General features: G+C 39.6%; 3 protein-coding genes across 3 annotated transcripts; 1 reads left to right on the plus strand and 2 right to left on the minus strand.

Moving 5' to 3' along the window:
• Window positions 1-2,532: 2,532 nt before the first annotated feature.
• Window positions 2,533-7,372, plus strand: LOC308093620 (stonustoxin subunit alpha-like; the record flags this gene model as incomplete). The annotated part of the gene is made up of 3 exons (XM_080439952.1): window positions 2,533-2,632; window positions 4,357-6,192; window positions 7,074-7,372. The coding sequence occupies 3 exons, from the start codon at window positions 2,533-2,535 to the stop codon at window positions 7,370-7,372; spliced, it is 2,235 nt and encodes a 744-aa protein (XP_080296078.1).
• A 15,044-nt stretch (window positions 7,373-22,416) lies between these two features.
• Window positions 22,417-49,735, minus strand: LOC308092802 (cytolytic toxin-alpha-like; the record flags this gene model as incomplete). Its single annotated transcript, XM_080438899.1, has 3 exons — window positions 22,417-22,482; window positions 22,943-24,147; window positions 49,636-49,735. 3 exons carry the CDS (start codon window positions 49,733-49,735, stop codon window positions 22,417-22,419), a joined length of 1,371 nt encoding a protein of 456 aa, XP_080295025.1.
• Window positions 49,736-60,864: 11,129 nt separating this feature from the next.
• On the minus strand, window positions 60,865-69,748 carry LOC308093621 (neoverrucotoxin subunit beta-like; the record flags this gene model as incomplete). The annotated part of the gene is made up of 3 exons (XM_080439953.1): window positions 69,677-69,748; window positions 60,911-61,851; window positions 60,865-60,870 (listed from the first exon to the last, which is right to left on the minus strand). Exons 1-3 carry the CDS (start codon window positions 69,711-69,713, stop codon window positions 60,865-60,867), a joined length of 984 nt encoding a protein of 327 aa, XP_080296079.1. The 5' UTR covers window positions 69,714-69,748.
• Between the last annotated feature and the right edge of the window lie 2,341 nt (window positions 69,749-72,089).

A 72,089-nucleotide genomic window follows, 5' to 3' on the forward strand; every position in this document is an offset into this window, starting at 1 on the left:
GCGCTCTTGTGTGCACGCACAAGAGCGCACAAACACACACACACACACACACACACACACACACACACACACACACACACATACACACACACACACACACACACACACACACACACACACACACACACACACACACACAGTCGTGGAAAGTACCTAAGTACATTTACTTAAGTACTGTACTTAAGTAGAAATTTGCAAACTTTAGTTACTAGTTACTTTGGAGATTTGTATTATTATTATTACAAAACATACATTAACCACTTCAGCCCTATATACATTTCGGCAGTATTGATACTTTTACATAAGTAACAAATTTGAGAACTTTTTCCACCACTGAAACACACACACACACACACACACACACACACACACACACACACACACACACACACACACACACACACACACACACACACACACACACACACACACACACACACACACACACACACACACACACACAAACATTGTGGGTGGAGCTTCATTAGTTTGTTTGTACTGTATCTCTCTATCAATGTGTCTCCGCCCAGTCTCTGTATATAACAGGTAATAGAAACACATTTTAGTATCACGCCTGCCTGACACTGTGTGACTGACTGCAACTACAACACATTCAACAATTACATTTGAAGGAAATTTCATCCATTGCAAATACATTTACATTTCTACAGACGAGGACGTTGGATTCATCACGACTTGTGACAGGTAAGGACATACAGGATCATATTGAATTGAATTGAATTGAATTGAATTGAATTGAATTGAATTGAATTGAATTGAATTGAATTGAATTGAATTGAATTGAATTGAATTGAATTGGCAGGATAATCCAACAAAGAAAAATGATGGTGTTTAGTATTCTGAAAGGTGTAAAATGTTAACGCATAAAAAAGACAAATTACAGGTTTAAATATGTAAAAACCTCGTTTGAGACTACTACTTGAGGAAAACTCACCACATAGGCTGCATGGCAACTTCCTGGACCTCACTCTAATCTAATACAAGCCTGGAACTGGTGTTTTAATGCCTCCAAGTACACATCTAGGGTCAGGTTGCCTTTTTGTTCTCAATCCACGTTGTGAACAGCCAAACCAGACTCCAAATCAGTAGCCAGGGAATTTGGTAAATTCCTGCACCTTTTCTGAATTGATCGTACATTTGGGCATTTTCTGCATTATTGATCACAGATCGTCGAGAGGGTAACCTTATCAATAAATATGATCATTATCGTACATCTGCCAACACTGATGTTGTTACATTGTACAATACAACTGTATGACGTTGAAAAAGTAATCATATTTATTTTACTCAAGCAAAAGCAGCAATACTTGCATGTGCTGTTAGTCTAAAAGTGCTGTATGCAAAGTTTTACTTGAGTTAAATTTAACATATACTTCCGGTAAAGTAAACCTTTCAAAATGTGCCTTTTTATGAATAGCCGATCTACGAGCTCACGACAAGTCATGATGCGATGCGTTGTGAGCTTGTAGATCGGCTATTTTCAAATACCCAAAGTATAAAATAGGGCTTAAGTGGTTAATGTATATTTCGCAATAATAGTCATCTAAATCTGCAAAGTAATTAGTAACAAAAGTTGTCTAATAAGTGTCGTGGAGTAAAAGTGTGATATTTGCCTCTAAGTTGTAATGGAGTAGAAGCACAAAGTAGCCTATTCCCTTTTTTGGTTCTTGGGACGTCTCATTGGCTCTTTGAGGCACCTTTAACCACTTAAACCCTTGCATCCCAATCGGTCACCTCTATAATGCTTTATGAGCTCATTTATATTGCAATATAATGCCCTTAACACGGCAGCTGTCTGCCGTGTTACTATGACAACACATTGTTATCTCTGGTGCACTTTTCATCTACTAGACGTTTGGAGTAAAAATTTGCTTCATGTTCGGATCAATAACTCTTAAATGATAAGTGTTCATACCCGACCCGAAGCAAAACTCTTCTCATCAATGCATTCAAAGACAAAGCAAAGACGTGAATAGACAGTTGAATTATTCCAACTTGAGCAAACAAATAGTGCAAGTAAAGCTAATAAACTTGCGAGTGAAGCAAGGTTTTGGAGGGTGCCGGGCTCCTCTCACCCCAAAAGAGCGCGTTGGCCCCATTGGTCAGGCGCCAGTGTATTGAAGGTAAGGGTAGTTCTCTCGTAGATACACACCCTCCCCCAAAATAATCTTTATCCTTCCAAATAACCTTCAATCTCAAATTCAGAATCATTCACAGACTCATCTAGTTTAGTTTCAGAGAAGGAGATAATTCCCACCTTACCGTTGCCAAACATAGATCTTAATTCATCTTAATGTCCCTTTTATGCCCATATATGGAGATATCTGTATCATCTGTTCTTATCTCTTGTGTGCCCACATATGGAGATACCTGATGGCATCAGTATATGCCCATAACTGGGCTCCTTAAATAAATGGGAATATCGGTCATTGATGTGTTGTTATTATGTATTTCTACTATAACTAATTTAGAATGAATGAATGATTTATTTTCTCCAGTGCAGTGTAAGCCATGGATCCAGAGAGGAGACAAACTATAGAGCTGGCAGCTCTTGGTCGACCCTTCAGCCTTGGCATGCTCTATGACTGTCGCAGAGACTCACTTATCCCAGGTACAGTATACAGCTTTAAATGTAGGATGTGACTATAGACTATACTGCCGTTTATGTTTTTAAACAGATCTAATGATACTACTAATACTCCAGTATTATTACTTAGATGTTTTATGTGAGGTACTCCCAGTGAGAATTCAACTTACAAGCCTAATGCTGTATTCAGATTATAAAGCGTGACGCAAAATGAAGCTAAGTGTGACACTAAAAGCTATAATATATGTGTTATATACACAAATTAAAAAGTAAAGATGTGTTGCAATATTTCCGGGTATAATGTGTAGAAGTTTGTGCGAGTGTTGTATAGAATCTGTAGAAGTAGTTTTGAAGAAAATGCAAAATGGCGGAAATTATTTTTAGGCAGAAATGGGCATGACCTATGTGGGCCTACAGTTCAAAAGATATGTGCCAAAACGCAAAGTGGACTGGTTTAGTACCACCATGAAACAATTGGGATGGCACGTATTCCTTGGCCTACTGGCAGGCAGCATACAACATAAATAAGTACAGAGATTTAGGAGATTGGCTCTGGACCAGTGGGCAAACCCCCGGCACTGGAATTGAAGCTCATTTCCAGGTTCTCTTACAGCATGCTGTTCCCATTAATGGCCCAGCAGATGGCGCTAGTTCACCTTTTGCAGAGCAGTGCTGGTTGCAGTAAAAATGATTCGCAATAGAAATGAATGGGCGGACTTTACTCTTGATTTCATTACCTTAGTGAATATTTTCATAAACACTTTATGTTTTCAATCGCTAGTTTAGAGTCTTTTTTTAAATCATCATGATATGAGTTTAGTATTGTCCAATTCATTTAAAAATGAATGATAGAGTAGGGTATGTTTCTTTTACTGGTAGAACCAGTAAAAGCCGTAGGTGAAGACCCGCCCTCGCTGCGGTTACATCCAATAGCAGTCGTTTCCGGTTTCATTACGGTACCGGAAGTTCAAAGATGGCGGATTTCAATTATTTTTGTATTTTTGTTTTGGCCACGATCAGAGTTAATTACAATTATAATAGCTGTAATAGAAATGTATAATTAATTATAAGTGTATTAATTTAAGTGAAAAAATATACTTAAATCTATGCAAGAACACCACACAACCATTTATGAATTTTTAAATTTTAAATTACTAATTAAATTAAATTAATTGATTCAATAACTTTAATAACTTAATAACTTGATTCACTTATTTGACCAGAGACCCCAGGGCTCTATACCAGATCTGCTCCTTTTCCCCTCTACACCACATTGCGTTGCAACATGACACGTATAATTGTACATTTGCTATTCTAGGTGAACGTTCTCCCCAGAATAGGGATGCTAGTGGTTAAAGCACCCAAATACCACATATTTTGACTCATTGTTACAAAGCAATATGAGTTATGAGTGGTTATAACTGTAATTATACTAGTAATATTAGTAAGAAGATTATAATGCATTTATAAAATAATGTCATTATAAAATGTTTCTGTCAGGAATTAGTGAAGCTATTTCAAATGTTTTTCCACAACATAACTTTGCAATCAATAAACAAAAATAACAATATGGAACAGATAGCGAGGATAATGTATGGGTAAAAATGAAAATAAAATAAGGAAGAAATACACCACTTCACATGTATTCTGGATGAATTCGAAGGCCGTTTACAAAATATATATTTTATTCATCAACCACAGTGAAACAAGTGATGAAGGTAACTTGCTGTTTATTTCATCCATTACAGGCATTACATTGTGGGATCATGAAGATCTACTAAAGGACACAAGAACAAGACCCCAACCCAACACTGAATTTGAAATAGTCACATCTGAAACAATAGAGTACAAAACGTCATCACTGGATGTTAAAGCTTCCTTGAAAGCAAGTTTCTTGGCTGGACTGGTAGATGTTAGTGGCTCTGCCAAATATCTCAAAGATAGCAAGACTTCACAAAATCAGGCCAGAGTAGCATTAAAATACAAAGCTATCACAGAGTTCCAAGAACTGTCAATGAATACACTTGGAAGAGGCAATGTGAAACATCCACACGTCTTTGATTCTGACATAGCAACACATGTTGTAACTGGTATCCTTAAAGGGGCACAAGCCTTCTTTGTATTTGACCGTGATGTGTCTCATGAAGAGAATTGTCAACACATTGAAGGCAACATGAGGGTAATAATCAATAATATTCCCAGCCTGGCAATAAAAGGTCAAGGTTCTCTAAAAATGAATGACACAGACATTGCAAAAAGTGATAAATTCTCCTGCAAGTTCCATGGTGACTTTTCACTGAAGAACAATCCAGTGTCTTTTATGGATGCAATAGAAGCCTACCAAAGCCTGCCAGAGTTACTGGGATCAAAGGGAGAGAATGCTGTACCAGTGAAGGTCTGGCTGACGCCTTTGCAGGTTTTAGACTCTACTGCTGCTCAGCTTGTTTGTCAGATTAGCATTGGACTGGTGAATAGAGCTCAAAGTGTCCTGGAGGACTTCAGTGAACTGGAACTGAGGTGCAATGATGCACTAAACAGGACTGTCGCACAACAGTTCCCACAGATTAGCAAGAAGCTGAAAGATTTTAAAAATCTGTGTGAAGAGTACAAGCTGGACTTTCAGAAAACCTTGTCAGAGAAACTTGTTTCAATCAGAGGAGGTGGGGAAGAGGAGAGTGCGCTTGCAGAGGTCCTGAAGAGAAGACAATCATCTCCTTTCAACAACAAAGACCTGAGTGAGTGGATGCGCTGCAAAGAGAGAGAAATAAGCATCATCAAGTCCCTTACTGACATGATGAAAAACACAAAGATTGTCTCAAGTCATAATGAACTTGATCAAATAATCCTCAGTCCAGAAACAGAGCATGTTGTATGCTTTGCTTTCACGTCATTGCAAATGCCTGAACCATATCTGTCAACTTTATCAACCTACTTAAGAGAAACATCCAAACAAGTGAACACTGAAGATACTGCACTTCATACCCATGACGTAGAAAAGGAACAATGGTACTTTTCAAAAGATGTCTATCAATCACTGAGACAGAAAGCAAAGCTCCTCATTGATTTTTCAGAGGCCAACAAGGAAAACAAGAATATCCACTTCCTAACAACAGCTATACCAAATGAGAGGCAAAAGGGTGCAAGCATCTACCTTCATAAGGATGGGGTTGAGGTCAATGACAATTTTGATCCACCTTCAAAGCCTGAAAAAACAGAAGCAACTGACATAACCCATAGCAGTGTGACACTCAAGATGCACCCACCAGGATTTGGAGCAGAAGACATCAGCCACTACTCTATTGAGTACTGTGTTACTGGACAAGATGGCTGGCAACAACAGACTGCATCCAAAGCTGATGATGTCACAGTGTCCAATTTGACTCCAAACACAGAGTACACGTTCAGATACCGAGCAGTGTGTCCAGTTGGCAGAGGGCCAGCCAGTGAAGTCAGTGGCTCCATGAAAACTTTACCCACAAGTCCACCTGGAAAACCTCAAGTTATAGACCGCAGAAGTATTCGATTTGGAGTTCTCTGGGAGAAACCAACTGAGCTTGGAGACGGGGTGACTGTGGAGAGATACAGTGTGGAGTACGTAAAAGTATCCACTGGAATGAAAAATGTTCTTTTTTTCATTTCCCAAAGGCACTTCCTCAAATGCTGAATATGCCATCATTACTGGGCTTGAACCATTGACAGAGTATACAATTAGAGTCACATCTGACTGTGGTGTGGCTGGCATAAGCAAGGAAAGCATTGCAGTCACTGTCCAGACAACATAAGATGCTAACTCTCTCTGTACGTCTAGCTGAATTGCACAGACTTGAAAGCAAACTCATCAATTCAGGGTCGCCCTCAGTTTACATGCAAGCTACCTCTAAAAATGAATGAAATTGACATTGATGGATGCAAGAGCTACAGTTTTGGCAAGGAAAGCATGAGGCGAAATCGTACGATAATGGTGATTGGAGCAACTGGGGCAGGAAAGACCACCTCATCAATGGGATGATCAACTACATCCTCGGCATAAACTGGAATGATGATTACCGATTTAAATTAGTCCACGAGGGACAGTCAAAGTCACAAGCTGAAAGCCAAACATCTGAGGTCATTGCATATACAGTAAAATTAACCACCAAGAGGGTTTTAAAGTCCCTTATTCCCTCACCCTCGTTGACACACCAGGCTTTGGTGACACTGGTGGAATAGACAGAGATTCAAGGGAATGTCCGAAGCCTTTTCGCTTCCGAGATCGGTGTCAGTGAGATTGACACAGTGTGCTTTGTTACCCAGGCCTCTCTTGCAAGGCTGACCCACAAACACACACACAAACACACACACACACACACACACACACACACACACACACACACACACACACACACACACACACACACACACACACACACACACACACACACACAGGAGCATGTGCTTGACTCTGTGCTGTCCATTTTTGGCAAAGACATTGCAGACAACATTCGGATGCTGGTGACGTTCGCAGATGGCCAGCAGCCCCCAGTTCTGGAGGCGATAAATGCCTCCAATGTCCCATGCCCTAAAACAGACGTGGGGTTGCCCATTCACTTCAAATTCAACAACTCTGCTCTGTTTGCAGACAATAGATCCCTCAGGGAAAGGGACTGTGACGAAGATGAACACACTGACGATGAAAACTTTGATCAAATGTTTTGGAACATGGGCATGAAGAGCTTGAAACATTTCTTTGCAGCTTTAGACAAAATGGAGACCAAAAGTTTGTAGCTAACAAAGGAAACAGCTATCCAAGGTATACAGCCACAAGTTAAAGCTGGGATAGCGAAACTTGAAGGAATCAGGATGACAAAGCAAAAAAATGAGAAAAATTAGAGCATGAAGCCGCCATCAGCTCAAATGAGAATTTTGAGATTGAGCGAGGTTGATATCATCAAGCCAAAGCAAGAAATTATCACTAAAGCAGGACAGTTCATCACCAACTGCCAACAGTGTTCAATGACTTGTCACTACCCCTGTAGAATACCAAATGACAGTGAAAAGCACGGCTGTGCCGCCATGGACAGCAGTGGAAGGTGTACTGTATGACCGGGAAAATGTGTGTGGACTGTCCATTTCAACCAGAAGTACAGATGGGAGTACGTTAAGGTGAAAGAGAAGCGCACAGTGCAGGAGCTGAAGGCAAAGTATGAGAATGCCACGCAAGCAAAGTTATCCGTCCAAGTCTTCCAAGATCGAAAGGCAAGAGGAGGACATTGCAAACCTTCAAGACGTGATAGTGTCCCTTGTGGAGCAGTCAGCTGCATGTTTGGCTAGACTGAATGAGATTGCTTTGAGGCCCAATCCACTTTCCGCCCCTGAATACATAGACCTGCTCATCGAGGGCGAAAAGTCAGAAGCCAGGGAGGGCTATATGGTCTTTGGAGGCTATGAAAGAACGCGCAGATCATATCCAAGGTGGCCAAAGAGAAAAAGCTCACAAAATCGGAGACATAGATGTACGGAGAAAGACAAAATAATCTGGGCGTTTTCCAGAAATGTACAGATTTCTTTAAATAGTAAAAAAAAAAAAGAAGAAAAAAAAAAGGATTCAGGCAGTGAAGGAATTAGATTTGAAGCATTGGGGTTAGACCTTAACAACTTAATCCCTAGTGTCCTTATTCTGGACATTTAGGCAAACATTCTGCAAACATAGCAGATCTACAGGCTCAGTACTTGGTGCAACGTGATGCATTGATTATTATTTGATGATTATTTGAAATGTGTCTCCCCAAACAGAAGCTCAACACCATTGTTATTGAGTGCATGTTATTATTTTAAACGTAAAACAAGTGAACAAACCAACAAACAAACGAATAATTAAATACAATAATTGTGTAATGAAATAATTATGTATACATTGGAACATATTGTCCACACAATACACAGTATTCAAAGTATTTCATCTAATCAAATACTTTGTCATGACTTTCTCAAGATTTTGCCTTGCTGTGATAGAGGAAAGAAGGAGAATCATTGCAGTAAAGGACACAATTATTAAACACATTGTAGACAAATTGTAAATGTGATCCATTGTGATCCATTGTGATCCATCCATGTTTTTTTGTGGTGCGTCGAACGCGGGTACGCCACCGGGCATTTGCCTGGTGGCAGAGCTGCATGTGGGCGCACTGAAGACTAGCATTGAGTCGTTAGTCAGAGGACGTACATCTTGAGTTAGTTGCGGGGCAGCTCTCTTGAAACAGTAGTTACTTCTCTGTGTTGTGTATGTGTGCATGTGCTCACTACTGAGGGCTGGAGAGATATTTATGGCTGATTGTAATAGAAAGGAATTGGTTCTTGATTTTTGGTTTAGTTGCATTTGTTATATTGATAGTTAATTATGCATTGTTTTTCCCCCATCAAAGATGTCAGTAATAATGTGTTGACTATATGCTTTGAAAATGGGGCCAGTATTTAAAGAGGCCTCTTTGGTTAGGCCACTTTTACATTGTCAGACAAGCGTAAGTCATTGGTGAACTGTTTACATTAATCAAACATTGTATTGTTTACTTTTTGCCCGTCTTAATGTGTGCGTGCGTGCGTGTGTTTGAACCAGTGTCACTAGGGTCTTAAATATTCCAATCATACATAATTTAAACTTTCCAGTGTGGTCTTAATGTAAACATTATTTTAATGTTGCTGTGGCACAGTGTGGGAAAAGCTCTTAAAATGTATCTATCATTGTAGCTGTAAAGTTAAAAGTAGTAGTGCACACAACAGACTCAACTGTTGATAGAGGAATAGGAAGCATGTAGTTCTGTCTGGCTTATAGACTGGGGCAGACGTTGATAATTAATTAAAAAAAAGCACATCAAAACACGAGACAAGGAAATGTAACATCTAATCAGAGACCAAGGCATAAAATATAACTAGACTAGAGCAGGGGTTCTGCAACTTTGTTATACCACGACATGAGGGCTTTTTTTTGTTGTCTTGTGTTGCTGCTTGTTCTCGGTGGGTGTTGGAGGCGGAGCTGTGTGTGTATGAGGAGTCATTGGGTCAAGTGGCCGTCCTCTTCACGTTGGGTCAATAGAGCATATAGCTGCAACAGTCAGTTGAAGTCTGCTTATCAGGCTTTTGAAGTACATTTATACATCCCATGCTTTTAAAAACTATTTGGATTAGAAGTTATTTACATATAGACACATACTGTTTGTAGTTCGGTGGAAGCAAAGCCATATAGATTAACCCATTAAGACCGGTAACGCATCTGTGTGTTATTTTAGATTTCTTTGGGCTATTCAAAAATAGCAAATCTACAAGCTCATTGCACGGCACTGACTGCCGCGCTATGAGCTTATAGATGTGCTATTTTTTTTTATCGTGGACATTTTTGCAAATCTTTGAATATATATTTTTTAAAGCAAACATTTCAACTCAAATCTTTGTTTCTGGGGAATTCTACGAATGTCTTCTAAATCCTAACAGTTTTTTTTTTAAAACCTATGTTGCTATAATATCAGTGGTTCTCAAACCTTTTTCATGTCAAGGACCAAAAATAACAGATCTACAAGCTCTGAGCTTGTATATCTGCTATTTTTGAATAGCCCAACGAAAGCTAAAAATGACACACAGACAGATGAGTTCCCAGTCTTAAAGAGTTAAACACTACTGAACTAGATATCTATTGACAGGATTATTTTCACCAGTAGAATGATATGAAAGCAGATCTTCAATGTTAAGGATCGTGCATTAGCAAGCAATGGTCAAGATCTCAAGATAACATACACCAGTAATATTTATACCCCTTCTGTCAGTAGGCAATAGGTCTCGGCCACCGCCTCGTCTTTCTATTTCTTATTATTTGGTAATATTAACCATCATGCTACTAGGCCAGATGGTTATCTGCGCATGATTTCTAGGTGTAACAAAATACATAATTTTCCTCGCTGCTTGCTGTGAAGTTCGCTGTGACCTAGCCGAATAACTCATCTGTTTCTTGCGTACGATCAATCTCCTGTGGGAGCCATCTTCTCTCCCTCCGTCGCCACCTTTCAAGACATGAACCCATGTTGGTTCATCATGCTTTAGAACATTTACTCTAAGTACGTAAACAGAGTAAGAGTAAACCAAGTATCTGTACTCTCTAGATAAGATAAGATAAGATAAGATAAGAGCTTTATTGTCATTGCATACACAACGAAACATAGTTTGGTACCTCTGCAGACAACAACAGTATTAAAAGAAGAAAAAGAACATTTAGGCCTCTAAGCCTAGAGTCTAGGCTTAGAGGCCACAGTGAGGGATTCCGAAACTCCGTGCATAGGAGAACCATATCCCCCCCATTAACTTCAATACGAGGCGGAGGCAGTCACGTCACTTTCTCTCTACGCTCTCCCCATCACGGTGAAATAACACTGATTATTAACACGGAAGTCCGTAAATACATAACATAACAATTTCAAAAAGACAAAAAAAAATAAATAGGGCTGCGTTCGCTTCCAGCGTTCGCGCGTCTTACTTGTAACAGAATATGGTGAGTCACGATGAAACAGCATAAGAAGGAGTTAGACGAGGCCTCTCTTTTCTTACTGCATAGGCCTTTTCCGCCACTACACTACTGTATGGACTGTAGTCCTGTATGTTACATTAGATGGACATACAGTAACTCAGAAGGCATATTGTTTCAACAGTATGTCAGTATGTTTGTCAGTATATATATACAGCCCCTTGAGAACAAATGTCTCTGTTAATTAGATAAATAACTCCATGTTGTTTACATGGTTATTTTCAAGATTTTAAACCCTGACTTATTTTTGGGCGGTGAAACCGCCCCTATATGTGAGGTTTGGACATTGCACCCCCCCAACCCTGCGCTGTGATTGGCCACCAGTGTACCCCCCTAACCCTCTACCGTGATTGGCCAATCACAGTCTATTCAGGACTGTGATTGGCTAGTGAAACATGACACATGTGCATAGCCCTATAAATAGGACTATGCACTTAAAAAAAACACATTTATGTTTTTTTTTAGTTAGGGGTGTACAATGGTTGGTCCACAATATTACTTTTCTTTAAGTGAACTTCCATCACTGTGATGACCACTGTGACCACACCGCCCACTTCACACTGGGTGTGATTTTTGGGCGGTGAAACCGCCCCTATAAGTGAGGTTTGGATATTTGTACAACAAATCCTGCGCTGTGATTGGCCAAAAATGTACAAAAATGTACAAAAATGTACCCCGCCTAACCCTGCACCGTGATTGGCCAATCACAGTCTATTAAGGACTGTGATTGGCCAGTGTCACATGACACATGTGCATAGCCCTATATAAGAAACCATAACTTTAAAAAAAACATAAATTGGGTTTTTTTAAGTTATGGTTTCTTCCATCATAAAGAGTGTTTCAATAAATGTACTTCTTTTTTGTACATGATTGGTTGACTCCATTCAGTATTGTGATTAGCTAGCAAGACACCGCCCACTTCACACAGGGTGTGATTTTTTGGGCGGTGAAACCGCCCCTATAAGTGAGATTTGGAAAAATGTACAAATATCTTGGGCAGTGAAACCGCCCCTAAAAGTGAGGTTTGGAAATTTGTACAATTATCCTGCGCTGTGATTGGCCAATCACAATCTATTCAGGACTGTGATTGGCCAGTGTCACATGACACATGTGCATAGCCCATATATAAGCAACCATAACTTAAAAAAAAACATAATTTTGTTTTTTTTAAGTTATGGTTTTGTCCATCATAAAGAGTGTTTCAATAAATGTATTTATCTTTTGTACAAGATTGATCGACTCCATTCAGGTTGACTCCATTCAGTATTGTGGTTAGCTAGGAAGACACCGCCCACTTCACACAGGGTGTGATTTTATTAAATAATAAGTAGTTTTTGAAATATTTAACTTTAAGCGCCCAATTTAAAGTCTATGGCATTTTCAATCATGTTACTACTTTTGAGCTATCCTTCAAACCACATGTGGTATTTTCAGGCCAGTGAATCCATTAACACTCCACTCAACTTTTTTTCTCATCAATATGCATGGTTGTCAGTATAGAAATTAAAATTGCATGAATGCATAAATTGCACATCACATAAACATTTCAAAAGTATAATTAAAATTAAGTTAAATATTTAAAAAAGTATGAAAAATGTTTGGGTCTACTGGCAGCATGCACACAAAATATGGTGCTGATCGGTCCAGTGATTAGCGACAGACAGACGGACGGACGGACGGACGGACGGACGGACAGACAGACAGACAGACAGACAGACAGACAGACAGACAGACAGACAGATCCCTCTTACAGAGCCACGCTGTATGAATCATACTTTCGTCTTTTCTCAATCAAATCTTGACACCTGCAGTGCCGATGTGTTTCCTGTGTTTTGTTTAAATGTAGTCTTAAGCATTGTGTCATAAATAGTGTGTTCATATTTTGTACTACATGAATAAAACAAACAAAACAAAACATCACCATTATTGGACTTTTTCTGTAGAAGCACCATTGAAAATTGTTTAATTAGCCTATTGACATCCTGAATAGTGTATTTTTCCCCCCATAATGTAAAATAAACTAGAAAAAGTGCTCCTCGGAGCACAAGTCTCTGCCAGGTCAGGTAAATTATTGTGGCCTCCTGGTGGCGCTATAATAGGCCAATGTGAAAAGGGTGACATTTCTTCTTAGGCCTTGCATGGCAATCGGACACTGCATTCATGATTTGAGGCATTTTGTTCAAAAAATGTGGTTTGCTAAATTAGACCTGCTGGTGACTATGACAGGCTGATCTGAAAAATGTGGGGCAGAGGTTCTGCTGTGGAATCCAGGGAGTGTGTGTGCGCAGTTTCACAGCAACCGGGTCAACGGTGGCGGAGATTAGCTGGTCGCAGACAGAAGGACGGACACACACACGGACGGACGGACACACGGACGGACGGACAGGGGGCAAAACATACTCTCTCGCCATGCCTTTCGGCCTGGTGGAGACAATAAATAAAATTAAGACCGACCCAACACCCCTGGTAAGATCTACGTTGGTCGTGCCCAAGTCGACCAGTAGATATCAGTATTGTGCAGCACTAACAGAAGGCAGAAAGCTTTTGGCCTGCAGCTGTCAACCTTTATTTTTGCTGTATAAAGGTTTTCATCAACATGTCATCCAATGCATCCATTCAGGTGTGCTCGTTCTTTATGCAGGAGACTGTTAACAGCAGAAGGGTTTTAAATAAGATTTCAGTGAAACTGTGGTGTTTTGTAAGTACTGAGGAATACGACTGGATACTAAACACTTCTACTGTGATAATTGTGTGGAAGTTTATAAACTGATTTTTGATTTGATATCACGTGCAGATAACCATCTAGCATAGTCACAGGATGGTTAATATTGCCTAATATTAAGAAATATGAGAAGAGGAGGAGGTGAGACATATTGCCTACTGACAGAAGGGGTATAAATAGTACTAAAAGATGATCTTGAACATTGCTTGCTTATGCTATGCTATTTGTAACCTGCCGGCACAAAATGAAGCCTGAGATTTAAAATCCATGAACGACTGGTTTCATATAATTTCTACTGATGAAAAGAGTTCTGTCAACAGATATCTACCTCACTAATTAAAAATAAATTTGCTATAACATACTTGTAGCTTGTATGTATTCATTTAACCTGTAGTCGTGTAAGGTTAAATGGGGGGTGTTGGTGGTAGACCACCCGCTTCCATAACTCCCACATGCTGTTAAATGTAGCCTTTTTTTGTGTGGTGTTGAACCATTGACAGATCAGCAGCAAACTTTATATGCACAATGCCAGAAGGCCACAGAAGTACATCCACTATTTTTGGTTTTCACCTTTTAAATATTTCATTTTTTATTTTATAATTGAAGTCAAGTGGGACTCTGATCGTCTGACACATTGCACAAAGTTGGAGTCATGTATCCTTTCTTCTTCTTTTTTTTCCTTCTTCTTCTTCTTGTTATTCATGCAGTTAGCTTGGCTGGTATGAGTATTTGACCCTAAATGATGTGTGTTTGCTTCAGTTTCATATTTCACTTTTTACAGTGGAAGTCAAAGGTGGCCGGACCGGGCTGAAACCTTATCCAGAAATGTTGTCATTATATCTAAACATCATAGATGACTGATGTCATATCCTGGTCACATGAGGCCACACTGTTATTAGACCCATTCATGTGTCTTTAATAAGTGTTTGTGGTATAAGCTTGGTAATGACACCATGGTGTCCCAGTATGGGAAAGTAACAGATGAGACAGACTCATTCATTATTTTACAATATCAGAAAATGTGCATAATACATAATACATGTGCATACAATACATAATAATGTACATAGGCCTACTGTACACTATGTGTGATCATGTGAAAGTTTGTATTTGGCCTACTGCATTACTGCTAATCCACTCTAGAAGGCAGCATTATCCCACACACCTCCTGCTAGTGATACAGTTACAAACTGATCTTTGTGCAACCAAAAGACATCCAGACAGACTGATTGGAGACCAGCTCAGACATGAAACATAATGTCTCACATTAGTATTGTTTGGTGGTGAACTCTCCTGTCCATCTACCGTCCAAACCTTCTGTCAAACACCCATATAAAGAATGGTAGAGAATCAGGAGACATTCTGATGCAACACAAAACACAATACAACACATTTTCAGTTAGGAGGAGTAAAACCCATGTCTACATAAATAAAACCTATAGTCAGGCCTGGAATGTCATAATTTTAGGGGTAAGACCACTAGACTTTTGGTGTTGTACATTTTTTGAGGGTGCAAAAACCAAATGGCATCAAATAAAACAATGATTTTAAGTCAATTCAAATGATTAAATTGCCTTAAAGCAGCACTATGTAACTTTCCTCTTCTACCCTGGATTTGAACCCGGTTTCCTGCGCACATGCTTAAATCTTGACCATTGAGCTGATAGAGCCGGCCTACTTGTTCAGGAGATAAAATGTTATCTTGACCATCAGGTCAAAATTTGTGTCAGATCCTGTGTCTAGGTGAGACATGACCTTTGACACGATCTAAATGTCTCAATAAGAGCAGGGAAACAAAATACAACCACCCTAAAAGTCATATTGTATTAACATACTACTAAATAATACATTTTATTCATTAAAAAAAGTCATATAGTGAGGCTTTAAGGGTAGGGCCTACACATAAGGGTTATAGGTGATTTTATATTACATATATCAATGAAAAAAAAAGGTTCACAATTTTCTTTTGTGGTACTTATGAATCTCAATAATTGTACAAAAACCTCAGTCTCATACAGTACATGTTCAGCCCTGGACTAATCACTGGACTGGGCCCCCTCAGTTTGGCCTTTTGCCTTTCAAAGAATGACCTGCCCGGATGCCACAGTGGCCTTGATGCCCCGCCCACATTGTCCCAGCTGATTTCACCAAGACATTCCCACATTAAGACCTGTGAGTTGTTTTTCTCTGTGTGGGCCATTTCTGCTCAGAAAGTGGTGGTGTTCCTTAAGTGAAATAGAAACAATAGATTGAACATTGGTCCTTGGTCCTCTCTATTTCTGGAAAGTAAACTGCATACTGTTTCTGATGCTGTCAGCCAATCAGGGTTGGGTTTACTCAGCAGGGTGTAGAAATATCAGGTCTCCACCTCTGGCGACACCTGATGGAGTCCTGCAGGGTTCAACTCATAGAACAACAACGCTGTTGTTGATTACTGGTATTCCTAATACGATTGAACCTTTACATAGTGGGAAACAACAACAGTGCATTAACCACTTAAACCCTACAGCAGGGAACTTCAACATTTTTCAGACCAAGGACCCCTTAGCTGAAAGAGAGATGAAGCAGGGACCCCCACTACATATTGTATAATATTGTGTTACAGATTAATATTGTGTTACAGCTTCTTTGACAGCACTATCAATGTGTAGCGTTGTGTTGGATTCATGTTCATGTGAATTTTCAGACATTTAACCAATTAAAGGCTCAATACTTAGTACTTGATCTGCTCTTTACCCCCTAAACCAAAACTCTTGCTGAAAATAGCAGATATATAAGCCTACAACGCCTCACAGTTCCAGGCGTGTTCCCTTCAGAATAAGAATTCTTATGGTTCAATTGGTTAGTGTAAAAACAGTTCTAATCACACAAAGATGTGGCATTCCCCCTGTTGCAATTTTGAGGACCCCCAGGGGGCCTGGACCCCCTGTTGACCCCCTGCCCTACAGTAATACTTCATATGTATGGAGTCCTCCAAGGCATACTAGATCCTCTACCATTTCCCTCTACACCAAATCTCTGAAAATCGCTAGGGTTGAAGTGGCTAACTATGGTCGGAGCAGTTTCAGGTTTTAATTTCAGGAAAACTGACTGTACCAACCTTTGTCATTATGAGTGGTTCATGCACTGTGCATATCTGTCAGATTTTCAACATTCTAAAATTACTGTATTTGTACAATAGATAATAGAAGAGAGTTCTCTATGAGAGAGCAGGAGGCAAATGTACTGGATTTGACCATTTTCTATCAGCATGGTCACATGATTGTGTTTAACCAATAAACCGTTGTTTCACTACCAGGGATCACAAGGGACAAACTAGACGTGTCGCAATAGACCATATTCACACGGCGGCCATGTTTCTATGAAGTCAATGAAAGTAGCCACCCCGGGTGGCGGCACTTTCAATGTTAAATTCCAATATGGCCGCCGTGTGAATATGGTCTATTCTGGGAAATTGCAAAGTGTGGTTGCGCCGACACCGGTCGCCGGTCGCGGCCGCCGGCGACCGGCGAATCGGGTGTTGATCGCATCCCGCGTTCGTGATATGTGCCGTTTTGATTTTAAGAAATAGGCCCCTCCCACTAAAGAAATATGCCCCTCCCACAAATGTAACGGCACAATTATATAGTCACGTCACTCCTGAGATCACTTGTGTTTAATTTTGAATGGATTGATCCCCCCCAAAATCATGTTTTTTTTTCAAATTCAAAATGGCGGAAAATCTATCCTGACGCAAATGGGCGTGGCCTATTTGGGGAGTTGCGTCATGACCCAAGAAATCTAGGGGAAAATATTCTTTTACTCTACGACCCACGGTTCAAGAGTTATAGGCCAAAACGTAAAGTGGGCTGTTATAGTGCCACCATGAGGCCGACTGGTGTAATTATTTTTTAAATAATTTTGCAATAAACTATGAACTTCCCCTCCAAGTGTCGTCGTAGCTGTAGCCCTTACGGTTTCCGAGAATAAAATACTTGAATGGGAGTTTTTTCATTTTCCCATTAAAGTGGATGGGGAAATTTAATGCACTAATAAATCTATATCAATTAAAGTATGTAACCAATCTATTAGCAAAATGGATAGCCATCGATTCCCGGTGAGACCGGTCATTTTGACATATAGCACGAAATTGGGAAAAATAAACTGTGGGAGGAGTAGTGCGGCAAAATAAAGTTTATCTAGAAATAAAGTAGGTAGAGTACTATAGTCTGGTTGCCCTGTTAGGGCAACCACACTAATTAACACCTATATTAAGAACATTATGTTTTATTAAGATCATCTTCATGATGTTGTTTATATGTTTACTTGTCTGTTATGATGATGATGATGATGATTATACATATTATCTTTATAAATATCTCACCTATCAAGTTAATATACTTTATCTGGGTTGAATCGGCCAGGACAACACAATGCATTGTGTATATTACTGTTTGTCAACAAGGGCGTCTATAGACCCAAACAAAACCTGTGAGATGTTCTCACAAACAAACTACATTATTTACTGGTTCTGACCCCATGGTCAGGTCCCAGTGTTAAACCAGTAAAGGAGCACGTCACCCATTTGCAACCTTATCTTTGTATAATTGGTCCTAACTAATGCTCATTATAAAATGACACAATTTCCATCTACTCACTCTGGTTCTCAAAGGTGGGCTAATACTGGACTATTTACAGTTCAGAAACCTGCCTATCAATGACATCAACAATGGGGACTTCAAGCTGATAGAAACTACAGCCTTTCTCTTCCTGGAAAATTAGCATGCTGAAATAGAAGTTTGGAATCTTGTCTGAAATGTCCAAACCTACTTAGTGATGATGTCACTGGTAGGCAGGTTTTAAGTGTCCACAGCTCTCATCTGAGACAGAGGGATTAGACAGAAATGATATCATCTTATAATGAGCATTAGTGAGGACCAGTTGTACGAAAATGGGTGAAGTGGTCCTTTAGTTTTGAAAACACTGACTTCCATCCACCCATCCATCCATCATCACGTAGGAAGACAGCTGAGGCATTGATACAGGTACAGTGAGTATGATTTTTATTCCACATTCATCAGATCACATTGACCGTTCATGGATATAATGTATCCTTGATCTCAGATTATGTAAACACATAATAACATACTTAGAACAGATGAATGATAATTGTCTCCACCAGGTCGAAAGGCATGGCGAGAGTATGCACCGATCAGCGTGAAACTTTGCACGCACACTCCCTAGCGGCCAAGGCCCTGCATTTTTTACCTTTGCCTTTCATAGCGCCACCAGGAGGCCAACTTATGTAAAACACATTGTTTGATATTAAGCCTTCAGATTTTATCCAAATTTCAGTCATGTGATCAAGATGGATCTGTTTTTTTTTTGTAGTTTTTTTTCATATTCCATCCTGATTGGCTAACGTTAACGTCTAAAGTTTGCAGGAGTGGCCCGTTTTGAACAAAATGCCACAAATCATGAGCAGCGTCCGATTGTGGTGACACTTTGCAAGCACATTCGCACTACGTTGAAGAACAAATGCCATCCTTTTAACATTACCCTATTATAGCGCCACCAGGAGGCCGATTTTTGCAACACTTTTCTTTTTTATATTACTCCTACAAATTATGTCCAAACATCATACAAATCGGTACCCATTATCTCTATAGTCAAGTGATCAAGAATGTTCTGTCCGATTTTTCATATTCCATCCTGATTGGTGAATTCTGAACATTGCTGGCCCACAATAACCTACCTGACCTGGCGGAGACCTGTGCTCCGAGGAGCACTTTTTGTAGTTGTTTTAGATTTTGTTTTTTGTTTTTGATATTCACACAATATGGTCATATTTACAGATATTGAATACAAATGATCAGTTAATCTAATCTTAATCTAGTGACTATATCATCTCATAATAATAATAATAATAATAAAAATAATATCTCAATTTGTATTATCATTTCTAAGTACCCAAAGACAGTTAAGGGGGAGGAGAAAACAACAACAGAAAATGTACTTTATTAGGAAAAACACTAAGAAAGGGCTAAGACTAAGGAATAAAATCAATAAAAACAGGGGTTCAGTGAAACAGGGGGGTGTGCAGTTAACTGGGGAAAGCCATATTGAAGAGGTGGGTTTTGGGAGCAGTTTTGAAGTGCATGCTGAGGTCAAGGAGGATGAGGATGGAGAGGAAACCGGAGTCAGCAGGCAGGAGAATATTGTTGGTGATGAGCGGAAGCCGGATTGAAATGATTTATAATGGGGATTCGTGTCCATTTAAGCTTTGAGCTGGGGTGCAACAGTTCGTTTAAGGATTTTGGAGTGGAAGGGGAGGTTGGAAATGGGCTGGTAATTGGTGGGGGAGTCGGGATCAAGTCCAGGTTTTTTTCAACATTGGGGTGATGGCAGCAAGCTTTAGAGCAGGGGGAACATAGCCAGTGGACAGGGAGGAGTTAATATTGGTGATAAGTGGAGAGAGTACGGGGAGACAGGCATTTACTAAGGTGGGGGATTGGGTCATTGAATGCAGGGGGAAGTTTTCATGCCAGAGGTTATGGAGGATACTGTAGGTTGGATGTGAATATTTCAGTGAAGTAAGTGAGTGTGTGGCTGGGGAATAGAAGCGAGGCATGTTCAGAATCAGGGGTGTAGGTGGAGGAGGTGGCCAGTTCAGTGTGTTTGGAGTACATTTTTTATTGGAAAAAAGGCCAGAACAACAACAACAACAACACACTGTCCTACTGCCTCAATCAGCTTGCTCCCACAACAACTAAATCAATTTCCTACACCCTCTCTGCCCCCTGGTACACTGGTCAACTCCACCAACTCAAATCAAAAGGCCTCCAATTGGAACAGCTCGCCAAGAAAACGGTTCTCACTGTCCACTCTTAGGCTTACAAACTGCTTCAAGAACAATATAAAGCCTCTCTGCACACAAGAGAGGCTTTACATCAGGGCACAACTCGTTATTCTACTCTCTTTCTCAATGAGCATGTCAATGTACTCTGCAGGGGAAAGTGGATTGGGCTTCAGTGAGATATCGTTCAGTCTTTCTAAACCCTTGACCGACTTCTCCCTGAGTGTCACCACCTCCATCTGCAGGTGATCATGCTCAGCTGTTAATTTAGCGATCAGGTCCTGAACAGACTTTGCATTCTTTGTAGCATTCTTTGTAGCTGTTCGATGTGTTTGTTTTATCTCTTCCATCTTAGCTAAGCTAAGTTTGACCTGATTTTTCAAGTTTTCAACTGAGATTTCCAGAAAGTGTTGTTCTCTGAGGACCTCCTTTGTTGAAGTCAAACTTTTCGTATTCATTGTGTTCAAACTTTTGAAAAAGTTCTTCATGCTTTTGAAATCCACGTCCCAAAACATTTTATTAAGGGAGCCTATTTCAACCTCACTGTCCTCGTCGTCATCATCATCAGCAGCAGCAGCAGCATCATCACCACCACATGCACCTGTATTGTTTGCATCAGGTGATTTGTTTTGTACAAACAAAGGCAGAATTGTTGAATTTGAAATGAAGTGGCTTTCCCTTTTTTGTTGGACATGGGAACTTTGAGGCTTTGATTGCCTCCAGGACTGGTGGGGCCTGAAGATCTGCAAATGTCACCAAAACTCTGATGTTCTCTTCTATGTCTTTTCCAAAGATTGAGAGCACTGAATCAAACACTTTTTTCTGTGAGGCCTGGGCAACAAAACAAACTGCATCAATTTCAGAGACCCCATGTGGGTCTGTGAAAAGTTTGTTCAGCTGCTCTGAGATCATCTTGTCTTGTCTTGTCTCTATGTATTCCCAGAGTGTCACCAAAACCTGGTGTGTCAACGATGGTTAGTGAATAGTCAATCTGAAATTCCTCTTGATGGTTAATCTTGTATACAGTGACTTCCGATGTCTGACTCATATCTTGAGCAATTGTTTGATCCTCATCAATTAACTTGAACCGAGATGAATCCTCCCATTGGACACCCACCTGCAGGGCCGGCGCGTCCATTAAGGCAACCTAGGCGGCCGCCTAGACCGGCAGTTTGGAGAGGCAAAAAAAGTCGAAAAAAACTTTATAATAATGATAATAAATCGGTAAAATCAGAATTAAATAACATAACCCTAACCTAACCCTAAACCTAATCCTAAAACCGAAATAAAGTAGCCAAAAACGTATCATAACCCGCCCAAAACCCGCACGCGCAAGGGACCCCCGCATCAGAGGAATCTCGCCTAGAGCTCTGCCCACCTGCAGAAATCAGCCCGACGTTGACTGGTTGTCTGAACAAGCTCTGTAATGCTGTCCTTGCTTCTGCCAGCTACACCACACTCACATCTGATTCTAACTAAATATTCTGTCATTGGTTCAAGCCCAGAAATGATGGCATTTTCAGCTTTTGATGTCACTTTGTTCCACTGTAGTTGTTCATCAGTGGATACATTTACGTACTCCACACTGTAGCTCTCCATAGTCACACCATCTCCAAGCGTAGTGGGTTTCTCCCAGTTAACTGATAGTTGATCTGAGTATGCTTCAACAAAACAAGGTTTTCCAGGTGGACTTGTGGGTAAAGTTTTCATTGAGACTTCACTGGCTGGCCCTCTGCCAACTGGACACACTGCTCGGTATCTGAACGTGTACTCTGTGTTTGGAGTCAAATTGGACACTGTGACATCATCAGCTTTGGATGCATTCTGTTGTTGCCAGTCATCTTGTCCAGTAACACAGTACTCAATACAGTAGTCTTCTGCTCCGAATCCTGGTGGGTCCATCTTGAGTGTCACACTGTTATGGGTTATGTCAGTTGCTTCTGTTTTTTCAGGCTTTGAAGGTGGCTCAAAATTGTCATTGACCTCAACCCCATCCTTATAAAGGTAGATGCTTGCACCCTTTTGACTCTCATTTGGTATAGCTGTTGTTAGGAAGTGGATATTCCTGTTTTCCTTGTTGGCCTCTGAAAAATCAATGAGAAGATTTGCTTTCTGTCTCATTGATTGATAGACATCTCTTGATAAGTACCATTGTTCCTTTTCTACATCATGGGTATGAAGTAAGGATAAGGATAAGGATAGTTCGTTAAGTGCAGTATCTTGTGTGTTCACTTGTTTGGATGTTTCTCTTAAGTAGGTTGATAAAGTTGACAGATATGGTTCAGCCATTTGCAGTGACGTGAAAGCAAAGCATACAACATGCTCTGTTTCTGGACTGAAGATTATTTGATCAAGTTCATTATCACTTGAGACAATCTTTGTGTTTTTCATCATGTCAGTAAAGCCCTTTATGATGTTTATTTCTCTCTCTTTGCAGCGCATCCACTCACTCAGGTCTTTGTTGTTGAAAGGAGATGATTGTCTTCTCTTCAGGACCTCTGCAAGCGCACTCTCCTCTTCCCCACCTCCTCTGATTGAAACAAGTTTCTCTGACAAGGTTTTCTGAAAGTCCAGCTTGTACTCTTCACACAGATTTTTAAAATCTTTCAGCTTCTTGCTAATCTGTGGGAACTGTTGTGCGACAGTCCTGTGTAGTGCATCATTGCACCTCAGTTCCAGTTCACTTAAGTCCTCCAGGACACTTTGAGCTCTATTCACCAGTCCAATGCTAATCTGACGAACAAGCTGAGCAGCAGTAGAGTCTAAAACCTGCAAAGGCGTCAGCCAGACCTTCACTGGTACAGCATTCTCTCCCTTTGATCCCAGTAACTCTGGCAGGCTTTGGTAGGCTTCTATTGCATCCATAAAAGACACTGGATTGTTCTTCAGTGAAAAGTCACCATGGAACTTGCAGGAGAATTTATCACTTTTTGCAATGTCTGTGTCTTTCATTTTTAGAGAACCTTGACCTTTTATTGCCAGGCTGGGAATATTATTGATTATTACCCTCATGTTGCCTTCAATGTGTTGACAATTCTCTTCATGAGACACATCACGGTCAAATACAAAGAAGGCTTGTGCCCCTTTAAGGATACCAGTTACAACATGTGTTGCTATGTCAGAATCAAAGACGTGTGGATGTTTCACATTGCCTCTTCCAAGTGTATTCATTGACAGTTCTTGGAACTCTGTGGTAGCTTTGTATTTTAATGTTACTCTGGCCTGATTTTGTGAAGTCTTGCTATCTTTGAGATATTTGGCAGAGCCACCAACCTCTACCAGTCCAACCAAGAAACTTGCTTTCAAGGAAGCTTTAACATCCAGTGATGAAGTTTTGTACTCTATTGTTTCAGATGTGACTATTTCAAATTCAGTGTTGGGCTGGGGTCTTGTTCTTGTGTCCTTTAGTAGATCTTCATAATCCCACAATGTAATGCCTGTAATAGATGAAATAAACAGCAAGTTACCTTCATCACTTGTTTCACTGTGGTTGATGAATAAAATATATATTTTGTAAACAGCCTTGGAATTCATCTAGAATACAGGTGAAGTGTGTATTTCATTTTATTATTATTATTTATTTTCATCTTTGCCCATACATTATCCTCACTATCTGCTCCATATTGTTATTTTTTGTTTAATGATTGCAAAGTTATGTTGTGGAAAAACATTTGAAATAGCTTCACTAATTCCTGACAGAAACATTTTATAATGACATTGTGTTATAAATGCATTATAATCTTCTTACTAATAATACTAGTATAATTACAGTTATAAGCACTCATAACTCATATTGCTTTGGAACAATGAGTCATACTATGTGGTATTTGGGTGCTTTAACCACTAGCGTCACTATTCTGGGGAGAACGTTCACCTAGAATAGCAGATGTACAAGCATACGTGTCATGTTGCAACGCAATGTGGTGTAGAGGGGAAAAGGAGCAGATCTAGTATAGAGCCCTGGGGACTCTGGTCAAATAAGTGAATCAAGTTGTTAATTAATTTAATTTAATTAGTAATTTAAGATCATAAGATGTCATAAATGGTTGTGTGATGTTCTTGCATAGATTTAAGTATACTTTTTCACTTAAATTAATACACTTATAATTAATTATATATTTCTATTACAGCTATTATAATTGTAATTAACTCTGATCGTGGCCAAAACAAAAATACAAAAATAATTGAAATCCGCCATCTTTGAACATCCGGTACCGTAATGAAACCGGAAACGACTGCTATTGGATGTAACCGCAGCGAGTGCGGGTCTTCACTTGGTAGAACCACTAAAAGCCGTAGAAACATACCCTACTCTATCATTCATTTTTAAATGAATGGGACCATAATTTACTAAAAGCATATTATGATGATTTAAAAAAGACTTTAAACTAGCCATTGAAAACATAAAGTGTTTATGAAAATATTTACTAAGGTAATGCAATTAAGTGTAAAGTCCGCCCGTTCATTTCTATTGAGAATCATTTTTACTGCAACCAGCACTGCTCTGCAGAAGGTGAACTAGCGCCATCTGCTGGGCCATTAATAGGAACAGCATGCTGTAAGAGAAGTGCCGGGGGTTTGCCCACTGGTCCAGAGCCAATCTCCTAAATCTCTGTACTTATTTATGTTGTATGCTGCCTGCCAGTAGGCCAAGGAAGACATGCCATCCCAATTGTTTCATGGTGGTACTAAACCAGTCCACTTTGCGTTTTGGCACATATCTTTTGAACTGTAGGCCCACATAGGTCATGCCCATTTCTGCCTAAAAATAATTTCTGCCATTTTGCATTTTCTTCAAAACTACTTCTACAGATTCTATACAACACTCGCACAAACTTCTACACATTATACCCGGAAATATTGCAACACATCTTTACTTTTTAATTTGTGTATATAACACATATTATAGCTTTTAGTGTCACACTTAGCTTCATTTTGCGTCACGCTTTATAATCTGAATACAGCATTAGGCTTGTAAGTTGAATTCTCACTGGGAGTACCTCACATAAAACATCTAAGTAATAATACTGGAGTATTAGTAGTATCATTAGATCTGTTTAAAAACATAAACGGCAGTATAGTCTATAGTCACATCCTACATTTAAAGCTACTGTACCTGTGATAAGTGAGTCTCTGCGACAGTCATAGAGCATGCCAAGGCTGAAGGGTCGACCAAGAGCTGCCAGCTCTATAGGATCCATGGCTTACACTGCACTGGAGAAAATAAATCATTCATTCATTCATTCTAAATTAGTCATATTAGAAATACATAATAACAACACATCAATGACCGATATGCCCATTTATTTAAGGCGCCCAGTTATGGGCATATACTGATGCCATCAGGTATCTCCATATGTGGGCACACAAGAGATAAGAACAGATGATACAGAGATCTCCATATATGGGCATAAAAGGGACATTAAGATGAATTAAGGTTTGGCAACGGTAAGGTGGGAATTATCTCCTTCTCTGAAACTAAACTAGATGAGTCTGTGAATTTGAGATTGAAGGTTATTTGGAAGGATAAAGATTATATGGGGGGAGGGTGTGTATCTGATGTTAGGATACACACCCTATCTGATGTTAGGACAGCAGAGTCACTGCCCATATTTCGCCGCAGACTGAAAACCCACCTCTTCAGGAAACACTACCCTTCCTCTCTGCCTGACCTACTTGTTGTTAACTAGTTGTACGAACGCTTGTTTTCTATTGCTGTATTGTTTATTGGATTATTGGATTGTGTATTGGATCTTGTTTAGTCGATACACTTATTTGTTTTAGCTCATGCTCATTTGATTTAGCTATTTTGTCTCATCTGTTTAAGGAAATAGGTAGCTGATATATTGCACTTTTACCTTAGCGCTAGGTATACTCTTGGTTGCTTGTTTTTGCAGAAAATGCACTAAAGACTTCTGGTGATTAGTAGTTTTCGTTCCCTACCTATGTTGAATACACTTATTGTAAGTCGCTTTGGATAAAAGCGTCTGCTAAATGACTGTAATGTAATGTAATGTAATGTATCTACGAGAGAACTACCCTTACCTTCAATACACTGGCGCCTGACCAATGGAGTCAACGCACTCTTTTGGGTTGAGAGGAGCCCGGCACCCGCCAAAACCTTGCTTCACTCGCAAGTTTATTAGCTTTACTTGCACTATTTGTTTGCTCAAGTTGGAATAATTCAACTGTCTATTCACGTCTTTGCTTTGTCTTTGAATGCATTGATGAGAAGAGTTTTGCTTCGGGTCGGGTATGAACGCTTATCATTTAAGAGTTATTGATCCGAACATGAAGCTAATTTTTACTCCAAATGTCTAGTAGATGAAAAGTGCACCAGAGATAACAATGTGTTGTCATAGTAACACGGCAGACAGCTGCATACCATCAATTTCAGTGTGAGGGGAGATCCTTTCTGACAAAGTGCCTCATCTGCTGGACATATATGTCTACAACCTGTGCACTATTGTAAAACACATATGTCAAATGTTTAAAAAAGGGTCTTTGTATATGTATATATATATATATATATATATATATATATATATATATATATATATATATATATATATATATATAATATGTGTGTCTTTAACAACACATAACGCAACACACTTTTACACGTCTTCTGGTCGAATATTTAATTACAGTAAACCTCAAAGTGACACCTTGACAGTAAAATCCTCTGAGTCTGAGCATAATAATGCATTATGACCAGCAGTTATAATACATTATAAACGTGGTTATAAGTCGTTATACATGATTATAAACATGTATAACAAGCATTATAATGCCTTATAAGGCAATGCCTTATAATTGCAATATAAATATAAAGCATTATAGAGGTGACCGATTGGGATGCAAGGGTTTAAGTGGTTAAAGGTGCCTCAGAGAGCCAATGACACGTCCCAAGAACCAAAAAAGGGAACCATTCTGGTTCTATTTTACTTTAGTATTTCCTGTTTTTTAAAAGGCTACTTTGTGCTTCTACTCCATTACAACTCAGAGGCAAATATCACACTTTTACTCCACGACACTTATTAGACAACTTTTGTTACTAATTACTTTGCAGATTTAGATGACTATTATTGCGAAATATACATTAACCACTTGAGCCCTATTTTATACTTTGGGTATTTGAAAATAGCCGATCTACAAGCTCACAACGCATCGCATCATGACTTGTCGTGAGCTCGTAGATCGGCTATTCATAAAAAGGCACATTTTGAAAAGTTTACTTTTGTACCGGATGTATATGTTAAAGCCAATACGTTTGTATTTTTACTCAAGTAAAACTTTGCATACAGCACTTTTAGACTAACAGCACATGCAAGTATTGCTGCTTTTGAGTAAAATAAAAATTAATACTTTTTCCACCTCATACAGTTGTATTGTACAATGTAACACCATCAGTGTTGGCAGATGTACGATAATGATCATATTTATTGATAAGGTTACCCTCTCGACGAACTGTGATCAATAATGCAGAAAATGCCCAAATGTACGATCAATTCATGCATGAATTTACCAAATTCCCTGGCTACTGATTTGTTTCTGGTTTGGCTGTTCACAACGTGGATTGAGAACAAAAAGGCAACCTGACCCTAGATATGTACTTGGAGGCATTAAAACACCAGTTCCAGGCTTGTATTAGATTAGAGTGAGGTCCAGGAAGTTGCCATGCAGCCTATGTGGTGAGTTTTCCTCAAGTAGTAGTCTCAAACAAGGTTGTTTCTTACAATAAATAACGATATTTTCTGTGAAATTACATATTTAAACCTGTAATTTGTCTTTTTTATGCCTCCAGTAAGTTCAGTTAACATTTTACACCTTTCAGAATACTAAACACCATCATTCTTTTGTTGGATTATCCTGCCAATTCAATTCAATTCAATTCAATTCAATTCAATTCAATTCAATTCAATTCAATTCAATTCAATTCAATTCAATTCAATTCCATTCCATTCAATTCAATTCAATTCAATTCAATTCAATTCCATTCAATTCAATTCAATTCAATTCAATTCAATTCAATTCAATGTGATCCTGTATGTCCTTACCTGTCACAAGTCGTGATGAATCCAACGTCCTCGTCTGTAGAAATGTAAATGTAATTGCAATGGATGGAATTTCCTTCAAATGTAATTGTTGAATGTGTTGTAGTTGCAGTCAGTCACACAGTGTCAAGCAGGCGTGATACTAAAATGTGTTTCTATTACCTGTTATATACAGAGACTGGGCGGAGACACATTGATAGAGAGATACAGTACAAACAAACTAATGAAGCTCCACCCACAATGTGTGTGTGTGTGTGTGTGTGTGTGACTGTGTGTGTGTGTGTGTGTGTGTGTGTGTGTGTGTGTGTGTGCGTGCGTGCGTGCGTGCGTGCGTGCGTGCGTGCGTGCGTGCGTGCGTGCGTGCGTGCGTGCGTGCGTGCGTGCGTGCGTGCGTGCGTGCGTGCGTGCGTGCGTGCGTGCGTGCGTGCGTGTGTGTTCAGTATCAGTGTGCTTGATAGCAATTGCAAGTCTAAACATGCCAGCAAAGCCAATCAAATCCAGTGATTGGATCCTTGGATAATGAGTTGTGTCAGTTTATCCTGATCAATCATCAGATGCGTCTTTATGTGTCATTAGAATGCTGTACAGGCCATTTATGTATGCATATATATATATATATATATATATATATATATATATATATATATATATATATATATATATAATTATATATATATATATATATATATATAATCACATATATTTTGTATTGGCTCAAACTTGAATGATGAACTGAAAAACAGCATTTAATACGGAGCAGGATGCATCCAAATGTATTATTTATTATTATTACTATACTTTTATTATGTATCCAATACATTATAAAACCAATGTTATTTATTTAATTATCTTAAATTAGAGTATAAATTATATCCTCTCTGTTGTACATACATAAAGCACCCTGTATTTATTATTTCCAGTGGTGTAAAGTAACTAAGTACACAAACAAGTATTTTTATTTTTTTTACATTACTGGAGTATTTACAATTTTCAGTACTTTAACTCCTACTCCACTACATCTCAGAGGCAAATATTGTACTTTTACTCCACTACAACTATTTGAAAACGTTATAATTGTTTTAATTATTTATTATAAAAAATTAAGCATATATTAATCACTTCAGCCCTATTTAAGCTTTGGCTATTTGAAAATAGCCGATCTACAAGCTCACAACGCGTCACGGTGCGACACATTGTGAGCTTGTAGATCTGCTAATTTCATTTCATTTTAAGAACTTGAAATGGGACATTATAATGAGTACTTTCTACTTTTAAGTACATTCTGATACCAATACTTTTGTACTTTTACTCAAGTATTTTTTTATTCCAGACTTTTACTTGTAACAGAGTATATCCACATTGCAGTATTGATACTTTTACTTAAGTAAAAAAATTGAGTACTTTTGCCACCACTGATTCTCTCTCTCTCTCTCTCTCCTTATACAAATGTATGCACTTATTCATACTCAAACTCGTGATTTATTAAGGTAGTTACTAGTCGTTAGTACAGTATATTGTGTGTGAGCCCATCTAAAGTCAGGACTGTCTCTGCCTTATAAAGCATTTACAAATGAGATAGAAGCAGTGATATAGAAATTGGAACATTTCAATACAATCATTAAGCACATTAAAGATGAGGTTATTAATCGGGAATATAATGTTAACTGTGTTTACTAATGCTTAGTAATGAATAATGCTATACAAATGATGAATTCATGATGAATTAAGTATTCACTAATGCTTCACTAATACTTAATAGTGTATAGTTATTAGGCCTATAAAGTGTTACCCAATATCTTAATGAACATTTTATGATTAACAATTTTTCGACCCAACCAACCAGCCTGTGTAGTAGGCCAGTGGTTCTCAACCTTTTCAGGCCGCGCCCCCCCCCCCCCCCCCCCCCTTGGACCCCCTTGAAGTAATCATATGGCCTTACATTTAGTTTGACTCTGTTCCACAGATAAATATTGTGAAAATATAGTATAGTTTGTTGATTACTATATGCAGTAATGGTCTTTTTTATTTTCTTAAAAGTCCTTAAATTACAAGGCTATGCCTCCCTTTCTATGTAAAATGTTCTTATTTCTGTTTGGAGAGTGAACTGAATACATAGGACCTCAATGGAAACAAGCCCTGGGCTTACTGGGTTATCCTTTTAGCATTATTTTGTATACATCTGTGCCACTGTGCCTTCTTTTGCAAACTGTTTGCAAATACAAAAAGTATTCAATCAATCAATCACTCAATCAATCAATCAATCAATCAAAGAGGTCGTTAATTAGCAGGACAATAGATGGGGGTTGAGCCGCTGACTGTGTGAGAGACGAGCTTGCCATGTTGGACAACATTGTATTATTTTTTTATATTAGCCCATAACGCCATGTCCACTCATTATAAACAATTTAGGGCTTGTTGTTTTCCTGTAAAGTCGCTTGTAAATATTGGTAGTTTGCAGGTTGCGTTTTTTTTTTTTTTTGGCTTGTTTCTAAAGTGTAGCTGCTTATTTAGGCTTGTTTCCTAATGTTTAAACCAGTGGTTCTCAAACATTTTCATGTGAAGGACCCCCAAATTAATCCATTCTAATTGTCCACATATCCCCATCTGAAAACGTGTTCCCATCTGAAAACGTGTTGTGCCAGGGACCCCCCATATTATATTTGTTATATATTATTATTTGTTGTTAAAATGTTTCTGAAATATTCCACATTTAACTTTTTTTCTCTCGAAAATCTACAAGCTCACAACGCATTGTGAGCTTGTAGATCTGCTACTTTCAAATAGCCGATGCATATGGGTTTAAAGTGCTCATGTGGCCCAATAGTCGCTTCATTTGGGGCTTGTTTTCGTAGACCTGGTTGCTTATTTCTCTCGCGATCGACGTGTGCTCAAAAGAAGCCTATTAGGCTTCTTTTGAGCTGGTTTTCATAGACCTGTTTGCTTGTTTCTTCCGCAAAATCTGGCCTGTTATTTTTCATGCATGTTTTAGTTAAAGTTGCAATGTGATACAGCTCTAGCTCTGTTTACCCATTTCTCTATTCCCTTTTAATTGTACATAGGCCTACTTTTCTTACTTTGTATTGCTTCACTAATTGCTTTGCCAATGTAAACATATGCAGTGATTACCTCTTAATAGGCGGCGGGTGAGCCTGATGTTTGTAAAGGCTAATATTTGACCAAATATTATACAGCGCCTGAATTATAACATTAATAATAGTTGTTTTCAGTGCTTGCATAGACGTTTATATTCATAAATGTTATGTTATTTTCATATAAACATGCTCACCTAACCAATCAGAAAACACGAACAAATGCACTGTGTCTGAATGTGCTTGTATGCAACACCTATATGGTGTGTATACATGTGCACGTGCATGCATGAATGGGCGTGCGTGCGCATGACGAACATGCACATTGATTTAAGGGTCCTGGTTTGAGGCGCTGAATATATGGTTACCCTCCGCCAGGATGAAGGACTGACCATGAAATACGACATTATTGATTTAACCTGCATGCTCAAAAAAGGCTAAATAACAACATGGGTTCTGAGAGACAGACGGGCTGCTTTGTCCTGCTTTCAATCACTGATACATGTAACATTCTGTTATGTTACAGAATTCATAAAGGGCGCGCTGGGTGCAAAATCTTGTTTATTTTAACAAAGTGAAATATACTGTTTTTTTGACTGTATGCAAATCTTCGATCTGTGCTCACTATACACTTTGCTTCCTCTGTTCCTCAACTTACTGAAGGACAATGAATAGTTTGGTTAGTTTGGGCCCACTTTAGACTCAGTGGCCCTCATTTATCAACGCGGTGCAGCCCAAATAATGGGCGTACGGCGAGATCACTGCACCTTTCGGCATTGATCAATATATCCTGACGTGGGCTTCATCCTATGGTACGCTGAGATCTCACGTCTGGTAGAGACCAGTTGTTGATGTTGGCTGCGCCTGTTTATTCCATTGTAGACCTGCGGAGTAGCATTGTCTGACTGTCTGACAGGTATCTGGACACATAATCCACTCCTAAATGTATATCTAAACTAATAAATAATCCCTGTGAAAATATAACATTTTATAAAGTAATTTAAACAAACTGCTTTAACAGTCATTCGGTTAAGCTTGCAGATCTGCATGGCTATTTTCAAAATATACGAGCGCTTTTGCGACCATCTTTTCATGGACAGTGAGGTCTACAAACTTACAGTAGCTTGTCCTATGGTATGGAGTTATGTCATAGAGAGTTATATAGGCTACAACCTGGCTGGGTTAAGGATATAAACCTGACGATCGAATCTCTTATTAACGTGGCAGCACGGGATCACTGCCGCCTGTCCGAGTCTCACAGGGAATATCCTACATGACTGCTTGTGCACTGCTCGGTATGGGTTAAATAAATTAATATACAAACCCCGTTCATGGCGATGTGATTGATATCATAAATAATATGTCATTCATATAGGCTACAAGCGTGACAAAGATTGTACCGCTACGGATGACATGAAAGACACAGTTGGGCGTGTGTGTGTGTGTGTGTGAGTGTGTGTGTGTGTGTGTGTGTGTGTGTGTGTGTGTGTGTGTGTGAGAGACAGAGAGAGAGAGAGAGGCGTGTGCGTGTGCGTGTGTGTGACTTGACAGGCAGCGAGGCGAGGCGAGCCGGTGAAACTCTTTCTTTTCGGTTCTTCATGTCGTAAAATCGGGCTGTTTCCAGAATATTTAAGGGTGTGTTATTTAAATGACGCTCGTTTTCAGACGTGAGATTTATCAAAGCTCCGACCTGATGTACACCAGGATTGGCTGTGTAGGATTCGTTGATAAATGTGACTTCGACGTTGGTGTACGGCCGAATATATGGAAAAATATAAGCCGGTTTATACGCTCCGTTGATAAATGAGGGCCAGTGTCCCTGCCCCCTAAGCCAAACCTACTTTTAATCATAGCAATTCAATAGATAATTGATTAACTGGGCAAAGAGCAATCATGTTCATTGTCTTCAGTTCTTCCCATTCATTCAGGAGGATATGTTAATCACACAGTCTTACCACACACACACACGCACGCACACACACACACACACACACACACACACACACACACACACACACACACACACACACACACACACACACACACACACACACACACACACACACACACACACACACACACACACACACACAGATAGCATAGGACTTCAAATCTAGTCCTATACTGCGCTGATCAGCGCAATGGTCACCAAGTTTCTGTGCTGTTACACTGCTCTAACACTCAAGCATCTCATACGTGTGCAACAGAGGTTCTTTGGTGTGAGTATTCTCATGTCAGACCCCTGAACAGTGTGTGTGCCAAGTTTAGAGCGGATTGGAGCGGACGGTGCGCCTTGACAACGTGTAACCCCAGGGAACCCCTGGCAGCAGTAAGCTGTGTTGTTCAGGTTTGGTGCGTCCAACTCTGGCAGCATCCCTGGCTGGGTTGTACAGGTTTGGTGCGGATAAGAGAAATGGTGCACCTGTGGCCCCCGTGGGCCCCTGACCAGGCCACCGGGGGCCACACGTGGCCCCTGGTGTGACTATTCTCAATGATGAGACCACTATGGGCCAGTGGTGGAAAAAGTACTTCATTTTTAACTTAAGTAAAAGTATCAATACTGTAAATGTCCGGAATACAAAACTTAAAGTAAAAGTAAGTAAGTAGAAGTACAAAAGTATTGGTATCAAAATGTACTTAAAGTACCAAAAGTAGAAAGTACTAATTATGCAGAATGTCCCATTTCACAAGTTTTCAAATGTTTAGATTTGAAGATGTTTAAAATTGCAGATCTAAAAGCTCACAATGTGTCGCATCGCGACACATCATTAAAATAATTGTAGTGGAGTAAAAGTACAATATGTAGTGGAGTAGAAGTAAAAGTACAGAAAACTGGAAATACTCCAGTAATCAAAATTTTACTTAAGTTCAGTACTTGAGTAAATGTACTTACTGTAGTTACTTTACACCACTGCTGTGGGCCACACGCAGACATATTTGAAAATGTTTGGTATTTTTCCTGGTTTTGGCCTAAATGTTACAAAATGTATGCAAATTATACCAATGGAGAAAATAATTGAATTTATTTATGACAAGATATGAATTTCTGCACTTTATGGACATGATTCCTGCTAAAGCTCTACACGACGTTGCTCCTATTAAATACTTAAGATTTTGTCTACTGTCTGTTGCCTACGCACCTGCTTTTAAACTTTATGTGGGTGTGCGGAAGTTCTTTTTCACTAATGATCTTCCTTGTAGCATGATGCATCAAGATTCTTAAGAACATCGAAGTAGTTGTGACACCGCATACCTAAGCCCTGCCATCGACCCTTATTATCGAATCACTCATCATCTCACAACACAACTACGCATGGAATCACAATGATGTTCCAAGACTTTCTCATCAACATAGAATACCTGTTCTCCTTAATGGAGACCACAACTATTAAAGCTACCATATTGCCAAACAGAAAACTAGTTTAGTTGGTAGAATTTGATCCCCTCCTGTCCTCATTTAACACTTTCCTCTGCAAAGCAGGCAGTATTTATAATAACATTATACTGTCACCCAGTGTTAATTTTGGCAGAAAAGTTCGCCATAGTCATAGTCTTTTGAATAAAATTTAGTTTTTTCACATTTTAGTGGTCTGAAATGTTTTAGGTTTAGTCCAGTTTTAGTCAACTAAATCTACAGTTGATTTAGTCGACTAAAATGTACTTTTGGCAGGCCTCAATGCCGTCGTAATGCCAGATTTATACTTAGCTGTGTGCTAAAAGTAGCCAATCTACAAGCTCACAACGTGTCACAGACTTGTAGATCGGCTATTTCCGGAGTGTGACACCCACGTGCAGCCAAGGATAAAAAAAGCCACCCGACCTACTATTTACTAATTATCACTCACCAACCTTTGTAAGCTGCATGATAGAGAGGGTGTACCATCTATGTATGTACAGGTAGGCTAAGTGATTCATGAAGTTCATAGGCAGCTCCTTTCCTTATTTCATAAAGCATATTTTGCACATCAAACATGAGACAGAAATGGTGTAGGTGGCCATTTCAAAATATAAATGAGAACTACTGTTCATATTTTTACATATTTTTATAGGAAAACTCTTTTATTTATGAGACCTTCCCACAAGCAAAAAAACTACTCAAACACAAAGCACAGAAAGGAGGGGGTGCTCCCTGTAACCTCTATCACCACCCGCTCTGCATGCTATCAGCCCATTAGATGGCAGTTATCAGCCCTTATTACCATTACCATTACCATTCAGTCGAGCTAGTATGGATATTATCTCTGGCTCAGTACGTTGTTATCATCCATTGTGTCGGTTGATTTTCCATAGAATGACAATTCCAGTGGCTGTTCTCATCTGATCTAATCCTTTTGATCAGACGCGTCACGTGACTGGTAAATTTATTTACAGCGAAAATGTTCCCATGTTCTGCAGGGATTTCTTTACAAAACCACGGCACTGAGGAGTGAGAACTCAAATGGCACCACAAAACACTTGTTGTGTTTTCCCCAAAACACACTTAACATCAAATATAACGTAACCCATTAAAAGCGGGAAAGTATCTGTGTCATTTTGGATTTTAACCACTATTCAGATCGGCTATTTTCCACCATTGTCAAATAATATAAGAAAGAGTAAAAAAAATGAAAATAGACGATTCTACAAGCTCACAACGCCTCGCATTGGGAGGTGTTGTCAGCTTGTAGATCTGCTATTTTCACAATATTTATCTGTGGCACCGAGTCAAACTAAATGTATTGCCTTAACTCCTACAATTCCATGTGCTTGTCAGGGTGGGGGGTCCCCAGTTCAAATTCCTTTGGGGGGTCACGGCCTGAAAAGGTTGAAAACCACTGGTATAACCCACTCACCAAACACAAAGTCCTGGATGAAGAGGTGAACGCCTCCCTCACTTACCCAGGGCCCCCAGAGGCTCTTATATGCCCCATGCAGTGTGAGGGTCGTCTGGTGTGGAGGGTCTCTCCATCTCCACTGGGTTCTTCTCTTCTACCCAGATGGACCAAACAACCATGCTTGTGTCACCCAGGCAAAGTCTTCCCCTATCGGTACTCACTCAGGCCCATTTCTGGAGCTGTTGGTGTCTGTGTGTGTGTGTGTGTGTGTGTGTGTGTGTGTGTGTGTGTGTGTGTGTGTGTGTGTGTGTGTGTGTGTGTGTGTGTGTGTGTGTGTGTGTGTGTGTCTGTGTGTGCGTGCGTGCGTGCGTGCGTGCGTGCGTGCGTGCGTGCGTGCGTGCGTGCGTGCGTGCGTGCGTGCGTGCGTGCGTGCGTGCGTGCGTGCGTGCGTGCGTGCGTGCGTGCGTCAACACAACTTAACAATATCAAGGTTTATAGTACTTGGGGAAAACAAATACTCCATCATATTCAGTAGACTTGACATCGGTAATGGTGTCTTTACGCTAAAATCTTGCTAAAATCCAATCACACAGCTGCAGTTGATTCAGAACGCTGCTCCTCGTATCATTACAGTTTTCACATATTTACACTGGCTTCCTGTCTGTCAAAGGTCTCTCAGGTTGTCTGGGACAGATCTGCTTTCTGAACCCATAGTCACAACATGTGGAGAATCAGTATTCAGTTTTATATGCACCATATAACAAAACATCAAAAGAGGGCAATAGGCAATGTCTTGTTATACAGGATATATTTGTTTCTTTTTTGAATGATCTTCCTTGTGGCATGATACTATTGTGTTGCATCAGGATAAACATCAAGTAGTTGTGACACTGCATTCCTTTAAATCCTGCCATGACCGTCGGTTTTCAATCACTCATCATGTCAATTGTTCCATTACACAACTAGCATAGAATCACAATAATATTCCAGACTTTCTCATCAACAGTACGGGCCTGTTCCTCAAAAGGTGAATTAAATAAGCCTGGATTTAAGTCAAATCCAGGCTTGACAAAGTCGGGTCCGTATAGCCTGGTTTATTCGGTTCCTGGAACGCCAAGCCAGGCTGAAAAGGAGCGACTTTGTCGAGCTAGACCTTGTCAAGCCAGGCTGTGTCGAGCCAGGATAATGAAGCCAGGCTTCACTTATTTCTATAAAAGACCATGAAAGTCGATAGCAGAATCCTTGAACTTGACCAATCATGGAGCCCAAAACCAGAGCGGCGTTCTTCTCTGTGGCTGAACAGCAGCACTGCAGCAGCTCATGGAATCTAAAAGTAAAATTTATAATAAGCAAGAAAGGAAACACGGCCGCAATAAATATAGATCCAGGGAGAAAGCGTGGCAAAGTATTGCCGACAAATTAAATGCACAAGTTGTCCAAAAATATGCAATTAATTTATATACAAATCCATAAATATATAATTCAGTTAGGTTTAAACATAAGGAGTTTAAGTGAATGTTGGAATTATAATTATAAACACTTAGAATAATTTTCTAATTTCAAATTTCTAAAATCGAAGATCTACAAGGGAAAAGCTTGCCTTTTGGCGGCCGGGGGTCCACGGTCCACGGGGGTGAACGGGGGTCCGGGAGTACACGGGGGGCCGGGCCCCCCGTGTACTCCCGGACCCCCGTTGACCCCCAACAGAGGTCCGGGGTATACGGGGGTCCACGGGGGCGGGGGTCCACGGGGGTCCGGAGGTCCATGGGGGTCCGGGGGTCCACGGGGGTCCGGAGGTCCATGGGGGTCCGGGGGTCCACGGGGGTCCGGAGTTCCATGGGGGCGGGGGTCCACGGGGGTCCGGAGTTCCATGGGGGCGGGGGTCCACGGGGGTCCGGAGTTCCATGGGGGTGGGGGTCCACGGGGGTCCGGAGGTACACAGGGGGCCGGGGGTACACGGGGGTCCACGGGGGCGGGGGTCCATGGGGGGCCGGGGACCCCCGGCCGTCATAAGACAAAAACATATCGGGCTTGTAGATCTTAGATTTTCGCATAAGAATTGAATAAGTGTAGAAAAACTCATTGGTTTATGATTGGAGTCATTGGACTAACAGCTATTTCACAAAACTTGAAGAACAAGGCACTGGATTGATAAAGCTTGGCTGTTAGCCTGCTCCTGACCAGGCTAACTTCACAGCTAAATTGCCATGGTAACTAAGCTAGGCTTGCTTCAATTCTCTTTTGAGGAATCGGATAAGGCTAAACTTAGCCAGGGTGAACTGGCTAAACTAATCTTCAAGATAATTCACCTTTTGAGGAACCGACTCAGCTCTAATCCTGGCTAAATTAAGCCAGGATAGGTGGTAAAGCCAGGCTTTAGCTCTAATTCACCTTTTGAGGAACAGGCCCACTGTTCACCTTAATGGACACCACCACAACTATTAAAGCCAATTAAATTGCCAAACTAGTTTGTAGAATTTGATCTCCTCCTGTCCTCGGGTAACACAGTCCTCTGCAAAGCCAGAAATATGTATAAGAACATATACTGTCAACCTGATCAACAATTGTGCTAAATAGCTACTAATTTCATAATTATAGGCAACAGTAAACCTGAGAAATATAAATATATATTTCTCAGGTTTCCTCCAAGCTGCTCCGGCGGGGGCCACCCACCGCATGTTTGAGCATGCCCGGTTGCATGGACTCAGACACACAGACATCCAGAAGTGCACAGCGCACGTCCTTGATCAAGATTTAATTCAAATTTCAACTTTTTCTTTTATTTTCTTTTTTTTTGTGCTGCTGAGCATGGAGCGAGAGGTGCGAAAATCAACGTGAGCGACAGAGCTGGGGGGGGAATCAACATGAGCGGATAGCGAGCGTGACAACAGCCCCCTGGAGCGACGAGCGCCATTTCCTCCCGCTCCACTTCGCTCACATGCTCTGATGGGTGCCATGTCATCTGCTGGTGTTGATGCACTCTGTTTTATCAAGTCCAGAGTCAACACAGCCATCTACCAGGAGATTTTAGAGGACTTTCCGTATGTTGACAATATATGGCTGGATTTGAAAAAAATCTAATATACCACCAGACCAACTCAAACACAAACACAGAAGGGAGGGGGTGCTCCATGTAACTACCTATATCACTTGTGCTGTTTCCCCCAACACAATTAAGCCATATAAGACATGAATTCCTTCCAGTACATTCCTATAAAATAACCACTACACTTTCAGATAACACAATAACAACAGTAAAACAATACACCAAAGTGTGTGAGCCTCAAGGCCTGCTGGGAAGTCTCTGAAAGAGGGGAAAGAAAATGAAAAGAACAAACAAACAAGTGCAAGTCACCTAGGGGCCTCCTCTGTGTGCAAATGGTGTAATTTAGTACATTCTGGCGATTACTTTTTTATTAGGGTTGTACAATGAATCGAAAAGGAATCAAAATCACAATATTAAAGCTGCACTATATGTAACTTTCCTCTTCTATCCCGGATTTGAAGCCATTTTCCTGTGCAAGTGCTGGAATGTTTTACCATTGAGCTAATAGAGTCTGCCTGCTTGCTCAGGGGATATATTGAATCTTGACCATCAGGTCAAAATGTGTGTCAGGTCCCATATGTCTATAGGTGAGAAATGACCTTTGACACAATCTAAATGTCTTAACATATTATACCATACATATTGGGCAAAATAACATTTTAGTCATAAAAATGTACATAGTGCCGCTTTAACTACAGCAATTTACAATTCACAGATGCTGCAATTCATTGCATAAAGGAGGGGTGGGGGGTCCAAAATGTATTTCAAAACTAGGTATTTAGTGTGTTGGTATTGGGCCAAGAATCACATACTATATTGATTTCACCCTTTAATATACAGTACTGTATACTAAAGGTCCATACATTGTTGCATGTTTAGCTCACTGTCTAGAAGTCATGCACTGTATCATTTACATATTAATGTTGTTTTTCTTGACATTCCAATAAGCCATTAGTTTTCATTCCTTTCAGTATGGCATTGTATTCAATGGGCTAAACATGCAATAATACCAGTTTGATCCTTTGAATATCAATTTATTTTGACATCATCAAATGTGGAAGTTATACGAGTAAATAAAATTGAAGCTTGACTTAAATACTTTGAATCTATGCTTTTAGTGATGGATTCCTATTTGTTACTGCACAAACATCTCTTACTTATCTGCAATCAAATGTTTTGATTTTTAATTGTCCACTGTTTCAGTTTCAACATGATTCTTGAGTCTTGCGCTCCACACTGCTGCTTAGTCACTGCCACTTCCTGGTAGCAAACCAACCAAACCTTTTTTCCTTGGAGGCCCATCTTCTTACATCTGACAAAAGTCACACCTTAGACTCCTACATACACATTGATTCTCATCCCTATTGGCTGAAACATTGGTTTTGTTGTGTTTATTCCTTAATAAATATCTTGCTTGTTATTCCTATAATTGTGCTCTATTTCCATTTTGTTACGAATCTGAGCCAGTTTGTAACAACTTGAATAAGGAAAAGAGAAACACTGCCACCTATTGGTGGTCCTGATAACGAATAACAACAGTTGTTAAAACTGAAAGGTTGTGAGTTCTGAAATGAACAAGGAGTATTGAACAAGAAGAGATCAGATACTCTATGTCATCTTCTACGCACTTAGAAGCTGGCGTTACAAGTTTGATGGAATGCAAGTCAAGGAGAATCAGGGGGACAAGTGTATGAATAACATATTCTAGTTATTGTGACCTTTGTCAAATAACCACTTCAAGAAAACAAAACAACATATCACATATTTTCTGAACTCTTGTTTTTCAATGTGCACAATAGAATAGACCAAAATGTGTTAAAGTTCTACTTTGGTAATTCCAAAGTTTACCAGTAGATGTCAGTCATGTGCAGCACTAACAGAAGGCAGAAAGGCCTCAGGATGTTGGTTCTCCATTCAGCCTCCTCTCAACCAAAGCCTAAAACCTCCTGACATTCACTCTCTAACTGAGTCTGACACTCTCTGATGTCACCTGACGGAGCTCTGCAGGACTGAACTCATACAAACCGGGGTTTCCACAGTAACCTTCTGTAGCGTCGTTGACTACTGTTGTTCCTAATGCAATTTACCCACTTTAACCTTATATACTTAGTTTACTGGGGTCCACGATGGCTCTATACTAGGTCGTCCGCTGGTATTTTCCTCTATACCAAATCTTTTTTTGTTGTTGCTGAAAATAGCTGATGAAAAAGTAATTACAGCACGTTGAGGATTATTGAGGATTATTTTTGCCTATTGTAAGGATCAGTTATTTTTGCCAAATGTTTGCCCAAGAGTTCACGTGCATGGCTAACCATGTCATAGTGGGGTGAAAAGGCTGTGCATTAACTCATTGTCAGGTTTTAATTTCATGCAAAATTATTTTCAGGTTTTAATTTCATGCAAACTGACTGTACCAAGGTTCATGCACTGTGCATATACCTGTCCGATTTTCATCATTCTAGAATTAATGTAATTGTAACAATTCATCATAGAAGAGAGTTCTCTAGAGAGCAGGTGGCAAATATAATGCATTTGAGTATCAGCATGGTCACATATCTGTGTTTAACCAATAAACAGTTGTTTCACGTCCTGGGATCACAATGAACACCTCTCTGTCTGAAATATACCACACACTACTAATTAAAACCTCTGTAAAAAAATATATATGGAAATTGTTGTTTTATAATGAGAATATTTTGACGTTTATACATATATTCCCACACCTAAGAAAACAGCAGAGACTTTCATAATTATGTTTTATTCATCATTCATCAGGTAATTAATGATACTCAAAGTATTTATTGGTTAAAACAATCTTTTTTTGTTAAAAGTTAAAGCTCTATATTCTGATTCTGAAATGCATTTTATGTTCATTAAAGAGCTGGAGACACAGGGAGAATCCTGTTAGTTAACAGACAATGATTACTATCAGAATATAGAGCTATTTAGCATTTATTTTCACAAAAGAAAATCACTTAATTTACCTTTAACTGTTTGTGAATACAATTTATTGTTAATCTCATATTATGTAAATCCATTTTGCTCATCACAGTATAGCTTTAGAACAGCTATAACAGGTATTTATTTTTTGACAGATTTTTCTGAACAGAAAGCATCACACAACATTGTAATTATTTACACCTCTGATTTGAGCTGGATACTGATTATAATCATCACTTAATATAATCTTAATATAGTGCCCATAGCATCACATACTTGAGCAGCCCTTTACTTCCATTGCACAGAGCATGATCCAAGTCCAGTACACAAAGGGTTATGGTCACCATAGTCTTTACTAATTTGACTCATTATGATCTGGATTGGTTTAATAACTCTCATCTGAAATCTGCAAGTTTCAGCTCATCAAAACCATCGAAAACTCTGGTGAAAAGGACTTTATTCAATCATGTCTGACAACCGTATGAGTTGTAACAGGAACCTTTGGTAGGCTGTGTTAAAATGCAAAGCAAACAACTACCATATTGTACACACTGTATCACTATAAAAAATTAAAATAAAAAACAACAAAGAAAACATGCTTTCATGTTAAACATTTTGAATACAACACATGATTAAAAACAAAGGAGTAAAAGTAATAGATTCATAAAGCCCTGTAAATGTAATAGGTTTTAGAGTTAAAGGACGACTTCACCCATTTTCAACCTATCTTCATATAATTGGTCCTCACTAATGCTCATGATAAAATGGTACAATTTTTGTCTGCTCTGTCTGTGTCTCAGAGGAGGGCTGTGGACAGTTCAGAGTCCCGTCTACCAGTGACATCATCGATGGGGAATTCAAGCTAATAGAAACTGCAGGCTTTCTACTCCTGGAAAGTTCCAATGCAATAATGGAAGCCATTGTTCTCACGTTAATAAAAATCTAAATAAAAAATGTGAAATCTTGTTGGGGAAAAAAATCCTGTCTAACGATGATGTCACTGGTAGACAGGTTTCTGCACTGTCCACAGCCCTCCTATGAGACACAGACCCAGCAGAAAAAAATTGTACCATTTTATCATGAGTATTAGTGAGGACCAATTATATGAAGATAGGTTGAAAATGGGTGAAGTCGTCCTTTAAACATGTAAGGTCTAATCTGTTTTCCTTTTCATTTTGTCCTGCCAACATAAAAACAACGACAGGGACATTCTAAGTAGTAAACAAGAGGGTTAGAATTAAAGAACCCACTGATCACTTTATTCCTTTTGATATAAAAATCGAAAAAATACTTTTGTCTGTTTTCTTTATTATTAATATACACAGTCCAACCTCAAAGTCAGTGGTGTACTGGTCCTGAACAGTTGGTCAAATTTTGTCAGAGAGGAGAGTTTCTCCTTTTTCTACCATAGCCCCATGTACACTGCCTTTCCTCTCATTTCCTTCAGGGACTTAATAAGATCCATGTAGTCTGGTTTGCATTCAGCCTTCTCTCCCTCAATGAGCAGGTCAATGTAGGCCTATTCTGGAGTGGAAAGTGGATTGTGCTTCAGTGCGAAATCTTTCAGTCTGTGTGACATCTCCATAAGATTTACCACCTGCAGCTGCAGATCATCATATTCTGCATCAAATTTTGCGATCATGTCCTCAACACACATCTTTTTCTTTAAAGCTGTTTGATACTTTTCTCGAATATCTTTCACTGTTCGCTTTTCTTTGACATCAGAAATCTCTGTTTTGTGATTTTCAAGTATTTGAGCTGTTTGTTTTATCTCATCGAGCTTAGCTAACGCAAGTATGACCTGCTTCTGCAAGTTTTCAACCAAGGTTTCAAGCTTCTTTCGTTCTCCGAGGACCTCCTTTGTTAAAGTCAAACTTTTTGTACTAATTAGGTTCAAAGCTTTGAAGAAGTTCTTCATGCTTTTGACACCCATGTCCCAAAACATTTTATCAAAGGAGCCTACTTCATCCTCACGAGATTTGTTATTTGCAAACAAGGCAGAATTGTTTAATTTGAATTGAAGTGGCTGTCCCTCTTTTGTTGGACATGGGACCCCTGAGGCTTTGATTGCCTCCAGGACTGGTGGAATATTACCATCTGCAAATGTCACAAAAACCCTGACAAATACATATCAAACACATATCTCTGTGTAGGTGTTAGCCGTGCAAGAGAGGCTGGAGCAACAAAACAAACTGCATCAATTTCAGAGACACCATGTGGGTCTTTGAAAAGTTTGTTCAGCTGCTCTGAGATCAGCCAGTCTCTTTGTATTCTCTGAATGTCACCAAAACATGGTGTGTCAATGATGGTTAGTGAATAGTTAATCTGAAATCCCTCTTGATGGTTAATCTTGTATACAGTGACTTCAGATGTCTGACTCACAGCTTGAGCAGTTGTTTGATCCTCATCAATTAACGTGAACCGAGATGAATCCTCCCATTGGACACCCAGTATGTAGTTGATCATCCCATTGATGAGGGTGGTCTTTCCCGCTCCAATTTCTCCAAGAACCATGATGGTGCGATGTTGCCTCTTGCTTTCCTTCATTCCAGTGGATACCTTTACGTAAAGCGTGGTGGGTTTCCCCCAGTTAACTGATAGTTCATGTGAGAATACTTCAACTCAACCCAGTCTCCAGGCTGAAACGTTTCTATCGTACGGTTCTGCAGTATACCAAATCGTTAGATTCTAACGTTATTTCGTTAAATTTCGTTAGGATTGAACGTTTCGTTGGTCTGCTGTCTAAGGATTAGACGTCTGTATTGAACGTCTGGTCTATGCGACGTAAATACATCCCGAATCAAATAATAATAATAATAATAATAATAATAGCTAGCACTAATTAATTGTTTTTAGAGCTGTTAACATTTTTAACACTGGGTTTTTCTGTTCAGGGCCAGGCACCGTATTGAATGTGTTTATTTGCTGTTAATATCCCGAATCAAATAATAATAATAATAATTAGCCATAATTAATTGTGTTTAGAGGATTAAGAATGTTTAATGCAGGGGTTTTATGTTCAGGGCCAGGCGAGCACCTTCTTTAAATAGCCTAGTTGCCTATATTAAAGGTAATTCATATTAAAACATATTTCATCGAGCTCAGCGCTACTCAACTCGAGAACCGTGCGTATACTGACTTCACTGGCTGGCCCTCTGCCAACTGGACACACTGCTCGGTATCTGAACGTGTACTCTGTGTTTGGAGTCAAATTGGACACTGTGACTTCATCAGCTTTAGATGCAGTCTGTTGTTGCCAGTCATCTTGTCCAGTAACACAGTACTCAATAGAGTAGTGGCTGATGTCTTCTGCTCCAAATCCTGGTGGTTGCATCTTGAGTGTCACACTGGTACGGGTTATGTCAGTTGCTTCTGTTTTTTCAGGTTTTGAAGGTGGCTCAAAATTGTCATTGACCTCAACCCCATCCTTATAAAGGTAGATGCTTGCACCCTTTTGACTCTCATTTGGTATAGCTGTTGTTAGGAAGTGGATATTCTTGTTTTCCTTGTTGGCCTCTGAAAAATCTATGAGAAGTTTTGCTTTCTGTCTCAGTGATTGATAGACATCTTTTGAAAAGTACCATTGTTCCTTTTCTACATCATGGGTATGAAGTGCAGTATCTTGTGTGTTCACTTGTTTGGATGTTTCGCTTAAGTAGGTTGATAAAGTTGACAGATATGGTTCAGCCATTTGCAATGACGTGAAAGCAAAGCATACAACATGATCTGTTTCTGGACTGAGGATTATTTGATCAAGTTCATTATGACTTGAGACAATCTTTGTGTTTTTCATCATGTCAGTAAGGGACTTGATGATGTTTATTTCTCTCTCTTTGCAGCGCATCCACTCACTCAGGTCTTTGTTGTTGAAAGGAGATGATTGTCTTCTCTTCAGGACCTCTGCAAGCACACTTTCCTCTTCCCCACCTCCTCTGATTGAAACAAGTTTCTCTGACAAGGTTTTCTGAAAGTCCAGCTTGTACTCTTCACACATATTTTTAAAATCTTTCAGCTTCTTGCTAATCTGTGGGAACTGTTGTGCGACAGTTCTGTGTAGTGCATCATTGCACCTCAGTTCCAGTTCACTGAAGTCCTCCAGGACACTTTGAGCTCTATTCACCAGTCCAATGCTAATCTGACGAACAAGCTGAGCAGCAGTAGAGTCTAAAACCTGCAAAGGCGTCAGCCAGACCTTCACTGGTACAGCATTCTCTCCCTTTGATCCCAGTAACTTTGGCAGGCTTTGGTAGGCTTCTATTGCATCCATAAAAGACACTGGATTGTTCTTCAGTGAAAAGTCACCATGGAACTTGCAGGAGAATTTATCACTTTTTGCAATGTCTGTGTCTTTCATTTTTAGAGAACCTTGACCTTTTATTGCCAGGTTGGGAATATTATTAATTATTACCTTCATGTTGCCTTCAATGTGTTGACAATTCTCTTCATGAGACACATCACGGTCAAATACAAAGAAGGCTTGTGCCCCTTTAAGGATACCAGTTACAACATGTGTTGCTATGCCAGAATCAAAGACGTATGGATGTTTCACATTGCCTCTTCCAAGTGTATTCATTGACAGTTCTTGGAACTCTGTGGTAGCTTTGTATTTTAATGTTACTCTGGCCTGATTTTGTGAAGTCTTGTTATCTTTGAGATATTTGGCAGAGCCACTAACATCTACGAGTCCAGCCAAGAAACTTGCTTTCAAGGAAGCTTTAACATCCAGTGATGAAGTTTTGAACTCTATTGTTTCAGATGTGACTATTTCAAGTTCAGTGTTGGGCTGGGGTCTTGTTCTTGTGTCCTTTAGTAGATCTTCAAAATCCCACAATGTAACGCCTGTAATAGATGAAATAGACAGCAAATTACCTTCATCACTTGTTTCACTCTGGTTGATGAATAAAATATATATTTTGTTAGCAGCCTTGGAATTCAAGTGTGTATTTCTTCCTTATTTTATTTTCATCTTTGCCCATACATTATCCTCGCTATCTGTTCCATATTGTTTTGTTTTGTTTATTGATTGCAAAGTTATGTTGTGGAAAAACATTTGAAATAGCTTCACTAATTCCTGACAGAAACATTTTATAATGACATTATGTTATAAATGCATTATAATCTTCTTACTAATAATACTAGTATAATTACAGTTATAAGCACTCATAACTCATATTGCTTTGTAATAATGAGTCACACTATGTGGTATTTGGGTGCTTTAACCACTAGCATCCCTATTCTGGGGAGAACGTTCACCTAGAATAGCAGATGTACAAGCATACGTGTCATGTTGCAACGCAATGTGGTGTAGAGGGGAAAAGGAGCAGATCTAGTATAGAGCCCTGGGGACTCTGGTCAAATAAGTGAATCAAGTTGTTAATTAATTTAATTTAATTAGTAATTTAAGATCATAAGATGTCATAAATGGTTGTGTGATGTTCTTGCATAGATTTAAGTATATTTTTTCACTTAAATTAATACACTTATAATTAATTATATATTTCTATTACAGCTATTATAATTGTAATTAACTCTGACCGTGGCCAAAACAAAAATACAAAAATAATTGAAATCCGCCATCTTTGAAATTATACGTAGCCTGCGAGTTAGTTCTGGCAGCATACACTCGAGAGGTTACATGCATTGCTCATTCTATGTGGCTGTTTACAGCGTCATGCAAGATCCTTACGTCATACACAGACGTGGCAATCAGCTGTCCAATTGGGCGGGTATTTAAGTTCTCTTGAATCGGGCATTCCATCCGGTTGTGTTTTCTAGCTTGTTGTCATGCAGCGTTTGCTCCCACCACCACCCCAGCACCACCAGTGGGCTCTGCTATTGGTCTGTTCCCCATGGGGGGTTGTTATGTTATGGTATATCTATCTCCCTGCTCTTAATGGTTAATGATGGCCGTATGATTGTGCTGAGCAGGGAGAAAAAATATAGCAGAGCCTGAACGCCAAGATAAAATATTACTTCCACACTTGTATTCTCATTCTATTATATTGCTTAAATATATTCGGTCTATAATATTGGTTCAATCTATTCGTGAGTTATCTGACAGAACTTCCGGTACCGTAATGAAACCGGAAACGACTGCTATTGGATGTAACCGCAGCGAGGGCGGGTCTTCACTTGGTAGAACCAGTAAAAGCCGTAGAAACATACCCTACTCTAACATTCATGTTTAAATGAATGGGACCATAATTTACTAAAAGCATATCATGATGATTTAAAAAATACTTTAAACTAGTGATTGAAAACATAAAGTGTTTATGAAAATATTTACTAAGGTAATGAAATCAAGTGTAAAGTCCGCCCGTTCATTTCTATTGAGAATCATTTTACTGCAACCAGCACTGCTCTGCAGAAGGTGAACTAGCGCCATCTGCTGGGCCATTAATAGGAACAGCATGCTGTAAGAGAAGTGCTGGGGGGTTTGCCCACTGGTCCAGAGCCAATCTCCTAAATCTCTGTACTTATTTATGTTGTATGCTGCCTGCCAGTAGGCCAAGGAAGACATGCCATCCCAATTGTTTCATGGTGGTACTAAACCAGTCCACTTTGCGTTTTGGCACATATCTTTTGAACTGTAGGCCCACATAGCTCATGCCCATTTCTGCCTAAACATAATTTCCGCCATTTTGCATTTTCTTCAAAACTACTTCTACAGATTCTATACAACACTCGCACAAACTTCTACACATTATACCCGGAAATATTGCAACACATCTTTACTTTTTAATTTGTGTATATAACACATATATTATAGCTTTTAGTGTCACACTTAGCTTCATTTTGCATCACGCTTTATAATCTGAATACAGCATTGGCTTGTAAGTTGAATTCTCACTGGGAGTACCTCACATAAAACATCTAAGTAATAATACTGGAGTATTAGTAGTATCATTAGATCTGTTTAAAAACATAAACGGCAGTATAGTCTATAGTCACATCCTACATTTAAAGCTGTATACTGTACCTGGGATAAGTGAGTCTCTGCGACAGTCATAGAGCATGCCAAGTCTGAAGGGTCGACCAAGAGCTGCCAGCTCTATAGTTTGTCTCCTCTCTGGATCCATGGCTTACACTGCACTGGAGAAAATAAATCATTCATTCATTCTAAATTAGTTATAGTAGAAATACATAATAACAACACATCAATGACCGATATGCCCATTTATTTAAGGAGCCCAGTTATGGGCATATACTGATGCCATCAGGTATCTCCATATGTGGGCACACAAGAGATAAGAACAGATGATACAGAGATCTCCATATATGGGCATAAAAGGGACATTAAGATGAATTAAGATCTATGTTTGGCAACGGTAAAGTGGGAATTATCTCCTTCTCTCTGAAACTAAACTAGATGAGTCTGTGAATGATTCTGAATTTGAGATTGAAGGTTATTTGGAAGGATAAAGATTATTTTGGGGGAGGGTGTGTATCTACGAGAGAACTACCCTTACCTTCAATACACTGGTGCCTGACCAATGGAGCCAACGCGCTCTTTTGGGGTGAGAGGAGCCCGGCACCCGCCAAAACCTTGCTTCACTCGCAAGTTTATTAGCTTTACTTGCACTATTTGTTTGCTCAAGTTGGAATAATTCAACTGTCTATTCACGTCTTTGCTTTGTCTTTGAATGCATTGATGAGAAGAGTTTTGCTTTGGGTCGGGTATGAACACTTATCATTTAAGAGTTATTGATCCGAACATGAAGCAAACTTTTACTCCAAACGTCTAGTAGATGAAAAGTGCAGAGATAACAATGTGTTGTCATAGTAACACGGCAGACAGCTGCATACCATCAATCAGTGTGAGGGGAGATCCTTTCTGACAAAGTGCGTCATCTGCTGGACATACTGTATATGTCTACAATCTGTGCACTATTGTAAAACACATTTGTCACATGTTTAAAAAATATATATAGTCGTTATACATGATTATAAACATGTATAACAAGCATTATAATGCCTTATAAGGGCATTATATTGCAATATAAATGAGCTTATAAAGCATTATAGAGGTGACCGATTGGGATGCAAGGGTTTAAGTGGTTAAAGGTGCCTCAAAGAGCCAATGAGACGTCCCAAGAACCAAAAAAGGGAACCATTCTGGTTCTATTTTACTTTAGTATTTCCTTTTTTTCAATAGGCTACTTTGTGCTTCTACTCCATTACAACTCAGAGGCAAATATCACACTTTTACTCCACGACACTTATTAGACAACTTTTGTTACTAATTACTTTGCAGATTTAGATGACTATTATTGCGAAATATACATTAACCACTTAAGCCCTATTTTATACTTTGGGTATTTGAAAATAGCCGAAGCTCACAACGCATCGCATCATGACTTGTCGTGAGCTCGTAGATCGGCTATTCATAAAAAGGCACATTTTGAAAGGTTTACTTTACCGGAAGTATATGTTAAAGCCAATACTTTTGTATTTTTACTCAAGTAAAACTTTGCATACAGCACTTTTAGACTAACAGCACATGCAAGTATTGCTGCTTTTGCTTGAGTAAAATAAATATGATTACTTTTTCCACGTCATACAGTTGTATTGTACAATGTAACACCATCAGTGTTGGCAGATGTACGATAATGATCATATTTATTGATAAGGTTACCCTCTCGACGATCTGTGATCAATAATGCAGAAAATGCCCAAATGTACGATCAATTCAGAAAAGGTGCATGAATTTACCAAATTCCCTGGCTACTGATTTGGAGTCTGGTTTGGCTGTTCACAACGTGGATTGAGAACAAAAAGGCAACCTGACCCTAGATGTGTACTTGGAGGCATTAAAACACCACTTCCAGGCTTGTATTAGATTAGAGTGAGGTCCAAGAAGTTGCCATGCAGCCTATGTGGTGAGTTTTCCTCAAGTAGTAGTCTCAAACGAGGTTTTTTCTTACAATAAATAACAATATTTTCTGTGAAATTACATATTTAAACCTGTAATTTGTCTTTTTTATGCCTCCAGTAAGATCAGTTAACATTTGACACCTTTCAGAATACTAAACACCATAATTTTTCTTTGTTGGATTATCCTGCCAATTCAATTCAATTCAATTCAATTCAATTCAATTCAATTCAATGTGATCCTGTATGTCCTTACCTGTCACAAGTCGTGATGAATCCAACGTCCTCGTCTGTAGAAATGTAAATGTATTTGCAATGGATGAAATTTCCTTCAAATGTAATTGTTGAATGTGTTGTAGTTGCAGTCAGTCACACAGTGTCAGGCAAGCGTGATACTAAAATGTGTTTCTATTACCTGTTATATACAGAGACTGGGCGGAGACACATTGATTGAGAGATACAGTACAAACAAACTAATGAAGCTCCACCCACAATGTGTGTGTGTGTGTGTGTGTGTGTGTGTGTGTGTGTGTGTGTGTGTGTGTGTGTGTGTGTGTGTGTGTGTGTGTGTGTGTGTGTGTGTGTGTGCCTGTGCGTGTGTGTGTGTGTGTGTGTGTGTGTGTGCGTGTGTGTGTGTGTGCGTGTGTGTGTGTTTCAGTGGTGGAAAAAGTTCTCAAATTTGTTACTTATGTAAAAGTATCAATACTGCCGAAATGTATATAGGGCTGAAGTGGTTAATGTATGTTTTGTAATAATAATAATGAAAATCTCCAAAGTAACTAGTAACTAAAGTTTGCAAAATTCTACTTAAGTACAGTACTTAAGTAAATGTACTTATTTACTTTCCACGACTGTGTGTGTGTGTGTGTGTGTGTGTGTGTGTGTGTGTGTGTGTGTGTGTGTGTGTGTGTGTGTGTGTGTGTGTGTGTGTGTGTGTGTGTGTGTGTGTGTGTGTGTGTGCGCTCATGTGCGTGCACACGTGAGCGCTTGTATTTCTATACTTATGAGGACCAAATATCCCCACAAGTATAGAATTTGAGAAATAGACAGAAAGGACCATTTCCCTGGTCCACACTCCACACAAGAAAAATGGTTGTGATTAAAACATATATTTAGAGGTTTACAATTAAATAAAATAAAATCAGGTTGGGGTTAGCGTTAGGATTAGGCATTTAGAGGTTAGGTTTAGGTGTTAGGTTTTCCCTATTTTATGCTTGTATTTATAGCTTTGAACTATACCGTAGTTTTTTTCACAAAAAAAAGCCAATCTACAAGCTCACAACGTGTCAACGTGTTTTACAGATTCAGGTCAGGATCGAAAGTGACACCCCAGGTTAAGGCACGCACACCTAGGAACGCACGGCCACATTTGTATTAAAAATGCTACTATTTTGCATTGCCACCCATCTTACAATGTGTTTTATCTATTCTTGTCTGATATACATATAAAGGGTTCAGTACTGTCTCCAGTCAACCATGAACTGTTTTACATGAGACATGGAGCTGGATACAAAAGTAAATTCTTAATTATATACTGTACATAAATTGGTCATAATGACCTAGTGGCTCCAATTTTCGTAATGAAAGGTTTTAGGATAAGTCCTTTTGCAGAAAACGGACAGGGGCGTCGGAGTATAGATGCTGAATATGGAAGGAAAAGGGAGAATGGAGAGAGAGTCCTGCACACTGTCTTCACTTATAAAGAATAAGTGATGAAAGGTTTAACATGTCATATTCTTGATAATCCTCAGAAAACTGTTGAAATGTCAACATTTGAGGAACCGTGGTGAGTGGCATGGATTTCACAGCGGTTGTGTAAACTAAGCATCACACAATCATCTGTGCTTCCTCCAGCTTGAACATTGAACATTGCACCGGCTTCTGACGCTATCAATGCACTGAATGGGACATTATCCCGTATAATCAGACGATTGAATGGTCTGAGTACTGTAGGTGAGATACTGACCTACCCACGTGTAATGAGACTATTGATTGGTGAGATACTGACTTACCCGGGGACAGAGCTGTCCCCACAACATGATTTACGATTCTGTGCCTATCGGTAAATAACTTGGACGGCGCTGAGTCTACAAGCTCACACAACGTTCGGCACAGCAACTCGCTCGCTTTGGCTCGCTCAGTGGTGCCTCTCGTGGTTCCAGTTCGCTTGAGACGGCGTGCCTCAGACACGGTCCAAAACTATACTTTATACAAAACACCTCCGTCGGTAGGTCAGTATCTCTTGATCCAATCAATAGTCTGATTAAACGTGGGTAGGTCAGTATCTCACCTAGACCATTCATTCATCTGACTAAACGTGATAATGTCCCATTCAGAGCATTGACAGCATCAGAAACGGTGAACATTGAGGCAAATAACATGATAAGGTTTCTCTTAACTTGGCCACTGAGACACAGAGCATTTAGTGGTCAATCATTGGTACAGACACATGGTTGGAAAAAAGATGAAGTGATGTGTATATCCAACCCAAATTGGTTCATGTGCAGAGTAAACAACAACAACAACAACAACAATATAATGTGTGACATAACAGAAATTATGTTAGCCCTGTGACTGTTATAGTATCAGTATATGAGAGGGGTCACACCAAATTGATGTGTTTCTCTGTGTACGAGAGAGCACCATATCATCACTGTTGGGTGGAAACCTTGTAGGTGCAAAACCAGAGCTGGAACCCTGAACGGGCCTGATGGGCCAAAGGGCCCAAAGGTCAGGGGGGCCCTCTAGGAAAATTGGTCGACTGAGACCCATTGTTAGAGCCTGATCCTGAATTTCAGAAGCTGAACCAAAAAGACCCCTTTGCTTCTTTCAGTTCACTCTCAGTTAGAAAGGTGTAGTGATATTATGTGGTTTGTCAGGACCACACCATCATTGTGAAGTTGTTGCTGATGAGACAAATACTACACTTAGAATATTGCAAAAATATTCAGTTACATTATTCATTTTCTCTGCAGAAGTCTTGTAAAATGCTGTGGGATTTGTCGGAAAGGGTCTTTTCAAGTATAGCCTTTCTACACTGTGCAGCTTGGATTATGAGAAAAATGCATTTCCCATTCGACTTGACAAAAAATATTAATCGTATGTGTTTTGTGTCATGGTGACATTGATGTCTTGTCTCATTAGTTGTGCTGGAAAATCAGAAGTCGTCTAGCACTAAACAGGTAACACACCTGGACTATTGATTTGCTGCCATGGTCATCCCTATGTTAATTCGCGTGTGATTTGTAGGGTTCAGGGTTCACATTGAAACCAACAAATCTGAGTCTGTTTGGATGGTGGATGACACCACACAAACTGTGTTTTACTTGAGCCATAGAGATGGGTACGGAGCCCCTAAAGGGCCATGGTGCAGATTTTTTTTTATCTCGTTCTAACGACATATATGTCGTTCTAACATCTTATTAACTTATTAAGCGCTCGTGATCCTAAGACGTTCCCACATCATAATAAAGTGAGAGAACGAGATCCTTATGTCGTGCGCTCGAGATCCTTATCTCGTTCTAACGTCTTATTAACTTGAGCGCTCGAGATCCTAAGATGTTCCCACATCATAATAAAGTGAGAGAACGAGATCCTTATGTCGTGCGCTCGAGATCCTTATCTCGTTCTAACGTCTTATTAACTTGAGCGCTCGAGATCCTAAGATGTTCCCACATCATAATAAAGTGAGAGAACGAGATCCTTATACTCACCTTTACGCACAGTGGATTTACTTGGATTATGCGATATAATAGCCTGTGCGACAGTGTGCGTCCATCCTATTCTTTATTATGGTGAACGAATTGATGCTATTATTATAATACTAATAATTATTATTATCGTTTTGTCCTTGTTGGTGTACAGTTGGTTCTGGTTGCAATGGATACAGCTGTCGGGCCGGGCGCACAACGGCGCAGAATGGCAACATCAGGCTCTCTCTCTCTCTCTCTCTCTCTCTCTCTCTCTCTCTCTCTCTCTCTCTCTCTCTCTCTCTCTCTCTCTCTCTCTCTCTCTCTCTCTCTCTCTGCTAATTCTCAACGAAAATCTGTGATTCTAATTTTCCTATGATCACCAGAAGTGAGAGTGTCAATTCCTTGATCAAATATGGTTTTATTCAAAGGAAATCAAAGGCTACAGCTTATGGAGCCAACATCGGTATAGTGTCCAAGCGTCTCAGAAAGAGTTTTCACCGCAACATAATTCCATTGCTCAGGAAATAAACAATGGATTACAATAATATAACATTCCCTATAATCAGTAACATGTAGGTGATACCTATGTCTATCAAATATGGTTTTATTGAAAGGCAATCAAAGGCTAGATCAAGCTTAGAAAGCAAACATCGGGTAATATCCGACGCTACGGCGGTGCCTCGGTCCGGCTGCAGAGTAAGACTATAGGACACTCATTTATGACATTGTGCCGTTTGTTCAACACTCAACTCTTAGCAACAAAGCTTATTTTCATACAATAGGCCTATAGATTACATTTCAATATTAAAAGTAAATAGAAAAACAACACTTCTGGGTCCAATTAGTCTAGTTTTGTAATAGAGAGGAATGGTCACATATTCCCACCTATAAATATGTTTTTGCCCAATGCTGACAGCTGGTCAGCAGGTGGTTTCATGAATAGACAATATTTTGGACCAATTAGAAATATATATATATTTGCAAAAGCAGTGTTGGGTAACTAGTAAAGGTATTAAATTGGTTGTCAGTGGCTGGCAGCGCAGTGTGCACTGCACATCTAATCGCAAAAAACCCGACGCTTATTTTGTCTCTAAATGGAAAGTTTATTTCAGCAACTAGAAAGTGACAGTTTGACATAGTTTGAGACGTTTTTGCTGCGCAGGCCAGACCTCGTTTAAGTTCATTGCTTTCATCTGTTGTTCTGCTGTGCGCAACAGGGCATATCTCCGCCAGGCCAGGTTTACCTACCCAGGCCATGAAATTCAAGGCAGTCATATTAGCCAATTAGAATGAAATCTGCTAAAACTGACTCATATACTGATACAGAACCATATATAGGCTATATATTGTCGCTGTCGGATGGAAACCTTGTATGTTCTTTTTTTTATTATTATTTTAAAACAATTAAAAATTGTGAAATAGCCAATCTGCAAGCTATAATTATTAATAATTAAGACATATTATATTTTAAATAGTGAAAAATCAACTAAAGTCATTATTAGTGCATTTTATTTGAATGAAAATAACTTGTGGGGAAAATACATAAAATCTCTAATCTGTGAATCTAATGTGATTCATGTGACCCCTACTTCAGTCAGTGAAGACCAGGGCTGAAAGTGACATAATTGAGTATAACTTTATACAAATATTGGTAATTTGCCAACACATTATTTTGTGAAATAAATGGGTTATATTTCACAGATAGTTATTCTTGTACTATATTAAAATAAAATCATCCTGTAGCACCTCTATAGTTTGATGTATAGGCCTGTGGCATGTGTCAAATAAATAAATGTGAGTGAATACATATTTCTTCTATTTCCATTAGCATAAAGTCATGTAGGCTATTAGAAGTGTAGGGAATATGTATTCAACTACATCTATTTATTTGACACATGCTACAGGCCAGCGGTGTAGACTAATTTTTGGCAGGATGTGATTCCCACCCAACACACATACAGTATATAATAATAATAATAATAATAATAATAATAATAATAATAATAATAATAATAATAATAATAATCCTTGAATAGCATCAATTTCTCCACCATAATAAAGAATATGATGAATGCACATAGGCTATTATGTTGCGTAATCCAAGTAAAGTAAAGTCATCCTAACTATCTTGTGGCCTTGAATTAGTATTTTGTGGGCTCGAAATACTAATTCGTTCCCTCGCATTACTAATCCGAGGCCACACATTAGTAATATGAGGCCTCAAATTAGTTAATTTGAGGGAATTAATTAGGTAACTTGTTCCCTCGAATAAGGTAACTTGTTCCCTCAAATTAACTAATTTGAATTAAAAAGATACTAATTTGAATTTCAAATTACTAATGCGTGGCCACACATTAGTAATTCGAGGGAACTCATTAAAAAAAATCCCTCTCAATGGCCACTGGAGGGCTCCGTACACAAATCCATCCATCTCCTCAAAACCATTTAAAAAAACGTCTAAGTGCATGATGTGCATCTGACTTTTAGCTCCATCACATCAGCTCAAAAAAGGCATATCATGTCTATTTTAGCTACATCACATCTGGAAAAACACATGAGGTAAACAGCAGCTCACTTAAGCTACATCACATCTGGAAAAATAACACATTTATAGTGAATCTGATGAGGTAAACAACAGCAGCTCAAGTCAAAACCATTGATAAGGCATCATGTCTTTTTTAGCTACATCACAGCATAACAATTTTGTTTAATTTTATTACCACTTATTGTCCTCTCTCTTTCACTCTCACAAATCGTGTATAAATGTGTTATTTTTTCAGATGTGATGTAGCTTAAGTGAGCTGTTGTTGTTGACCTCATCAGATGCACTATAGATGTGATCTAGCTAAACAAGACACGATACTGTACCTGATGATTATGTTTTAGGGGGGGGGGGGAATCACTGATAGGACGGCGATTACGGTAAATATTCCATGATTTTTCAAAGGTTAGTAAAATCAGTTGGGTTCGCTGGCAAAGGCAGCTATTAGACAACGTTTTAATTCTGGCAGTTAAAGACTTCAGCATTGGCTTAACAGACATGACAGATCATTCATTCCATCTGCCACCTAACCAGTGCAGAGCGCAATATAGGCTGTTCATTCCGGAAACCAACAACGACATCCTTGTTTGTAGATAGACCTATGGTCTGTCTATCTACTGCTATTTTTGAGAACCACTGTTCTAAAGCACTGTTCTAAAGCCTTCTGAAAAACGTTTGTTATGTTTATATATATAGCTAAAATCTAAAATGACACAGATGCTTTCCCGGTTTTAATGGGTTAAAGAAAGTTTATTAACACATTTACAGACAAAAATCACACCAAAGAACTGAAATGAAACAACAACAGGGTGAGAGAGGTAATTGAATCCAACAGCCAAGTTAAATAAGCCCAGTCACCAAACCAACACAGGTGTCATGCAAGTTCATCAGTGTGGAACTATACATGAAACACAAAGAAATTGACACGGACCCCTGTCAATGACCCTTGAACATAATCAGATGTTTCAGAAGAGAGTGTCTGGTTTTTCTAACTTAGCGATGTACACCACCTTTCCTCTCATTTCATTCAGGGACTTAATGCGATCCGTGTAGCCTGGTTTGAGTTCAGACTTCTCTCCCTCAATGAGCAGGTCAATGTACTCTGGAGTGTAAAGTGGATTGGGCTTCAGTGCAATCTCTTTCAGTCTGTCGAAACACTTCCGTGCTGTCTTCTGGTAGTCATACTGAGATGTTGGTGTGACCTGCTGCTTCAGCAAATTTTCAACAGAAATGTTGAGCTTTTTTTTCTCTCTGAGGACCTCCTTTGTTAAAGTCAAACTTTTTGTCTTAATTAGGTTCAAAGCATTGAAGAACTTTTCCATGCTTTTGTTACCCATGTCCCAAAACATTTTGTCAAAGGAACCATCATCATCATCATCATCATCATTATCAACATCATCATCATCGTCAGCATGTGCAGCAGATGATTTGTTGGCAGCAAACAAGGCAGTATTGTCGAATTTGAAATGAAGCGGCTGTCCTTTGTTTGTTTTAGGACATGGGACCCCTAAGGCTTTGATTGCCTCCAGGACTGGTGGGGTCTGACCATCTGCAAATGTCACCAAAAACCTGATGTTCTCTTCTATATCTTTGCCAAAGATTGAGAACACAGAGTCAAATACATATCTCTGTGCCGGTGATAGCCGTGCAAGAGAGGCCTGAATAACAAAACAAACTGCATCAATATCAGAGACACCATGTTTGGCTGTGAAAAGTCTGTGTAGCTGCTCTGAGATCAGTATGTCTCTATCTATTCCCAGTGTGTTAGCAAAACCTGGTGTGTCAACGATGGTTAATGAATAGTCTATTTGAAACCCCTCTTGGTGGTTAATTTTGTATGCAGTGACTTCAGATGTCTGACTCTCAGCTTGAGACTTTGAGTGACCCTCATCGACTAACACAAACCGAAATGAATCCTCCCATTTGACACCGAGGATGTAGTTGATCATCCCATTGATGAGGGTAGTCTTTCCTGCCCCAGTTGCTCCAAAAACCATGATGGTGCGATGTTGCCTCGTGCTTTCTTTGCCAAAACTGTAGCTCTTGCATCCATCAATGCCTATTTCCATGTTTATTTCCAGAGGAAGCTTGTAAACTAAGGGTGACCCTGAATGGATGAGTGTTCTGTAGCATTCAGCCAGACGTTGCCATGCCTGAATTGTGAATGTAATGCTTTCCTTGCTTCTACCAGCTACATCACACTGACATGTGACTTTAACTACATACTCTGTCATTGGTTCAAGCCCAAAAATCATGTCCTTTTCAGCTGTTGATTTTTTTTTTTTCCACTGCAGTTGTTCACGTTTCATTCCAGTGGATACTTTTGCGTACTCCACACTGTAGCTCTTTACATGTGTTTTTCCAGGTAAAGTTTTCACTGAGCCACTGACTTCACTGGCTGGTCCTCTGCCAACTGGACACACTGCTCGGTATCTGAATGTGTACTCTGTGTTTGGAGTCAAATTGGACACTGTGACATCATCAGCTTTGGATGCAGTCTGTTGTTGCCAGCCATCTTGTCCAGTAACACAGTACTCAATAGAGTAGTGGCTGATGTCTTCTGCTCCAAATCCTGGTGGGTGCATCTTGAGTGTCACACTGTTATGGGTTATTTCAGTTGCTTCTGTTTTTTCAGGCCTTGAAGGTGGCTCAAAATTGTCATTGACCTCAACCCCATCCTTATAAAGGTAGATGCTTGCACCCTTTTGACTCTCATTTGGTATAGCTGTTATTAGGAAGTGGATATTCTTATTTTCCTTGTTGGCCTCTGAAAAATCAATGAGAAGCTTTGCTTTCTGTCTCAGTGATTGATAGACATCTTTTGAAAAGTACCATTGTTCCTTTTCTACATCATGGGTATGAAGTGCAGTATCTTGTGTGTTCACTTGTTTGGATGTTTCTCTTAAGTAGGTTGATAGAGTTGACAGATATGGTTCAGCCATTTGCAATGACGTGAAAGCAAAACATACAACATGCTCTGTTTCTGGACTGAGGATTATTTGATCAAGTTCATTATGACTTGAGACAATCTTTGTGTTTTTCATCATGTCAGTAAGGGACTTGATGATGTTTATTTCTCTCTCTTTGCAGTGCATCCACTCACTCAGGTCTTTGTAGTTGAAAGGAGATGAGTGTCTTCTCTTCATGACCTCTGCAAGCGCATTCTCCTCTTCCCCACCTCCTCTGATTGAAACAAGTTTCTCTGACAAGGTTTTCTGAAAGTCCAGCTTGTACTCTTCACACAGATTTTTTAAATCTTTCAGCTTCTTGCTAATCTGTGGGAACTGTTGTGCGACAGTGCTGTTTAGTGCATCATTGCACCTCAGTTCCAGTTCACTGAAGTCCTCCAGGACACTTTGAGCTTCATTCACTAATCCAATGCTAATCTGACGAACAAGCTGGGCAGCTGTGGAGTCTAAAACCCGCAAAGGCGTCAGCCAGACCTTCACTGGTACAGCATTCTCTCCATTTGATCCCAGTAACTCTGGCAGGCTTTGGTAGGCTTCTATTGCATCCTTAAAAGACACTGGATTTTTCTTCAGTGAAAAGTCACCATGGAATGTATAGTTGAATTTCTCACTTTTTGCAATGTCTGTGTCTTCTATTTGTAGAGAACCATGACCATCTATTGCCAGGCAAGGAATCTTTTTGATTATTACCCTCATGTTGCCTTCAATGTGTTGACGATTCTCTTCATGAGACACATCACGGTCAAATACAAAGAAGGCTTGTGCCCCTTTAAGGATACCAGTTACAACATGTGTTGCTATGTCAGAATCAAAGACGTGTGGATGTTTCACATTGCCTCTTCCAAGTGTATTCATTGACAGTTCTTGGAACTCTGTGGTAGCTTTGTATTTTAATGTTACTCTGGCCTGATTTTTTGAAGTCTTGCTATCTTTGAGATATTTGGCAGAGCCACTAACATTTATCAGTCCACCCAAGAAACTTGCTTTCAAGGAAGCTTTAACATTCAGTGATGAAGTTTTGTCGTCAATTGTTTCAGATGCAACTATTTCAAATTCAGTGTTGGGCTGGGGTCTTGTTCTTGTGTCCTTTTGTAGATCTTCATAATCCCACAATGTAAAGGCTGTAATAGATGAAATAAACAGCAAGTTACCTTCATCACTGTGGTTGATAAACAAAATATATATTTTGTAAACATTGTTGGAATTCATCCAGAATACATGTGTATTTCTTTATTATTTTAAATTTTATCTTATCCTCGCTATCTGTTCAATATTGTTATTTTGTGTTTATTGATTGCTTATGTTGTGGAAAAACATTTTAAATAGCTTCACTAATTGTAATGATAACACTATATTGAACACACACACACACACACACACACACACACACACACACACACACACACACACACACACACACACACACACACACACACACACACACACACACACACACACACACACACACACACACACACACACACAGCCTCACTTTGTGCTCCTGACAGAAACATTTTATAATGACATTATGGTATAAATGCATTATAATCTACTTACTAATAATACTAGTATAATTACAGTTATAAGCACTCATAACTCATATTGCTTTGTAATAATGAGTCACACTATGTGGTAATTGGGTGCTTTAACCACTAACATCCCTATTCTGGGGAGAACGTTCACCTAGAATAGCAGATGTACAAGCATATGTGTCATGTTGCAACGCAATGTAGTGTAGAGGGGGAAAAGCAGCAGACCTAGTATAGAGCCCTGGGGACTCCGGTCAAATAAGTGAGTCAAGTTGTTAATTAATTTAATTTAATTAGTCATTTAAGATCATAAGATGTCATAAATGTTTGTGTGATGTTCTTGCATAGATGTAATGGGACCATCATTTACTAAATGCGTATCAAGATGATTTTAAAAAGACTTTAAACTAGTGATTGAAAGCAACCGGGGGTTTGCCCGCTTATCTCCTAAATCTCTGTACTGTTTTATGTTGTATGCTGCCGTCATGATGACGTTATGATGACGTCCCCCGGTGACGTTCAGGACTAGGCCAGATCACAGCCCATATGGGGATGATCTTTACGTCATTTCCAGGACGTCATCACCAGGACATCATATGGCCTTTTTTTGTTTGACAGTCATTTTGGGTGATGAGAAAGCCGTTTAGATGACGTTCCGCTCAACACGCCATCATGACGTCTTTCACTGACGACTTTCAGCTTTTGCGACCAGTGTGGGTGATGAAAAAGCCATTTAGATGTCGTACCGCTCAACACGTCAAAATCATCCCCATATGGGCTGTGATCTGGCCTAGTCCAGAACGTCACCAAAGGACATCATCATGACGTCTTTCAGTGAAGTTCACGACTAGGCCAGATCACGGCCCATGTGGGGATGATTTGGACGTCATCACCAGGACATATTATGGACGGCTTTGTTGTGACCTCAAACAGCCGCTTATTAGCCTACGGCCAGTGTGGGTGATGAAAAAGCCGTTTAGATGACGTCCCGCTCAACACGTAATCATGACGTCTTTCAGTGACGTTCACAACTAGGCCAGATCACGGCCTGATTTGGACGTCATCACCAGGACATCTTATGGACAGCTTTGTTGTGACCTCAAACAGCCGCTATTACGGCCCGTGTAGGTGATGAAAAAGCCACTTAGATGACGTCCTAGAAATTACGTCAAAATCATCCGATATCGGCTGTGATCCGGCCTAGTCCTGAACGTCACTGAAAGACGTCATGATGACGTTGTTCGGTGAAGTCCAGGACAAGGCCAGATCATGACCGATATGGAAATGATTTTAACGTCATCATCAGGACATCGTATGGACAGCTTTTTAGTGACCTAAACAGACATCCAGTTTGGGTGATTAAAAAGTCGCTTAAATTACTTCCTGTAAATTACGTCATTTAAGCAACCCCATATCGGCTGTGACTGGCCTAGTTCTGAACGTCACTGTAAGACGTCACCACAACGTTACCTGGCTTTGTGTCAAATCGTCATGTTCATTTATACAAGACACTGGCTGATATTGATTTGATTGCATGCAGCATAGTGTCGAAGAGCAATGTATTTTAGAGGCCTGAAGTAGGGTTGCCTATAAGAGCCATGACAACTCTCTATTGGATCAACAAACTTCAACATTCCCATACCAACACATACTATACATAAGAATGCGAAAAGGGGAGAGGGACTGACTAAACGAACAGACATTTAAACTCATGGTTTTACTAACAAATGTACTTATAAAAACATAAATCACCAAATAACACCACAACAAAACACTAAACACAATGACCCATAACATAACCCAAATACTCATTCCCATATTAAAATAATTATATAAATAAGAACAATACAGTCCTTGGTGCCCCAGTGCATGCTGGGAAATTGACTTCCTCTAGCCACCATTATAGGTCACTGAAAAGCCGTCCATATGATGTCCTGGTGATGACTTCAAGATCATCCCCATATCGGCTGTGATCTGGCCTAGTACTGAACGTCACCGGAGGACGTCATCATAACGTCATCATTGAGTCATCATGGCGTCATCATGACGTCTTGATTTTGACGTCATTTCCAAGATGTCATCTAAACAACTTTATAATCACCCAAACTGGCCGTACGTATATCAGGCTGTTTTAGGTCACTAACAAGGGAACCAGGGGACCTGGTACTGCCAGACCCCTAGTGGTTGAAATCTGAATGGCCGGAAATCTGAATGGTTTCTAAACTACGTCACGCTAAGCTTGGCCAATCAAAAAGAGGGACATGTAAGAAAACGAAGGGGACCGACAAAGCCTCATGTAGGCCTGACCCAAGCCCCCAGAACCCAGTGGTTTCATTGAAGCCAAATGGACATGGTGGCCATTCATGGTAGTGCAGGCCTGGGGCCTCAACATGAACGAGCGAAAACGGTTTCGACCAATGGGCTCGACTCACGAGCGTGCGCACGTGCTTGCGCATGGGGCTGCGCGCTTCTGTGACGCAAAACGCATCACATATGTGACGCGATTGGGGCCATAATAGGCCGCGCACACCAAATTTCCAACCCGGAAGAAGGGGTGAATTAGGCCCATGCGCTGGGTGAGCAACTCAATGCAAGTGGATGGGAGGAGATTTCTGGTGCCCTCTCTATTATTTTTAACTCTATGGCCTGACCCCCTGGGGCTGGCAAAAAGCTGTCCATACGATGTCCTAGTGATGACGTCAAGATCATCCCCATATCGGCCATGATTTGGCCTAGTTCTGAACATCACTGAAAGACATTGTAAACAACATTTTGATCACCCAAACTGCCGTAAAAAGGCGTCATACATTGATTGTCATGGTGACGACGTCCTGTAAATGATGTAAATCTAGATCAAAGATCATCTCCATATCCATATCCATATCTGCTGTGATATCTTAGTCCTGAATGTCCACAAAATCTTCCAATTAAATCAGCTTGTTGCCTACATCTGTGCAAAATGTTTTATTGTGTCACACAAAAGCTGGCAAATAATCCGACTTTGAATAAGAACAGGCCAGGATTTTAAAATTCGTGATTTGACCATTACAACAATTTAGTTCTCTGTCTAGGAGATTTCAGTGGAAACATATATTTTCTCTATAGGATTTACGTATGTTAGTTGAAATAAGGTGACATTCTGGACCAGATCTAACTAGACATGATAGGACTTGATCAAACCCCATTCATTGGCTCACTGGTCCAGGTTCGTCCATGTTTTGTTGGGAAAGACTCATTCCATTTTGCCCCCTTAACTTTGAAAAGTCAATCTATGCAAGGACACATTGTTATGTCTGTCTGTGTGTGAACAACTAATCTCCGGCACCGTTGGACTGATCGGCAAGAAACTGTATGCACACTCTCAGTAGTCCAAGGATGAAACTCTGCACCAGTTCTTTCAAATCAGCCTCATGGTGGCGTTATAACAGCCTGCTTCAGGTTTTGGCCTATAACTCTTAATACATTTTTTATAATTAAATAAATAATAAGATGTCCTGGTGATAAATAATTAATAATATATAATAATAATAAATTGTATTTGTCCCCCCAGGACACAACTAATAAGTTTTAAGTTTAAAAACACACAAAGGCATCAATAACTCTTGAACCGTAGGTCCAAGGCTAGATTTTCCCCATTTCACGATTTCTTACAAATACACTTTTTGCTAGTCCTCCTTTCAAATATTGTTCAAAAGTCACACAAATTGGTACATAGTATCTCTGGATCCGAGTCACGTGATGAAAATGTATCACTCAGTTAGCAGATTTCATTCCAATTGGCTATAACTGTCATCCAAATTTTGAGGACCCTAGGCTAGGCAACCCGGCCTGGCGGGGATCTGCGCTCCGAGGAGCACACTTTTTTTAGATTACTCTGTCGCTTTTCCCCTTCAAAGTAAAAGTGACTGAACTGAAGTGATTTAACGTAGCCTTGGTGGCCACTGGTGGGAATAGAAGAGAGGATTGCATTGTCCTCCCGGACTGACGTTCCGTGAGTTGTAATTTTACTCCTGCTATCAACCTCGATTAAGAACATGTACAATTAAAGCCATAATCCTGGCTTTAATGGTACACGTTCTTAATTAAAACAAATATTATTTGGTTTTGCTATTGTATTATTATTATAGCAGCACACACGTGTTCAGTGCACAAACACGTTGAACAGTGTGCATGCATGTATGTTGTTAGTAAGCCAGCAATATGTTAGGGTAGTTACACATTCAGATACATTAAATATTTTAATAATAAACGGGCCCCTTTTGATTCGAAAATAACCCACGGGAAAAGTGAAGGTAGGCTATGCCACTGCACCTATGCAGACACCAGATGCAGTGTTGTCCTCGCGATTTCGGAATGTTGTTTTATGCCTATGACAACAGCTTGTAAATCAACGCAAATAGTTGATAGTAAGGCTAGTACAACTGCCAAATTATCATTATGATTTTCGATAATAACAGACCAGGATTAAAAATAAGTGAATTGACCAATATTACAACATTTCATTATCCTCGAGTAGTTTTCAGTGGCAAAGTATTCTGTCTGTGGGATTTATGTTGAAATAAGGTTATATTCTGGGCCAGATCTGACTAGTTATGATTTGACTTGATCTGGCCTCGATCGGACTCTCTCTGATTCATCCAGGACGTCCTTTTTCGTGGTCAGGAATTATTTTGGTTGAAATCAGGTGATGTTCTGGGCCAGATCTGACTATTGGTTTGGATCTAGCCCCAATTGAGACGTCACTGATTAGTCCAGGTCCTGACTGTGCTTGCTGGGATTAGCTTCATTTTGCGTTACGCTTTATAATCTGAATACAGCATTAGGCTTGTAAGTTGAATTCTCACTGTAGTGCGGGCCCTTAAAGGTATCATGACATTCATGTTTACACCACATTCAGAGTCTTTGTCCTGGTCCTTCAAACGTGTACAAAAAGTTTTAACTGAAAATTCCACTCCAGTGATTCACTGTAGGTGTTTTTGTCTCACATTTCTAAAGCCTTTTCAACTGCAATGAAAAAAGAAATCTTTGCCTGCGGGTGTCGCTGGTGAGGGATTTTGCCTGTCAATCATCGCCTCTGCTCCGCCCCCCCCAAAGGAAAGGATAGGGGAGGGGAGGGGCGAGGAGGAGAGTGGGCGGGATTAATCGACTGTGACCTCACTGTCGAAGGGCCAAGCTCAGATTACTTTTCAGCCTAATTATTCAGAAAACCCCAGACCACAGAAAATCCACTGAATGTTCAAAGTTCAGATTTTTTGGGTGTAATTGAGGTCATAAAACCCCCAAAAAAACATAACAAATTAAAAAAGTGAAAATGAATGTCATCGAACCTTTAAGTCCATTTTTATGTTACAATAGTTAACTTTGTGATACAAGTGCCAAATTTGGGATGAACAATGCCTAGGACCTGCTTTTGTGGAAAAGCCCGTTAGCCTGGCAAAAAAAACCAATATGGCTGCCATTTTCCAAAATGGCTGCTGGCGAAAGACATTTTATGTGTATTTTGACCTGGATTGTGATTGGATTTTGATTATTTTGGTATCAACGTATAGTTTTGACTCCCCCCGCCCCCTCCCCCCGTTAGCTACGCGAGAAAAAAAACTATATGGCTGCCATTTTCCAAAACGGCTTCAGACAAAAGGCATTTTATGTGTATTTTGACCTGGATTGTGATTGGATTATCCAATTTTGATTATTTTGGCATCAGAATATAGTTTTGACTCCTCCCCGCCCCCTCCCCCCGTTAGCCACGCAAAAAAAAAAAAACAATATGGCTGCCACTTTCCAAAATGGCTGCTGGGGAAAGACCCTGTGTATTTTGACCTGGATTTTGATTATTTTGGTATCAACATATGACACATGTCTGTATCACAAATTGTTTCAGCAATTGTGCAGGCACTCAGCTGTGTGCACTGAAGGCCAAAGCGGTAGCACTTGCATCTAGCACGACATTCAGTCTTGCACCGGCATTTTGTCAGTTGTTCACACATCTGGACAATTGGTAGAGTGTCATCCACGCTACTTGCCAAATGTCATCCTCTGCTCGCCATCCCTAGCTGCAGGTATGCATTTGACATACAGTTGCCTGGCTTCAGACACAGGCAACTTGATAAGTGACATGCTTCACATGATGTGCAAGAGATGCCCTTGTAGGTGGAATGGCATCATAGGACCTCTGCTTCCATGCAAACAGGTAAAATCTCGCATCATCAACCCCATCACCAGTGCTGTTCTTGTCATGCACTGTTACTGGTGGCTATTGACTGAGCTTCTGGAAGACATGAGACACTTCAGGCCACACTTACCAGGTTTCTGTCTTTTTGCCTTTTCCCACGAAAGGCTGACAGGACCTCACATCCAGTGAAAGCGTGAAAGAAAAGGATGCCAATGGATTTTTCAGGGCCTAGATTCTTCACTAAATCGTGAACTGGTAACCAACAACAATACAGTACAGTACAGTGCTGTTCAATAACAATACAGTACAGCACAGTACAGTACTTTGCTGTACAATAGCAATACAGAACAGTACTGTACAGTACAGCACTATGCTGTACAATAACAGAACAGTACAGTAGAGTAAAGTACAGTGCTGTACAATAACAGTACAGTACTGTTTTGTAATGTGTTAGTTTGTCCTGTTTTAAGTGGTTACTTAGTTTTTACTTAACTGTTGTGTTTGTTTTATTTTGTCGTAACGTTTCCTGTCTTGTCTCGTCACCTTGTGATTAGTTTTATTTCTCCACCTGTGTCCCGTTGGTCCCTTAGCTCAGTGGTGCGCATTCTGCGCAACCTTTTTACAGTACACCCTCAGAAAACATTTGTATTATCCAATCACAATCCAGGTCAAAAAACACATAAAATGTATTTCGCCGGCAGCCATTTTGGAAAATGGCAGTCATATATTTTTTGCAAGGCTAACGGGGGGAGGGGGCGGGGGGGAGTCAAAACTATATTCTGATGCCAAAATAATTTCAATCCAGGTAAAAAAAACACATAAAATGTCTTTAGCTGGCAGCCATTTTGTAAAATGGCAGCCATATTGTTTTTTTTGGGGTGGCTAACGCGGGGAGGGGGTGGGGGGGAGTCAAAACTATATTCTGATGCCAAAATAATCAAAATTGGATTATCCAATCACAATCCAGGTCAAAAACCACATAGCATCGCCGGCAAGCCATATTGTTTTTTTTTGGGTGGCTAACAGGCTTTTGGGAAAAAGTAGGTCCAGAAGAAACTTTGTCGAAGATTTGGCGCTTGTATCACGAAGTGAACTATCGTGTCACTAACAGCCCCTACTACTGGGAGTACCCGCACAGAAAACATCTAATACTGGAGTAGTAGAAGTAGTATTAATAGATCTGTCTAAAAACATCAATGGCAGTAGCCTACAGTCACATCCTACATTCAAAGCTGTATACTGTACCTGGGATAAGTAAGTCTCGGCGACAGTCATAGAGCATGCCAAGGCTGAAGGGTCGACCAAGAGCTGCCAGCTCTATAGGATCCATGGCTCACACTGCACTGGAGAAAATAAATCATTCATTCATTCATTCTAAATCAGTAATAGTAGCAATACATAATAACAACACATCAATGACCGATATTTGGGCATATACTGATGCCATCAGGTATCTCCATACTGTATGTGGGCACACAAGGGATAAGAACAGACAGATACAGACATCACCATATATGGGCATAAATATGAATTAAGGTCTATATTTTTGGTAACGGTAAGGTGGGAATTCTCTCCTTCTCTAAACTAGATGAGTCTGTGAATGATTCTGAAATTGAGATTGAAGGTTATATACTGTCATTATGAAGGATAGAGATTATTTTGGGGGAAGGGTGTATGTATGTGAGAACTACCATTACCTTCAATACACTCGCACCTGACCAATGGAGCCAACTAGAGCACAGGCTCTCGCACTCTTTTCGGGTAGGGAGCCCGGCACCCCCAAAACCTTGCTTCACTCGCAAGTTTATTAGCTGTACTTGCACTATTTGCACTACTGTCTATTCACGTCTTTGCATTGTCTTTGAATGCAGTGATGAGAAGAGTTTTGCTTTGTGTCTGGTATGAACACTTATCATTTAAGAGTTATTGATCCGGACATGAAGCAGATTTTTACTCTAAACGTCTAGTAGATGAAAAGTGCACCAGAGATAACAATATGTTGTCATAGTAACAAGGCAGACAGCTGCATTCCTTTAATTTCAGTGTGAGGGGAGATCCTTTCTGACGAAATGCCTCATCTGCTGGATATATGTCTACAATCTGTGCACAACGCCCATAATGTAAAACACATGTCATATGTTTAAAAAAATTATATATATATATATATATATATATATATACACATATATATATATATATACGCATATATACATATATACATATATAGCCCCCCCCCCCCCCACACACACACACACACACACACACACACACACACACACACACACACACACACACACACACACACACACACACACACACACACACACACACACACACACACACACACACACACACACACACACACCCAGGGCCGGCTCTAGGCAATTTGGCGCCCTAGGCAATATTTTTCCTGGCGCCCCCCCCCACCCCCCACATTTAAAAATAAGAGCACCTCAGTCTCTTTTAGCCTATACTATGTCTGACAGCGCCGCGCCACCGTTTTCTGCCACAGCGCCACCTAGAGCCTGCATGTTTTTTTGGGGGGCGCCCCCCCCCCTAGTGGTACCCTAGGCAACTACTACTAGGCCTACTCTGCCTAATGGGCGCGCCGGCCCTGCACACACCTCTATCTTCCCCACCACTTCACAAGTGTCTTTAACAACACATACTGCAACTCACTTTTACACGTCTTCTAGCTGAATATTTAATAACAGTAAACCTCGAAGTGATACCTTAACAGTACAATCCTCTGACCACCACCCCTCCTTTCTCTATAAATGCATCCGAACGCCCATATCTAACTGCATACAGTGTATAATCGGGCATACTGATGCATTAGGACTACAGTACTACAAAAATAGGAGGCACACTGTGCCTCCTATTTTTGTAGGGAGTGGAATCTGCCTTTTCTAGTTGCCTAATAACATCAAGGCCAGTTCTAGCTGTTAGGATGTCTTAGGGCGAACCGCTCAGTGGCACAAATGTCACCATTCAGAATTCATTCAGAACAAAAACAAACAACAGACACAACAACAAAATAATAATAATAATAATAATAATAATAATAATAATAATAATGATAATAATAATAATAATAATAATAATAATAATAATAATAACAATAATAATTAGGACTCGATTAAAAAAATAATCTAATTAATTAGAGGCTTTGAAATTAATTAATCGCAATTAATCGCATTTTAATCGCATTTCAATATTTGACCTGAGAACAGTGAAAAGCATTTTTCTTTTTCAAATGGATTTTGGCATACATAAAAAAAAAGAAACACAAAAAAAACACTCACTTAAAAAAAAAAAACGTTGAAGAAATTATAATAATCCCAAATAAAAAAAATCTTCCCTCTTTACAAAAATGTCATTCTCTAAAAAGATTGTTTTATACACCCTTTAATAATAAAAAAAAAAAACTTCCCCTTTTAAAAAAATGTCACTCCCTAAAAAAATATTTTTTATAGCCTCCTCTTTTTTTCTGCGAACATATGATTTTAAAAATAAAGTGACCCTTTAAAATTTTTTACCTACCCTTAAAACAATCTACCTAGTAATGTCCCTTCAGGGTCTCCGTACACATGTGTGTAAACTGTGTGCCATGGTTTGGGGGAATTAACTGGTACTTACTGGGTGTCATTCAGCATAC

This window comes from Gymnoscopelus braueri (assembly GCF_963280865.1).
Source record: "Gymnoscopelus braueri genome assembly, chromosome: 10".
Taxonomy (NCBI): Eukaryota; Metazoa; Chordata; class Actinopteri; order Myctophiformes; family Myctophidae; genus Gymnoscopelus; species Gymnoscopelus braueri.